Below are 72089 nucleotides of genomic sequence, written 5' to 3'. Positions count from 1 at the left end.
TGGCAACTGCAGCCATGAAATTAAAATACACTTGCTCCTTTTAAGAAAAACTATGACTAACCTAGACAGCATATTAAAAAGCTGAGACATTACTTTACCAACAAAGTCTGCCTAGTCAAAGCTATGGTTTTTCCAGTAGTCATTATGGATGTGAGAGTTGGACCATAAAGAAAGCTGAGTGCTATAGAATTGATACTTTTGAACTGTGGTGTTGGAGAAGACTCTTGAGAGTCCCTTGGTCTGCAAGGAGATGCAACCAGTCCATCCTAAAGGAAATCAGTCCTGAATAATCATTGGAAGGACTGATGTTGAAGCTGAAGGTCCAATCCTTTGGCCACCTGATGTGAAGAACTGACTCATTGGAAAAGACCCTGCTGCTGGGAAAGATTGAGGACAGGAGGAGAAGGGAACAAGAGAGGATGAGATGGTTGGATGGCATCACCAGCTCATTGGACATGAGTTTGAACAAGCTCCAAGAGTTGGTGATGGACAGGGAAGCCTGGCATGCTGCAGTCTATGGGGTTGCAAAGAGTTGGACACAACTGAGCGACTGAACTGAACTGTTTCAAATTCCTAAAGGCTCCAAATCAAAACCAGAATTAGATGTCACCTTAGATCTGTTGAATGACTATTTTTTAAAACTTTTTATGTTATATTGTAGTATAGCCAATCAACAATGTTGTGATTTCAGGTGGAAAGTGAAGGAACTCAGCAATGCATATACATGTATTCATTCTCCACCACCTGTCCAGGCTGCCACATAACATTTAGCAGGCTCTCTTTAAATAGATAAGACACAATATACTAGCAAGGATGTGTAGAAAAAGGAAAGCCTTGTGCACTGTTTTGGGGAGTGTAAGTTGGTGCAGCCACGATGGAAGACAATATGCAGTTTCCTTGAAAAATTAAACCAGGTGGATTCTGCAATCAGAATCCACCTGAACTCCTGAACTCACCTCTTCCCGTGGACACATCGAATCTACAGTGACAAATAAGAAAAATTTCATCCAAAAGTAATCCAGAAACTAGTTGAGCAACTCCTATGCATTGAGCAAATGAGAAAAGAAACCCATGTTGTGTCTTAGCCACTCCTGCCCGTTTTAGTCTCAACATCAACCGCACCCCTGGCACAGTGACACACATTCAGGAGGGACTTGTAACTCCCAGCCTCCCCCTGAAGACTGAAGGGTTTCTATAGGGACAGGGTAAAGGGACAGAGTAGGTGATGAAATAGTTAATCCCACTAGGGCAGCATAGGTAGAGAGAGTCCTTTGGGAGAACCCAGTAAGTTAGTGATCGCTCCAGAAAGCAGGCTTTTTGTCTTTCCTACTTACTGCAGTCTGTAGGACAGTCTCTAGGTCCATCCACATCTCTGCTGTTAACACATACAAGTGGAAAATGGTACTGATGAACCTAGTCACAGGGCAGGAAAAGAAAGAGATGCAGACGTAGGGAACTGACGTGTGAACACTGGGAGGATGTGGGTGTGGGGTGAACTGGGAGCTGGAGGCTGACCTGTGTGCACCGCCATGTGTGAAATAGATGGCTAGTGGCATGCTGCTGTACAGCCCAGGGAGCTCAACTCCGTGCTCTGTGATGACCTAGATGGGCGGGATGAGGGGAGTGGGAGGGAGGTTCAGGAGGGAGGGGCTATAAGTGCACATCTGGCTGATTCGCTTTGCTGTACAGCAGAAACTAATGCAACATTGTAAAATGTTGTAAAATATACAAAAAAAATGTGTATACCCCAATTTTAAAAAAAGAGAGAGAGAAGAAAGCAGGCTTGCTTAACTCACGAAACAAAGGAGGCTTGCTTAACAGCAAAGCAATAAATCATCAGTTATACTTGCACAATGTTGGTTGATGTCACTAAGTTAATGATCCCTAGGACATGCACCTCTGTGCACACTAAAAATAAAAATACAGTGGAAACGGGACATTGCACTGAAACCTGAGATGATTTAGCACATTTTAGTGTCTTCAACCACCTTTTTGTTCATTTCCATAGCACCGTGACAGTCCCAGCTGGGCAGTATAGGGTCAAAAACTCCCCTGCCCAACACGTAGGAGGAGTTAATGAGGAAACAGTCAACCTTCTCCAAGGTGCCAGGTGACAAACATGTGAAATCATCACCTCTATCTACCTTAATCTTTCACAGGACTCCAGCTTCCAGGTGCCATCCTCTTCTTCTCAGTTAGGATCAGCTTTAACTACAGTTTTCTCTCTCTCTCACACACACACACACACACTCAGCAATGACCCTAGAAGCTCCGAGATCCCAATTCTTTCCATCTTATGCCTCTGCCATGTGGCCCAAAGTAGCTGTTCAAGCTCCGGCCATCACTCTTTCATTCCACCACCCAGAAAAGATAAGTGGGAAAGAAGGGAAGCACTACTTTTTCCCAAGGCATTTGCCGGAGGTCTCACAACACCTACGCTTGCATTTCATTGACCAAAATGTAGTCAATGTGGCCACACTTGGCTACAAGGGGGAGTTAGGAAAGGCAGTCATCTGGCTGCACAGCAGTCTTCCCAGTCTGACTCTAGATTCTTTCCACAAAGGGGAAAACTGATATTGGGAATCTCTGCTACCAACGCAAAATAATTTTTCCAGGCCTCTCAGTAGATGCTTGCAGTGGTTACTGCAGTTGCTTATGTGTGTGTGTGCACGCACACACATGCACGAGTGCATGTTCCCTCTTCTAGGCTGTGGGAAAAGAGACATGGTTGTCTATCTTATCGATGTATAAATCACAGTTCAGCTGACTCCGATCCCCAGTTACACCTGGACTTGGCAAGACCATAAAGAGCCTTTTATCAGTCAGCGTCCTTATGGTTACATGGTAACCATAAGCTGTGTGTCCATATATCAGAGGCAACTGTTGCTAATGTTACTTATTACATATTTATTATTGATATTCTCTAGTGTCAAATGTCGGAGAAGGCAATGGCACCCCACTCCAGTACTCTTGCCTGGAAAATCCTATGGACAGAGGAGCCTGGTAGGCTGCAGTCCATAGGGTCGCTAAGAGTTGGATATGACTGAGCGTCTTCACTTTCACTTTTCACTTTCATGCATTGGAGAAGGAAATGGCAACCCACTCCAGTGTTCTTGCCTGGAGAATCCCAGGGATGGAGGAGCCTGGTGGGCTGCCATCTATGGGGTCGCATAGAGTCGGACACGACTGAAGTGACTTAGCAGTAGCAGTGTCAAACATAAAGACGACTTGTACTTCTTTGTACACCGGGCTCCAAAAGCCTGCTTCAGGATAAAGCTGTGGTCTCACCACGGAGAGGTCTATGTGCCAGTGATCTCATCTTGCCATCTCCTCGATGTTCTCATCTTACTATTTGTTCTGTTCTGCAGACATCATTGTCAGTTTTTCTATTAAGTTACACGTAGTTTATCTGTGACAAATCGAAATGTACACACAAGTTCTCACCGTATGCCAGGCTTAAATGTGTCACAGAGCCCGAATTAGAAAGGAGGTGTCACAGTAGAAGCTCCCTGCCAGAGCATGAGTCATGTCTAAGGCAGGATCCAGGACAAGCAGGTGGCCAGAGGGTTTGCGGCTCAAAGGTGGCTGGAGGTCAAGCCCGCGTCTGGGTACAGAGCCAGGGACCTAAACGGTGCCTGGCTCAGCTGCAGAGCAAGCAGGACCAGACCGCGAAAGGCCCTGGAGACCATGAAGAGTGTGACTTTAACCTAGAAAAGGGGAGTCCCTGCAGGCTTCTCGGAGGGGGAGAGTGAGATGAGGCTTGTTGCAGTGATGTGGCGCTGGCAGCAGGGTGGGAAGGGTTTGAAGCTGGGTGGCAGAACAGCAGACCAGGCGAGCGGAGACCAGATCAGGACTCAGCCAAGTCCCTGGTAGCAATGGAGAAGACGTAAGTCAACAGGCATCTCTTGAGAAAGGAATCAGAATAAAGAAAGGCTGCCAGCCACGTGGATGATATGCAGGGTGGGATGTGCAGGTATGAAGCTAAAGGAAGACTGAAGGCAATTCTACACTTCTTAGCACTAAACTGAGACGCTTCAAGGAAAAGAGCGGGGTGGTGGTGTTGGAGATAGTTCCTGCTAAGAAAATTTAAAGTTCTTGTCAAATTTCCAGGCTCAGATGTCAAGAGGGCAGTTTGTTTGTTTGTTGTTTGTAGGTCAGAAGATGTCTGTGGGTTTGGGGGTCATTAGCAAACGATGGAGAGAAGGCAATGGCAACCCACTCCAGTACTCTTCCCTGGAAAATCCCATGGACGGAGGAGTCTGGTGGGCTGCAGTCCATGGGGTTGCTAAGTCAGGCGCAACTGAGTGACTTCACTTTCACGCTATTGGAGAAGGAAATGGCAACCTACTCCAGTATTCTTGCCTGGAGTATCCCAGGGACAGAGGAGCCTAGTGGGCTGCCGTCTATGGGGTCGCACAGAGTCGGACATAACTGAAGTGACTTAGCAGTAGCAGCAGCAGCAGCAGCAGCAAACAATGGATTTGCCAAAATCAGGGGCGGAAATGGACTCACTCAATGTCTGGGGAGCTAGAGGGGCTGGGAGTGGGATGGGGTGGGGGGGCATGTTCAGGAGGCAAAGGTTGATCACAGACAGCCTTGAAAAGGCTGAGCAAAGGACTGAGCATCTGACGTGGAGACAGTGGTCTGGGTGGAGGCGACAAAGTGGAGAAAGAGATGGCTTTAAAAGCATGTTTTCGGGTAAGAGAAACACCAATGGGGATCTCAAAGAACTGCAGTAACTGAGGGTAAATCTTGTAATAGAAACACCCTCAGGGGAGTGTTGATGGCCAAGGGCATTTACCAGCTCTAGTGAAGGGGGACGGAGAAGGCAATGGCACCCCACTCAAGTACTCTTGCCTGGAAAATCCCATGGACAGAGGAGCCTGGTAGGCTGCAGTCCATGGGGTCGCTGAGGGTCGGACACGACTGAGCGACTTCATTTTAACTTTTCACTTTCACTTTTCACTTTCATGCTTTGGAGAAGGAAATGGCAACCCACTCCAGTGTTCTTGCCTGCAGAATCCCAGGGACAGGGGAGCCTGGTGGGCTGCCGTCTATGGGGTCACACAGAGTCGAACACGACTGAAAGGACTTAGCAGCAGCAGCAGCAGCAGTGAAGGGGGAAGGGACAAGGACTGGGGGCACTTTCAGCATGAAGAAAGTTTGAGCCAGGTCCAGATGGTTGAATGAGAGGAAGAATATTCCAGCAGAAATGATGATGCTTACAAAATGCTAAGGTACTGAACACCATGGCTGTCTTAGACAATGTAAGGGGCTTGTGTGAGTGCAGCTTGGTTTAGAAGGCGGCGAGCAATGGAATATGGTGATAGAAAGGCAGGTCTGGACCAGACTGGGAAGAGCTTCACAGCTGTCCTTAAGAGCACATACCCTAAAATGTTTTAACAAGTCTTAGCAGGACTGTTCCTATACAAGCAATGCAAACCTACTGAGAGTGGATTGGGTAAGGGAATTTATCATGAAGAACCAAGGGACTTGCATGAACCTTCTGCTGGGAATTACAGCAGAGAATAGGCATGCCTTCCTCTCCCTCTTTCTTTCGGGGCACATGGGCTGCTTGCAATGTGCCTTTGTCTCTCTCAAAGGTCATTTGTTCTTCTCCCACAGTATCAACATGTCTGGTTGGGGTTTCCAAGGCACCAATTGTTAGTGCAATTCCACATGACTTCTGTGCTCCAGTGTTTAGTCCAGTTTGGCTCATCATCTGTACCTGATGGTCTGTGACTTCATTATCTTGGATCCAACACTGGAGGCTGAAGAGAGGGACTCCCTCATACGAACCCGGGTCTATAGATCTGTCTCAGTGCCTCTGAGGAGCAGTGCCAGAGACAGGGGCATGGATTAGGAAAGCATGCTCTGTGTTTCTACATAGTGGCAGTGTGTTGGGGTATCAGTAAATCCTAGAGAAGAAACATGGCACATCTTCCTGGAGTGCAAATTTTCTCTTTAATTCATTCAACTTTTAATTGTTTCTACATCCTGCATCAATGCCTAGAAAATAAAGTAAAAACACAAAGTCTTATCCCTTTAGGAGCCTACCTTATTTCAAGGGAGAGGCAGTGCTTACTATGTCACATAGAAGTAAATGTAATATAAGGCAGAGAAAGAGGGATTAGCATCAGGTTTAGCTACAAATAACTAAATCCTAAAACAAGCTTGAACAAGTTAAGAAGGCTTTTTTTGTTTTTGCTTATAAGAACTCTGGAGGTAATAAGTACAGTGCTGGTATGGTGCTCCACAGTATCAGGAATTCAAGTTATTTTCATATGATTGTTCTGCTCTGTGTGCCTGCCAACATGGCTGCTGATGCTCCAGCCATTACATATGATTTCACCCAATAATAGGCACACACAATGCATCTTACACCCCCCATACACCACTTCCTTTTATATTTTATTGGCTAGGCAAATCATCTAGGTGCAGGAAAACTGGGAAACAGCCTTTTATATTAGGTAGTCATGTTGGGTAAAAATTAGGAATCTATTATAAACAGGGAGTGTGGATATTGGGGAAAACTAGCAGTGTCTGTTGCAATATGAGCAAATAATGACAAAGTGGCACACATGTTACTCAAGACGGTTAAGAGACAGTTTCTGTGAGGACAGGTAACAGAGACTGGGAAAGAGAGAGAGGACAAGCATGTCCTTCTATGGGGAGGAAAATTCCAGGTCCTGGGAAGGCCTGTGCTGCAAGAGATCAGGACGGCTGGCTCTTCAAAATGACCACCAGAGGAACTCAGGGACCCAGTGAGACCCGTTTTTCACTGCAGTAAAGAATATCCTCATGCAGATGGGAGAAGAGAGGATATTAATGGGTTTGGAGGTGTGGGTTTGAGTGGTTTATGGAGGCCGTTCAACGTGGACACCTAACTGGAGTTGGGCAGTCAGTGATAGGAGTTCCCATCTGGTGGACGTGGCAGGCAAGGACCCTCGAACTGGGCTGAGGCCCAAGCCCCTGTCTGCTCAGCACCCTGTGGAGGGACCGTCCACCAGGGAGGGGGTCCCCCGCAGGAGCCGTCTGCTGTCCAGAGGAGAGGCTGCCCAGCTGCCCTTCAATGGAATTTTGAGAGATTTCCAAAGAAAACAGCAGAGTTACTGGTTGACAACACTATCTTCCCAGGACAAAGAGTAAAGTCAAGGTGAGGAGGGCTCAGTCCTGACACTTAGTACACTTACTATGCAGCTGCAGCTGGGAGCCTGCAGCTGCACGGAGGGTACTTGCCCACCCCGCGGAGGGGGTTCCTGGTGAGGCCTGGGGTGAGGGGGTGAGGGGCACAGGTGGGACTTAACTTGGGTTTTGCTCTCAGATGGGAGGACAGTTGACCCTTGAACAACACAAGTTTGAACTGCAAGGGTCCAGTTATTCCTGGACTTTTTTCAATGGTAAATACTATAGTACCCGAGGAAGCACCTTTAAATACTCCAGTTTTCAATGACGTGGCACCCCCGTGCCCCTAACTCCTGGAGTTCTTCAAGGGTCAACCACCTCGAGCAGAGAGCTGATGGAAGGATCGCCTTGGCTGCTGTATTCATTCACTCCAGCTGCTGCAACACAGCTCCACAGGCAGGGCTTATTATTGTTGTTCAGTTGCTCAGTTGTGTCTGACTCTTTGTGACCTCATGGACTACAGCACACCAGGCTTCCCTGTCCTTCACCATCTCCTGGAATTTGCTCAGACTCATGTCCATTGAGTCAGTGATGCCATCCAACCATCTCATCCTCTGTCGTCCCCTCCTCCTGCCCTCGATCTCTCCCAGTGTCAGGGTCTTTTCCAATGAGTTGGCTCTTTGCATCATTGTAACAAAGCTCCACAGACCAAGGGCTTAAAGAACAGACAATTTGCCACAGTTCTGAGTGCTAGAAAATCAAAGCCAAGGTGCTGGTGGAGATGGTTCCTCCCAAGGGCCATGAGGAAGGCCCTGTCCCAGCCCTCTCTCCTTGGCTTGGAGATGGCCGTCGCCTCCCTGTGTTTCTTTCCATCATCACCTCTTTCTGGTGTGTCTGTGTTGCAATTTCCTTCTTATAAGGACGCTAGTCCTTTTGCATTTAAGCCCACCCTCAGGACCTCATTTTACCCCACCCACCACTTCTAACACCTGTTTGCAAATACAGTCACATCCTGAGATGCTGGGGGTAGGACTCCACCATGTGGATTTTGAAGGAGATGGAGCTGACCTGTGGCGGCTGCCGTGCAGGAGATGCAGTGACTAGGGAGAGGGAGGGGCTGGTGGGTGGAAATATGGGGGCTGCGACCCTAACCCGGGTGAGCCAGGACCACACGTGGATGAGCTGGGGAGAGGAGGCTGGGTTCTGGGGGCACCGAGATGGTGAAATGATAGTTTACTGAGGGGTTGGATGTGGGGCGGGCTGGAGCAGAGTCAAGAATGACTCTCACACTGTTGGTAGGAATGCAAACTGATACAACCACTGCAGAGAACAGTACAGAGATTCTTTGAAAAACTAGGAATAAAACTACCATACAACCCAGAAATCCCACTACTGGGCATATATCCTGAGGAAACCATAACTGAAAAAGACACAGGTACCCCAATGTTCATTGTAGAGCTATTTACAATAACTAGGACGACAGAGGATGAGATGGTTGGATGGCATCACCGACTCAATGGACATGAGTTTGAGCAAGCTCTGGGAGTTGGTGATGGACAGGGAGGCCTGGCGTGCTGCGGTCCATGGGGTCACAAAGAGTCGGACACGACTAAGCGACTGAACTGAGGACATGGAAGCAACCTAGATGTCCATCATCAGACGAATAGACAAGGAAGTTGTCATACATATACATGATGGAATTTTACTCAGCTATATAAAGGAATGCATTTGAGTCAGTTCTAATGAGGTGGATGAACCTAGAGCCTACTATACAGTGAAGTAAGTCTGAAAGACATATATCATTTACTAATGCATATGAAATTAAAAGACGCTTACTCCTTGGAAGGAAAGTTATGACCAACCTGGATAGCATATTCAAAAGCAGAGACATTACTGTGCCAACAAAGGTTCGTCTAGTCAAGGCTATGGTTTTTCCTGTGGTCATGTATGGATGTGAGAGTTGGACTGTGAAGAAGGCTGAGCACCGAAGAATTGATGCTTTTGAAGTGTGGTGTTGGAGAAGACTCTTGAGAGTCCCTTGGACTGCAAGGAGATCCAACCAGTCCATTCTGAAGGAGATCAGCCCTGGGATTTCTTTGGAAGGAATGATGCTAAAGCTGAAACTCCAGTACTTTGGCCACCTCATGCGAAGAGTTGACTCATTGGAAAAGACTCTGATGCTGGGAGGGATTGGGGGTAGGAGGAGAAGGGGATGACAGAGGATGAGATGGCTGGATGGAATCACTGACTCGATGGACGTGAGTCTGAGTGAACTCTGGGAGTTGGTGATGGACAGGGAGGCCTGGCGTGCTGCGATTCATGGGGTTGCAAAGAGTCGGACACGACTGAGCGACTGATCTGATCTGAATGCATATAAATAGAATCTAGAAAGATAGAATTGATGATTTTATGTGCAGGGCAGCAAAGGAAATACAGACATAAAGAACAGACTTTTGGACACAGTGGGAGAAGAAGAGGGTGGGATGATTTGAGAGAATAGCATTGAATTACCATGGATAAAATAGACAACCAGTGGGGTTTACTATATGACGAGGGCACCCAAAGTTGCTGCTCCGTGACGACCTGGAGGGCTGAGGTGTTGGGAGGTGGGAGGGCAGCTTGGGAGGGAGGAGACACATGTAGCCTATGGCTGATTCATGTTGACAGATTTGCCGTCTGTCAGTAAACGAATTACCCTCCAACTAAAATAAATAAATTTGAAAAAAACAACAAAGTGTAAAAAAAGAAGAATGACTATGAGGGTTTTAGCCACTGGCCAATTAGAGATGCTGCTCACTGACCTCCTTCCTTCCATCCAACCTCAGGACCTTGGTACTTGTTTTCTCAGCTTGAAATGCTTTCCTTTCCCTTTTGCTCCTCGTTCCATTTTTAACGTCAGTGTCCCCGCACGAGAGAGGCAGTTCCTGACCTTGTGATTTAAAGGAGCGGCTGCCCAACCTTCTATCCCGTCACCCTGTCTGAAGTCACTGCATGTCCTGGTAACTCGATCTGTCTCTCACTACTGACATGTCAGAGACGCAGCACAGGGGCCTGCCTGTATTAGTAGATCCTAGATCAGGGCACTCAAAAATGTGACTGAATGAGTGAGTGAGCAAGTGAATGAATGCCCTAGTGCCAGTGGACGTAGCGGGTGAGGAGCAGGATACAGAAGAGGTTTCCAGCATGGAGGACTGGGGAGATGAGAGAAACCCAACTCAACGTAGCTTTAATAGAAGCTCGTTGCTCATTAACAAGAAGGTTGAGAAATGATCTGCTGAATCAAACCAGCTGTGAAATACACCCTGAGGATTACATCAAAGGCTTCTTGTCCTATTTCGACTCTGCCTTCAGGTTGAAGCAGACTTTGTACAGAGTTCCAAGTTTCACCCCAATATTAATTCATCAGCCCAAAGACAGGAAGGAGCATTTCTGGTAGCATCGTTGGCAGAGTCAACAAGTTTCATTTCCAGAACCCATAATAACCTCCACTTGAGTCTTGGGAGCCCCAAGGTGGCTAGTGCATCCCTAAACCAAATTATGGTTCAGTTTGTCCTACAGCCTCTTTGTCCTAGAGCAGGTATCCCCAGCCTCCGGGATCTATGCCTGATGTAATAATAAGAAATAAAGTCCACGATAAATGTAATGCACTTGAATCATCCCCAAACCACCCCTCACTCCATCCCCCCGGTCTGTGGAAAAATTTGTTCCATGAAACCAGTCCCTGCTGCCAAAAGTTGGGGACCGCTATCCTAGACGAGTGGTGGTTCAGGAGCCCTTTACACAAGGAGTTTTTTTTTAAAACCCAAGTTATACCAATTGCTATTTACTATATTGTAAATTAAAGTGAGGAGTTTAAAATATTTAGTAACACTTTTCAGGAAACAGTAATACATCCATTATATGTTAATATATTTCATAGGGAAAATTTTAAAAAACGAATTTAGAGTGGCACATTTACATTTTTAAGTTTCTTTCATGTCTGGCTTGATTGAATACAGCTGGATTCTCTACATTCAATCTGTTGCCGTAGTTAGTTTTGTTTTTTTTTTTCGGTTGAGGCATCTGAAGAAAATCCAGGCTTAGTTAGATGTGATTGGAAAAGGGAAGGAGTTTAATAGCCTTCAGATAATATGAATATTATTTCATATTATACTAAAACACAGGAACTGGTCATTTCTTAAATGTTGTTAGCAATGTAGAGTTTGACATGTCAAATTTTTGAACGCTGTTGCATTGAAATCCACTGGTCTGCCTTGCACTTTGAAATTTACCCATGCAAGATTTTTAGACTCCAAGCACTGATTTATAAAAAAAAATGCTTCACTGAGTTATGCTGGCCTTCTAAATGTTGATGTGATACTGAAAACACAAGAATTATCGCCACAGAAGTAAAAATCAGTCCAATTATTGGGAACATGTCAAGTTCATGAGAGCAAAAGTAGGTTTTTCTAGATTCTAATTTTCATTTAAAAGCTCAAATTTTATTATCAGCAATATAGTCAGTTCTTCCTTGAAGTGACAGCACCTTTTTGTTCACTTTTGATAAAAAAAAAACAACCACCACCACCTATGGTTATTCTGTCAGGTGTACCTGTTACTCGAGTAAAAATTCTGTTCTATGAAAATACTAGCTAGTTGAGCTCACAAATCAAACTTTTTTCTCTGAAGAACTATGGTACATCAGATGGGGTGCATCAAACGGGCTTCACGAAAATGTATCATTTACTCACACAATGTTATTAATAAAAGGAAGTGTACTCAAGGTCATCAGATTAGATCAGATCAGTCACTCAGTTGTGTCTGACTCTTTGCAACCCCATGAATTGCAGCACGCCAGGCCTCCCTGTCCATCACCAACTCCTGGAGTTCACCCAGACTCACGTCCATCGAGTCGGTGATGCCATCCAGCCGTCTCATCCTCTGTCGTCCCCTTCTCCTCCTGCCCCCAATCCCTCCCAGCATCAGAGTCTTTTCCAGTGAGTCAACTCTTCGCATGAGGTGGCCAAAGGACTGGAGTTTCAGCTTTAGCATCATTCCCTCCAAAGAAATCCCAGGGCTGATCTCCTTCAGAATGGACTGGTTGGATTTTCTTGCAGTCCAAGGGACTCTCAAGAGTCTTCTCTAACACCACACTTCAAAAGCATCAATTCTTCAGCGCTCAGCCTTCTTCACAGTCCAACTCTCACATCCATACATGACCACAGGAAAAACCATAGCCTTGACTAGATGAACCTTTGTTGGCAAAGTAATGTCTCTGCTTTTGAATATGCTATCTAGGTTGGTCATAACTTTCCTTCCAAGGAGTAAGCGTCTTTTAATTTCATGGCTGCAGTCACCATCTGCAGTGATTTTGGAGCCCCCCAAAATAAAGTCTGACACTGTTTCCACTGTTTCCCCATCTATTTCCCATGAAGTGATGGGACCGGATGCCATGATCTTCGTTTTCTGAACGTTGAGCTTTAAGCTAACTTTTTCACTCTCCACTTTCATTTTCATCAAGAGGCTTTTGAGTTCCTCTTCACTTTCTGCCATAAGGGTGGTGTCATCTGCATATCTGAGGTTATTGATATTTCTCCCAGCAATCTTGATTCCAGCTTGTGTTTCTTCCAGCCCAGCGTTTCTCATGATGTACAAGGTCATAATTTAATACAATTAATGTTTGTTGTTTCATCAAGGGTATTCTTAGGTGAAATGAATGGTTTTTCACTGAGAGTCCATGGTGATGGACACATGGCCACTATGCACTCTGCTATTGATGCCAACTTGGCCTTGATGGCAAGGTGCTAGTGGGTTTATCCACCAACATTACTCCAAGTTCAACACAAATAATGTTTCAGTGTCATTAGGAATATATTTTTGACTTTGGACCATCTGTAAAGGTCTTGAGGAGCTTCAAGGGTTCAACGTCCAAAGAAACAAAAGCAAGGAAACCCACGAGAAATCACTGCCTGTCCTGGGAGAGGGGATGGAGTCGACTTCCCCCAAAGCACGTGAGCTGTATCGGGGAGCAGCAGACATCCAATCTAAATGGGAATCTGAGGGCTCTCAAGAGGAAACAGGACAGGCGGCTCACGCTCCTCCACTAACAGAAGCAGGAGACAATAACTGGAGTTGTTTATTACAACCGTGAGCAGGTCGGAATCGAGACAGCTGTGAAGACAACATTTCATTCAAAACTCCAAAGAGTGTTTAAGCCTTTTAGAACCACAGTGCCCTCTCGTTTCAGTTTTACAGGTAAAAATAAATGAAAACTCGAGTGGAGGCGGAGTCCTGGACCCCGTTCTAAGTTGCTAGTGAGGAGATGTCAGTCTTTCTCCACACCTTAAGGGAAGTGAAGACAAGCTTCCCTTTGCTTCTATGGGTGCTACTGTTCAGATCACACCCTTCTGTCACCACTAAGCTGTAGTCAATTTACAGAACAACTGATCAGCTTACAGCTTTCTTTAATTACATTCCACACCTGAGTTCAGGTGGCATCAGCCAGGGTGGCCCAGGGCCCTCAGACACACAGACCTCACAGCATTCAGCGTGTCCGTTCTGTGGCTTGTCACACAGACACAACCAAGTTTATTCAACTCTGCTCTCTGATTGCTCCATGGAGATGCCAAGACCTTTGGAGAATTAATACTTTGTCTTAGTATCATGCCAAGTAAAGTCTCCTCCGTGTGAAGATTGCAGAATGATTACCCTGTATTTTTTCTAGTATGCTTTTTTACTTTTTAGTTCAACTGTTATAAGTTCCCCCACTCTCTGGCTTTTATTTTCATGTAGGTTGTCATGTTTATAACATTTTCCCCAAATACACAGAGGTAGTGACATTTTTTTACTAACCCATTTGTTCCCCTCTGATTTTAAATGTCACTTTCGTGAGACCCGACACAAAAGACACAGACACAGTAGTACTGGAGAAGGATTTGCTTTTGCCCTCCTGAGCCATCTGTCTCCTCACTCGCAACATAATATCACGGTCACATCACAATACTTGTACTGCCTACTGGGAAAATTCCTCAGGCTACAAACTGTTGCTACAAAAATCACCACATAGTTAGAAAGTTAAATAAAACTAGCTTATCTTACAATTCTGAGGTCAGAAGTTTGGAACGGGCCCCACTGGGGTCGTGAAGGTCCCGAGCAGGGCTGTGTCCTTCCGGGGCTCCAGGGCACGGTCCGCGCCCTTGACTTGCCTTCTCCCTGGCTCAGCCCTTCCTCCATCCTGCAAGCCGATCGAGGGGCCGAGGGGCCGAGGGGAGCCCTACCCCCCACCCCCCGCTTCTCTTCAAGCTCCTTTCCTGGCCCCTCCTTACACATTAAGATGCCTCGTGATTCTATGGGGAACACCTCTCTAACCAAAGGACTGCCTCCTTCAGGTCTTGGGACTGGCAAACCTGATTCTGTCTGTGCTCTAAATTATTCACCAGCTCCAGAAACTACATGGATGTCTTCGGATGGCCATCACTGCGCCTGCAAAGCTCATTATCCCTTTAAAAAAATGTTTGGTTTTTTCCCAACAAGAAGATTACAATGCTTTTTTCTTACTTTTTTTTTTTTTTTTGGAGGCACAGGGTGAAATGTGGGGACTGGCAAAGACCCCAGACAGGGGTGGAACCCACACCACCTGCAGTGGAATTGTGGAGTCCTAACTGCTGGACTCCCAGGGAAGTCCCTACAGCGCATTTTTCTTGTTTTTGTTCAGTCGCTTAGACATGTCCAATTCTTTGAGACCCCATGGACTGCAGCACGCCAGGCTTCCCTGTCCTTCACTATCTCCCCAAGTTTGCTCAAACTCATATCCAGTCAATGATGCCATCCAACCATCTCATCCTCTGTTGTCCCCTTCTCCTCCTACCTTCAATCTTTCCCAGCATCAGGGTCTTTTCCAATGAGTCAGATCTTCCCATCAGGTGGCCAAAGTATTGGAGCTTCAGCTTCAGTCCTTCCAATGAATATTCAGGGTTGATTTCCTTTAGGATGGACTGGTTTGATCTCCTTGCAGTCCAAAAGACTTCCAAGAGTCTTCTCCAACACCACAGTTCAAAAGCATCAATTCTTTGGTGCTCAGCCTTCATTATCGTCCAACTCTCACATCCATACATGACCACTGGAAAAACCATAGCCTTGACTAGACAGAGCTTTGTTGGCAAAGTAATGTCTCTGCTTTTTAATATGCTGTCTAGGTTTGTCACAACTTTCTTCCAAAGAGCAAGCGTCTTTTAATTTCATGGCTGCAGTCACCATCTGCAGTGATTTTGGAGCCCCCCCAAAAATAAAATCTGTCACTGTTTCCATTGTTTTCCCATCTATTGGCCATGAAGTGAAGGAGCCAGATGCCATGGTCTTAGTTTTTCAAATGTTGAGTTTTAAGCCAGTTTTTTTTACTTTTGTCTTTCACCTTTATCAAGCAGCTATTTAGTTCCTCTTCACTTTCAGCCATAAGGTTGGTGCAACTGCATATCCGAGGTTATTGATATGTCTCCTGGCAATCTCCATTCCAGCTTGTGCTTCATCTAGCCTGGCATTTTGAACGCTGTACTCTGCTGCTGCTGCTGCTGCTGCTGCTAAGTCACTTCAGTCGTGTCTGACTCTTAGCGACCCCATGGACTGCAGCCTACCAGACTCCTCCGTCCATGGGATTTTCCAGGCAAGAGTACTGGAGTGGGGTGCCATCGCCTTCTCCAGCTGTACTCTGCGTATAAGTTAAATAAGCAGGGTAACAATATACATCTTTGGCATACTCCTTTCCCAGTTTAGAACCAATCTGTTGTTCCATGTCTGGTTCTAACTGTTGCTTCTTGACCTGCATATAGGTTTCTCAGGAGGCAGGTAAGGTGATCTGGTATTCCCAACTCTTTTTCACAGTTTGCTGTGATCCATACAGTCAAAGGCTTTAGTGTAGTCTATGAAACAGATGTTTTTCTGAAATTCTCTTGCTTTTTCTATGATCCAACGAATGCATGCATGATAAGTTGCTTCAGTAATGTCCGACTCTTTGTGACCTTATGTACTGTAGCCCACCAGGCTCCTCTGTCCAAGGGATTCTCCAGGCAAGAATACTGGAATGGGTTGCCATGCCCTCCTCCAGGGGATCTTCCTGACCCAAGGTTCAAATCCACATCTCTTATATCTTCTGCATTGGCAGGCAGGTTCTTTACCACTAGTGCTACCTGGGAAGCCCAAAGGCAGAGGAACCAGAGATCAAAGTACTATGATCCAATGAATGTTGGCTATTTGATCTCTGGTTCCTCTGCCTTTTCTAAATCCAGCTTGAACATCTGGGATTTCTCGGTTCATGTACTGTTGAAGCCTAGCTTGGAGAATGTTGAGCCTTACTTTGCTAGCATGTGAAATTGAGCAGTAGTTTGAACTTTCTTTGGCACTGCCCTTCTTTGGGATTGGAATGAAAACTGATCTTTTGCAGTCCTGTGGCCACTGCTGAGTTTTCCAAATTTACTGGCATATTGAGTGCAGCACTTTAACAGCATCATTTTTAAGGATTTGAATTAATGCAGCTGGAATTCCGTCACCTTCACTAGCTTTTTGTTCCTAGTGATGTTTCCTAAGGCCCACTTGACTTCACACTCCAAGATGTCTGGTTCTAGGTGAGTGATCACACCATTGTGGTTATCTGGGTCACTGAGATCTTTTTTGTATAGTTCTTCTGTGTGTTCTTGCCTCCTCTTCTTAATGTATTTTGCTTCTGTTAGCTCCATACCATTTCTGTCCTTTATTGTGCCCATTGTTATATGGGCACAATAAAGGACATTTGTTCCCTTGGTATCTCTAGTCTTTCCCATTCTATTGTTCTAAGTCCCACTATGTTCTTTTCCTTTGCATCTCTTGCCCCCACAAAATGAAACCAGTTTGGTGGTCAGCAAGATCAAACCAGTCAATCCTAAAGGAAATTGGTCCTGAATCTTCATTGGAAGGACTGATGCTGAGGCTGAACCTCCATTATTTTGGCCACCTGATGTGAAGATCCGACTCATTGGAAAAGACCCTGATGCTGGGAAAGATTGAGGGCAGCAAAAGAAGGGGGTGACAGAGGATGAAATGGTTGGATGGCATCTCCGATTCAATGGACAGGAGTTTGAGCAAGCTCTGGGAGTTGGTGATGGACAGGGAGGCCTGGCGTGCTGCAGTCCATGGGGTCACAAAGATGCGTGGACATGACTGAGCGACTGAACTGAACTGTGAGGCTGAATATCATGAATCTTAATAATCAAGGATAAAAAACAAGTTTACATTTACCATGCTGGAAAGGTGAGTACTTTCCTGTACATAAAATATAAAATGTTTTTCATAATCAAAAGAAAGTTACACTTTATCACCAATCTGTAATACAGCTGGTCTTCCCAGATGGCACTCCCAATGCAGGAGATGTAAATACATAGGTTTGATCCCCTGGAGGAGGGCATGGCAACCCATTCCAGTATTCTTGCCTGGAGAAGCCCATGGACAGAGGAGCCTGGTGGGCTACAGGGTCACGAAGAGCTGGACACAGCTAAAACAACTTAGCACGCAGGCATACACATGACACAATTATATAATAAAACATTTTTCTGAGTATTCTATTTTTGTGGTACGTCAGCCTGTAAACATTTTTGTCATTCTAAATAAATATCCATATTAAAATCCAATTTTGTATTTGTAAAGCTATATTCTTTTATTTTTTTTCCCCTCCCGAAACTTATGTTCTTAAAGTGCTCTCCATTGTCCCAACTGAGGAAGTTCCATGCCCCCACAGAACCTGTTTTCACCCTTCAAGGATGAAACCAAACTCCATCTGGTTTACTCAAGCCTGAAACTGGAGAGGCATCCTTCACTCTTCCCTCCCCCTCATCACTAAGGTCAAGTAACTCCCTCAGATCACACCTTCTGGCTATCTCTTGCCAAAGTCACCTCTTGGCTTGTTTTTCTGCATTATTTTTATTTGCCTCTGTAACAAATTAATCCCATTGTCCCACCCCAGGCCAGCAAAGGTCATGGCCTCAGGGTCTTTATCTGTTCTCTCTTTTATCTCTGACACCCAGCAAGAAGTGGGATGTGGAATGCTGGATACTTATTTGCTAAATCAATATTTTTTTGTTAAAACTTGAAATGATACAGGAAGTCCAGCTGGCCTTCATTTAATCTTACTTCCTCTCCCCTGAGAAAACCACTGTCATCAGTAGTTTTTAGACTTTTATATCTAGAAATAGAGATTTTTTTTTTTAACAGAAATGGGATAATAGTGCATATATTACCTAGCAGGCTTCCCAGATGGCTCAGTGATAATCTGCTTGACAAGCAGGAGACACAGGAGACTCGGATTCGATCCCTGGGTCCAGAAGATCCCCTGGAGGAGGAAATGGCAACTCATTCCAGTATTCTTGTCTGAAAAACCCCATGGACAGAGGAGCCTGGCAGGCTACAGTCCATAGCGTTGCAAAGAGTCAGACTCTACTGAGCATGCATTATCCAGCAACTTGCTTTTTTCACCTAACCTGCAGATCTATGATGATATATTTGGGTCTACTTTTTTTTTTAACTGCTGTGTACCATTTCATTTCTTGTGTCATCTTGGTGTATTCATGCAACCGCTCTGCTACTGACTGTTCATTTAACTAGATTTATTGAGTCAATGGTATCTGTCCATTTGATCTGCCTCAGAAGATTCCAGGAATCCAGAACACCTTGCATTTCACAATGTCCCATTCACTTGCCCCTTCTCCATCTTCCATACGATTCTGCACTCAGATGGGAAAGGTGTAATAACTTTAGCACACAAAGAATAACTTAATTTCTTTTTTACTGAAGGATAATTGCCTTACACACAGCTTCCTTGAACTGTTGTTGTTCAGTTGCTCAGTAATGTCCAGTTCTTTGCAACCCAATGGGCTGTGGCACGCCAGGTTTCCCTGTCCTTCACTATCTCCTGGAGTTTGCTCAAACTCATGTCCATTGAGTTGGTAACTGAGGTATCATTAACACAAACTTTATTTACAGTAATTATCAGATTTTGTGATATATAATGATTAAATTGTGCATTGCTAACAACAGCCATAGCTCAATCCAGAAGAAATTTTAGCTCTTAGGACCCTGATAACACAGTCTGATCAATAAAAAAGACTTGGAAGCATAAAATTTATTCCGTAAAGATAAAATGATGTGGCAGAAGTGGAATGAAAATGTTTTCAAGGAGATAAAGGATCAATGTAAAATTCTAATTGGGAAAAATCTTGTTGATGTTCAGTCACTAAGTCTTGTCCGACTCTTTGCAACCCCACAGACAGTAGCACTCTAGGCTTCCATGTCCGTGAGATTTTTCAGACAAGAATACTGAAGTGGATTGCCATTTCCTTCTCCAGGGGGTCTTCTTGACCCTGGGACCAAAACTGAGTGTCCTGTGTCTCCCGCATTGCAAGCAGATTCTTTACCCACTGAGCCAACCCATGGGGTCCACTTAAAAGATTTCTATAATCACTTAATTTAAAAATTTTATTCACAACTCACGGGAACTTACTTCTTTTTTTAACTGATTAAACTTATGATAAAAATAATTGTAGATATTAGCTTAAAAACAAGTGAGGGAAATACACAACATACTTCTAGGGGGCATCTGAATTAAAAAAAAATGTAGGACACATTACTTGCTGAACACAGGTTTCCTCCACCTTGAGAACCTGTGAGCCCTTAACTTCAGTCCTTCAGACATGCTGTTCTCACTTGGAAGGTGCTTCCTCTTCCTTCTCATCCCTAGTTTTACCCTAGCAAGCTCACACTCTCTACCTGAGAAGCCTTCTATGTGCCCAGCCTAAATGAGATCTCATTATATGTCCGTATGGTACCATGAATTCCCCCTTTACATAAAACTCACCCCACTGCAAGGGGTTAAAATATGTACAAGGTAAGGAAGTAGAGGCAGAAGGTGTGGCCTGAGTACAGCCTAAGAGGTGGGCAGGAGAGTAGATTTGTGACTGGGAGTCTGCAGATAAGGAGGCTGCAGGGCACAGGGGATAATCGAGTGGGAAGGGGCCGAGTTTGGATATAAACAGAGGACAAGGGCAGCTCAAGTTCTCAGTGTCTCCACGTCAGAACCTGGCACAAAACTTTACAACCTGCTGACCAACAGTAATACAGGGATGCTGCTGCTGCTGCTAAGTCACTTCAGTCCTGTCCGACTCTGCGTGACCCTAGGGACAGCCCACCAGGCTCCTCTGTCCATAGGATCCTCTAGGCAAGAATACTGGAGTTGGGTTGCCACTTCCTTCTCCAATAGAGGGATAATCCACAAGAAGTAACATATTTACACATATCACACACATTTACTGACTTCATGTGTACAGATTATAATGTTAACACTGAACCAATTTTATCCCTTCATGTCTGCGTGCTTAGTCACTCAGTCCTGTCGGACTCTTTGTGACCCCATGGACTGTAGCCCGCCAGGCTCCTCTGTTCATGGGATTCTCCAGGCAAGAACACTGGAGTGCATTGCCATTTCTTTCTCCAGGCGATCTTCCCAACCCAGGGATTGGGAAGATTTCTTTCTGTTCCTTTCCTCTATTGCAGGTGGGTTCTTTGCCTTCTGAATCACCAGAGAATCTTATCCCTTCATACATTTCCCTAATTGTACAGATGTCTGGTCTCATTTAATTCAAGGAAGCATGGGGACACTGATTGTGCACATTATCCATATCCATGACTTTTTCCCTCCAGTATGAATCTAGTTCTCACTGGGCATTGCTTTCCACAGAAAGAGGGGCGTGCTCGCTTTGGCAGCACATATACTAAAATTGGAATGATACAGAAAAGATTAGCATGTCCCTGTGCAAGGATGACATGCAAATTCATGAAGTGTTCCATATTAAAAAAAAAAAAAAAGACCAAAAATCCTGTTGAAAATTTCTCTACTGTGAATGCTTACCTGCTGGCAATATACCTGTGCAAACACTTGTTCCTTGAGCAATTTCCATTCATCTGGCTTTGTCCCTCAGGGTGATCATTTACCAGTCATGTCACATGTCAACTGTGTACAGACAGTCAAATCAGGTAGCCACTGTTCTGGACCTGATTACAATTTTCCACTAAAATGCCACTACATGCATTTGGCTGGGCTTCCTTGGGTTCGATCACTAGGTCAGGAAGATCCCCTGGAGAAGGAAATGGCAACCCACTCCAGTATTCTTGCCTAGAGAATTCCATGGACAGAGGAGCCTGGTGGGCTAGTCTTTTGGGTTGCAAAGAGTCAGACAGACACTTTCTCAGGCTTGCATTCAGAAAAAAAAGCTTTTTCTTTTTTCACTTAAAGGATTACACAGTAAACCACACTCACTGTAGTCAAAGGATGGTAGAAGAATTCAGAAGGCCTCAGAATCTGTTTTCCTAACAATAACACAGCTGCCCTGATGTGTCAGTACTTTATTTCACATGTCCATGTGGACATGGCAACCCACTCCAGTACTCTTGTCTGGAGAATCCTGTGTACAGAGCAGCCTGGTGGGCTACAGTCCTTGGGGTCGCCAAGAGTCAGACACGACTGAAGCGACTGAACTACCATGCAAGTACCTTCAAGAACTACACAAAAAATGAGGCTAAGCATAAGCTATCAGGAAGACATTAAACAGCCAGGCCTAGGGAAGTGAAGCAAGAGTGAATCTGATAAGCCTGGAAGGGAAGAGAGTTTGGGTGAGAATGGATCCATGTATATGCATGTCTGAGTCCCTCTGCTGTCCATCTGAAACTATCACAACATTGTTAATCTGCTACGCGCTGTGCTGTGCTTATCAGTCCTGTCTGAGTCTTTGGACCCATGGACTATAATCCTCCAGGCTCCATGGGGATTCTCCAGGCAGGAATACTGGAGTGGGTTGCCATGCCCTCCTCCAGCGGATCTTCCTAACCCAGGGATCAGAGCCCAGGTCTCCCTGCATTGCAGGCGGATTCTTTACTATCTGAGCCACCAGGGAAGCCAGTTTATCTGCTATACCGCAATATAAAATAAAAAGTTTAAAAAAATAAATTTGGAATCCAACAATTAAAAAAAAAATAAAGAGTGACTCTGATAAATTAAAGAACCTTGTAAAAAGGCTGTCCAGCTACGCGTGAACGTACAGTGATGAGAAAGAAGGGACCTGATTCGGACACACGCTAGAGGGCGAGTGAAGGGCAGGAAGCGGGGTCCTGGGCACCCGGCTGGGAGCAGAGGCAGGAGCCGAGGCGAGCGGGTGGGCGCCGCCGTGAATAGGAAGGGCAGCCTGACTGTAGAACCCTGGGCGAGAGCCCCGAGAGCCCCTGTGGTTCTTCTGTAACTGCCCCGATTGTCTTCTGCTGGCCTTGACCCAGCCGGCCTGACGAATCTGTCAGCTGGACAGCCAGGGTCTGCAGCACCTTCTAAGTGCCGAGCTTCACCTGTGCGCCCCACGGGAAGGGGACGTCTCGGCTCGAGGGCGCATCCCGGCGTCCAGAGGCCCTCGGTCGTACGAGCAGGTGGTGGGGCGTCCCCTCAAGCCCACCTGTGCTCAGAGCCCGACCACAGGGTACACTGCCACCCGGATCCCCTCAGCGACCCGCACCCACAGCACCGCACGCCTACAGCCAGTCACTGCGTCGCTCCCATGCGCGCGCGCCCAGAGAGGGGCGGGGCTGAGAGACCTTTGGAGCATGCGCAGTAGCCTGAACGGGTCAGTCCACGCGGCTGGGTAGCGGTTGCGTTTCAACTGTCTACAGCGTTCAACCAATCAGGAGGTGAATTCTTGCCGAGAGGCCCCGCCCCCGGCGGGGGACTATAGCAACGGGCGGCCTATCGGGAAGCATGTTGTTGGCGTGGAGCCCCGCCCCCGACCGGGGCAGAGGGTCATGGGGTGTGAGCGATCCTGAGCTCCCCAGCCCTTGAGGGCCGCGGCGTCCCTTGCCCCGGGCCGCGATTAGCGCGCCCCGCCCTTCGCTCGCCAGCGCGCCCGCCCTCCGGCGGCGGCCCGGCCCATGAGGCTGGGGGCGGAGGCCCGAGCGGGCGCGGGCCGGGCGTCTCAGGTGCGGCGGGCGGCCGGGCGCGGTGAGGGGGCGGCGGCGGGGCCGGGCGCGGCCAGCTGATTGGCCCGCGAGCCAGGGCCTCGCGGCGGCGGGAGGCGGCGGAGCAGCTCAGGGCCGGCGGAACGCCGGGCGCGCGGAGACGGGAGGATGCTGCTGTCCCTGGTGCTCCACATGCACTCGGTGCGCTGCGTGCTGCCGGCCGCCGTGCTCCTGGGCACGGCGCCCACCTACGTGCTGGTCTGGGGCGCCTGGCGGCTGCTCTCCGCCCTACTGCCCTCGCGCTTCTACCAGGCGGTGGACGACCGGCTCTACTGCGTCTATCAGAGCATGGTGCTCTTCTTCTTCGAGAACTACACCGGGGTGCAGGTGAGGCCCCTGCGCGCGGGCCGCCGCCCCTGCCGCTGTCGGGGGGCCCGGCGGCGGGGTTGGGGGTCGCGGGCGCATCTCCCAGCTTCGACCCGCCCCGTGTCCCCCAGCCGGTGCAAGTCCGACCCTGCGAACACGTGCCGCCACCCCATCCTCGCCCTGCGGGCCACGTTCACGGTCGCGCTCCGGGATTTGGCCCGATGCTTCGGTGCGGGCACCCCGAGTCTCTGGGTATAGCTGCAGGAATGCTGTTCTGCGGCCACAAGTGGGATCAACCGCTCCCCCTCCCCGTCTCCCGGCTTCTGTAACTGTCTGTCTCGTGCTTGGCGAAGTCGGTGCAGATGGACATTTAAGTAGGGCAGGCAGTTGACAGTTTCTGGCGCTTGGTCTGAGAGGAGATGGTCATGCTGGAACTCTAAAGTGCGCTCTTAGAAATCGGACACCTCTGCAGACAGATTGGTGTTACTCTTTGGACAGGCAATGCAACTTTGTGTTTCGTGTTCTTCCCCAGGATGATTAAAAGCTGGGCATGAAAAGTAATACATTTGTTACTGTAGAAGCCTTACCGGAGATAACATTTTTGCCAACTTTGACTAGGCTGAAGTGTGTGGCTAATCTTTTTTGTTTTTCCTTCTGTCCCTTTCCTTCTCTGTAGAGAATGGATTTTGTGTAGATTAAATTTGTAAAACAAAAGTAGAAGGCCCTCTTTATTTTTTAAAGCCTTACACAAAAATAGCAACTATGGGAAAAAATTGTGAATTTTCCTTTTGTTCTCCAATTTGGGGGGGAAAAATAGAGCTTAATTCTTGGTTTTCCTTATACCTAGCCCTCTTCTTTTCTTGTTGCGGGTGGATTGGAGTGAATGGGATGGCATTATTTTGTCTTGTTGTCTTTTCTCCCCCCTAGTTCTGTTGCTTACACCCTCTTGTCCACCAGCTACTATTGTGAATTTGCAGTTGCATTGCTGTTAATGCCTGATGACTCTGAACCTGCCCCAGTTGGAGGTTTGAGGGGTGGGAACTAGAAGCCAGGGCCTCTGTTTAAATCAGTATTTGTGTTTCCTAGAAAAGAAAGAAAGACTGCTTTTCCAGATAATGGTTTCCTGATCTTTGACTTTTACAATGGGCTTCATTTAAAATTTTCACTAATTCGGAACAGTCATTTCCCCACTGTGTTCTTACTTCACCACAGTTGTCTAAATGTATGGTTTTGTCATGATATGTATTTAAGTTTACATCATATGTCAGTTGGTTCAGGCTAGGAAACAGACTCAGAACATATAACACAGTCATTTACCTTTTCAAAAAAGAATTCTACCTACAAGTGTTTTTTTTTTCTTTTAATTTTAGTTAAAAGCCTGTAACATATACAGCTGAAATAATTTGTATAATAAGTTTCTTATTTTAAAAAATGGGTCTGAACTTTCCAGTGTTTCTGAAGTTGTATATCTCACCTTACATCTGTTCAGTACAGACCTTAGCACGTGGTTTTTTAAAAGTTTAGTCTGTTGATGATCATTTCTGTTCAATTCAAGGATTACTAACAGACTTCATCAAGGACCCATGCTAAATAAAATTTTAAATTATACTTGAGACCATCAGACATCCTTTTATAAATACATGAAGAACCAGTATCTAGTGATAATCTTCTAAATGTCAGGATTCATTTTTCTTGTGTATTTAAAAAAATGTTGCAGTTTCTCCTCCTTCTACTAGAATATACCAAAAACTGATCATTGATATTTGCAGACCAAAATATATAGTGATACACAACATGCTTCCTCATTAAAACCTAAGTATTTTAGTTACCATTTTCTTCCTGCTTAAATCAGTTAGTAACAACTGGTTTACTTTAAAATAGATTTTACACTAATGACTGCTAATCCCTACCTCCCTAAATGCTAACATGATACATTGTAATAGTCAAATATGAAATTCGGTATGAAATAAATTTAGTTTTTCAATTGACCTGTTTTAAATATAAAATAGTTTAAATACCACTAGAAGTAAGACAGAATTAAGTCTAAGATTTTGATGTTTATATAATGTGTTCAATTAGAATACTCTAATAATTTACACATTTACTTGAAAGATTGTTTCAAGTTCGTGAGAAACCCTCAAGGCCTTCATATCTGGAGGCCATTTATAACTGGTTCTTTATTTTGATAGCACTGTGTCCTCAAAAGTAGTGCTAAACTCTTAATGAGATAAATTTGTATTCCGTATCCTGTAAAAAGCGGGCTTCCCAGGTGGTGCAGTGGTCGAGTCCTCCTGCCAATGCAGGAGACGCAAGAGCCTCGGGTTCCATCCCGGTTCAGGAAGATCTCCTGGAGAAGGAAGATGGCAACCTACTCCAGTATTCTTGCCTGGAAAATCCCATGGACAGAGGAGCCTGGCAGGCTACAGTCCATGAAGTCTCAAAGAGTGAGACATGACTGAGCATGCATCTTGTAAAAGCAGCTAAGCTATTAGAATGAAATGTGTGTTTAGAATCAGAGAAGGGACCTCACAAGTCCAAGCCCTTTATCACGTTTGGATTCTTTCTGCATTTCTGCTGAAATGTTGCCAGATTCTTCCCAAATATTAGTAGTCCTATGTAGAATATAAATATTTCCTTGTCTCCTTTTATTTTCACCTTCTTCTACTTATTTATCATCCTCGTGAAGACTTTTAAAGACCTTAGACTAAGGTCTTTAAAAGCTAAACCTTCAGTTTAGCTAGGAGGCATAGAACCCGGAAAATGCTTAAGCAGAACGACACAACCTTTGAAAGAGGAAATTAAACATTTCTCAATCAAATATGATTGCAATCTAACACAGTTTAAGTCCGGCCAAGGAACAGACTTCAAAGAAAATCTTAGAGAAATGTAATCAGAACCTTGTTTTTATACTGTCTAGAAATATCAATCCTGGACTATAAACAACACAGTTATTTTGAGTTGCATCCATATAAAAATTTTTTAATCACCTTATTTTTCTAAGTTACAGGTGCAATAAAATATTCAACACTGCAAAAAGATTTTGAGACAGTTAAAGTTCCCTTATCTACACACCCGCTCCCAGCCTGCAACAGTTTGGTGTGTAACTTTGGATTTCTACCAGGAGCTTTTAAATAAATGTATGAATTGTGGAGAGACTCCTTCTCCATTTTAAATTAAGTTCTTGGATGGGTTTTATGGGTTTTATAGTAGCACTAAATGTAATCTAACCTATGGGGACGCCTCTGTGCCATTATGATAGAAAACAGAAGAAAAGAGGGCTCTCTGTATATACACTTTACTTTCCCTCTTTCCTAAATGGGTCTAGTTTTATAGACTTTATAGAGTCTTTGTGACTCTGCTAGATTATTCAAGAAGGCTGTATCAATTGTTATGAACCACTCTGAGCTTTTATACTTCAAACAGGAGTAACATGCTGTGTTTTATTCAGGTGATAACTGAGTAAAAATGAAGACTCCCAAGCATGGCCTTCAAGGCTGTCACAGTTCCGCCCTGGCCAGCTTTTCCATTCACTGATTTCACTTTTGCGCAACTGCTGCTTCCTTCCCAGTACCCGCTCCCCTGTTCCCGGTGCATTCGCAAGGATGCGCCCTTGCACCGCTCTTCTGTGTTGCTTTCTTCCAGCTCAGGTGCTCTTCCTCTTCACCTGTCACGATCTCACCCCATCTCAATGTCAGGATCATTTATGTGTAACATTAACATGTGATATTAACATAGCAGGAGCATATTTTAATATATATATATTGTCCCCTTTACATGATCGTAGCTCCTTGGCGGTGGCAATAGGGACTTGACTCGATGGTTCCCTTTCAACAAAAGGGCAGAGCACTGTGCACGGGACGCTGATCTGTGTTTCTTTGGAAATGTGGGCGCATCTCACTTCTAACGCGTGGGGTCTCTTAATGGCCCTAATAGTTGACCGAAGACTGAGAATAAGGTCAGAGACCTTATGAAAGGAGTTGTGAAACAGCTGGCAATATAGAGAAACTTTTCTATACTTGTCAATAAAAACCTGCACATTTTTGCAATTTTTAAAGATAAGCAGTTCTGTCAGTTTTATTTTGTTTACTCTGCTTCTTTCCATGAATTAGCAATAAAAACCCCAAATAAATAAGTGTTGCCTGTGGATTTAGAGGGCTATATGTGTGTGTAAGTATATGTGATAGTTAGAAGCAGAGAGAAATGATGGGGCTGATACTGGGAAACGGGGTCATATTAAGTGCTAACCACATCAGATCAGATCAGATCAGTCGCTCAGTCGTGTCCGACTCTTTGTGACCCCATGAATCGCAGCACGCCAGGCCTCCCTGTCTATCACCAACTCCCGGAGTTCACTCAGACTCACGTCCATCGAGTCAGTGATGCCATCCAGCCATCTCATCCTCTGTCGTCCCCTTCTCCTCCTGCCCCCAATCCCTCCCAGCATCAGGGTCTTTTCCAATGAGTCAACTCTTCGCATGAGGTGGCCAAAGGACTGGAGTTTCAGCTTTAGCATCATTCCTTCCAAAGAAATCCCAGGGCTCATCTCCTTCAGAATGGACTGGTTAGATCTCCCTGCAGTCCAAGGGACTCTCAAGAGTCTTCTCCAACACCACACTTCAAAAGCATCAATTCTTCGGCGCTCAGCCTTCTTCACAGTCCAACTCTCACATCCATCCATGACCACAGGAAAAACCATAGCCTTGACTAGACGAACCTTTGTTGGCAAAGTAATGTCTCTGCTTTTGAATATGCTATCTAGGTTGGTCATAACCTTCCTTCCAAGGAGTAAGCGTCTTTTAATTTCATGGCTGCAGTCACCATCTGCAGTGATTTTGGAGCCCAGAAAAGTAAAGTCTGACACTGTTTCCACTGTTTCCCCATCTATTTCCCATGAAGTGATGGGACCGGATGCCATGATCTTCGTTTTCTGAATGTTGAGCTTTAAGCCAACTTTTTCACTCTCCACTTTCACTTTCATCAAGAGGCTTTTGAGTTCCTCTTCACTTTCTGCCATAAGGGTGGTGTCATCTGCATATCTGAGGTTATTGATATTTCTCCCAGCAATCTTGATTCCAGCTTGTGTTTCTTCCAGTCCAGTGTTTCTCATGATGTACTCTGCATAGAAGTTAAATAAGCAGGGTGACAATATACAGCCTTGACGTACTCCTTTTCCTATTTGGAAGCAGTCTGTTGTTCCATGTCCAGTTCTAACTGTTGCTTCCTGACCTGCATACAGATTTCTCAAGAGGCAGGTCAGGTGGTCTGATATTCCCATCTCTTTCAGAATTTTCCACAGTTTATTGTGATCCACACAGTCAAAGGCTTTGGCATAGTCAATAAAGCAGAAATAGATGCTTTTCTGGAACTCTCTTGCTTTTTCCATGATCCAGCGGATGTTGACAATTTGATCTCTGGTTCCTCTGCCTTTTCTAAAACCAGCTTGAACATCAGGAAGTTCATGGTTGAAGTTCAGGCTTCATATTGCTGAAGCCTAGCTTGGAGAATTTTGAGCATTACTTTACTAGCGTGTAAGATGAGTGCAATTATGTGGTAGTTTGAGCATTCTTTGGCATTGCCTTTCTTTGGGATTGGAATGAAAACTGACCTTGTCCAGTCCTGTGGCCACTGCTGAGTTTTCCAAATGTGCTGGCATATTGAGTGCAGCACTTTCACAGCATCATCTTTCAGGATTTGGAATAGCTCGACTGGAATTCCACCACCTCCACTAGCTTTGTTCATAGTGATGCTTTATAAGGCCCACTTGACTTCACATTCCAGGATGTCTGGCTCTAGGTCAGTGATCACACCATCGTGATTATCTGGGTCGTGAAGATCTTTTTTGTACAGTTCTTCTGTGTATTCTTGCCATCTCTTCTTAATCTCTTCTGTTTCTTTTAGGTCCATACCATTTCTGTCCTTTATCGAGCCCATCTTTGCATGAAATCTTCCTTTGGTATCTCTGATTTTCTTGACGAGATCCCTAGTCACGCCCCATGCTAACCACATGCGAGGCACCAATGTTTCCATTGATAAAATAGCCTCTGCTCCCAGCATACAATTTAGCAGTTAGAAAGAAGTCAGTTTTTTTTTTTTAACTGAATGTATAATGGGATGTTATAAAATGACAAAATGAACAAAGAGTAGAGGAAACACTGGAGTATAACTGAATACAAGTGGTTACTTTGCTGGGGGAAGGTGATTCATCTGTGTAAGATGCTGTGTGGTGAAGCCAACTCCTCATGTGTGTACGTGTTGCTTTGCTCCCGTTCTTAATTTGTGTTTCTGTAGGAAAACATTTTGGAGAAAGCAGTGGCACTCCACTCCAGTACTTTTGCCTGGAAAATCCCATGGACGGAGGAGCCTGGTAGGCTGCAGTCCATGGGATCGCGAAGAGTCGGGCACGACTGAGTGACTTCACTTTCACTTTTCACTTTCATGTATTGGAGAAGGAAATGGCAACCCACTCCAGTGTTCTTGCCTGGAGAATCTCAGGGACGGGGGAGACTGTGGGCTGCCGTCTCTGGGGTCGCACAAAATCGGACACGACTGAAGCAACTTAGCAGCAGCAGCAGGAAAACATTTTATGTCAGTTTTTGAATTTTTACTCAAGGCTTTCTTACCTCCTTGTGTTTAATGTTCAAAATGAAAAAAAAAATTACATAAGCTTCTAATACATGGGACTCCTTCTCATTTGACAATTTTTATTTGGAATTTTTCCAGGTAATTTGTTATATTCAAAAGATTTTTGGATGTTGGGTGAGATTCCTAGTTCTTTGCCATTCTCTGTTAGCTTGAGTAAACCAACTTTTCAACTCAATATTCTCATTCTTAAATGGAATACTTATTTTCCTATTATTTTGAAGACTGAGATAATATGTGAAGCTGTTTAGCTCAATGACAGATCCATCACAGATACTCAGGAAAAACAAAATCTGTAAATGAAGACACTATCAAGTGATACATATGACGAATATATTGTATGACGAGAGCTTTGTGATTTGTAAGGTTCTACTTAAATGTTGCATAATAATTATTTTTATACTGATTATTAGACAAATGACTATGTTTATATTTTAACCTTGTTTCAGAAGGGCATCATACTTTTCCTGTTCAGGGAAATGTTTCAAACTGGGCAGAAAAAGACCATCATTTCGTGTATATTACAGTAGAAATCTTGTATGTGATCTGAAATAATATATCTCATTGACATAGAAATATATTTAAAAATTCACTTTAAATAATTATAAACAATCACAGTGTGAATTACATATGCAAACTTATTTATGCTGAAATTATAGCTGCATTTCTACATAATCAGACCTTTTTTTTTTTTAAGGAAGATAAACTAGATATCTATTTCTCTTATCCATTCATTATTTAACACAGTTTTGAGTGAACAGTTTCACCATATTGGATAATAATAATAACATGAGCTTCCTCTGTGGCTCAGATGGTAAAGAATCTGCTTGCAATGCAGGAGACCCAGGTTTGATCCCTGGGTCTGGAAAATCCCCTGGAGAAGGGAATGGCAACCCACTCCAGTATTCTCGCCATGGACAGAGGAGCCTGGAGAGCTACAGTGCATGGGGTCTCAGATTCAGACAGGACTGAGCGACTAACACTACTACTAATAGCAACAGTTAACGTTTTGGGGGGATTATTACTAGGAATCATGTGAGGTAGTTTGCTGCTGCTGCTGCTAAGTCGCTTCAGTCATGTCCGACTCTGTGTGACCCCATAAACGGCAGCCCACCAGGCTCCCCCATCCCTGGGATTCTCCAGGCAAGAACACTGGAGTGGGTTGCCATTTCCTTCTCCAGTGCATGAAAGTGAAAAGTGAAAGTGAAGTTGCTCAGTTGTGTCCGACCCTCCGCGACCCCATGGACTGCAGCCTACCAGGCTCCTCCGTCCATGGGATTTTTCAGGCAAGAGTACTGGAGTGGGGTGCCATCACCTTCTCTGGTGAAGTAGTTTACATGGTCTCAATTATTTCACCACAACCTGTGGGGAGTATTACATTCATTTTACAGGTTACCAAAAAAAAAAGGACATGGAGAGGTTAGGTACTTGTGCTGAAGTTCATAAAGTTGGTAATGTGATGAACTAGGATTCATATCTACGTCTTCATTTGAATTGAACATTTCTGCCTGTGTGTTAATGATGATTGTATTGGAGCATAGAGGAGGCAAAATGTTCTGTAGCTGGGCCCGCAAATTAAATCAATAGAAGTCAGAACAGAAGAAAAGGCATACAAATTCCATTGATGTCAGTATTTAAAAAAATTTTTAGTATCTTAAACGTTAAATAAGAGTGTTTTTATTGGAACATCACAGAAAAGAAGTGAAAACCAAAAGAGGTGGTTAGACTCAGCCCAGGGGTGTGTATGTGTTAGGCACCGAGTCCAACTATTTGTGACCCCATGGACTGTAGCCTGCAGCCTTCTCTGTCCATGGAATTCTTCAGTCCAGGGATGTATATATCATTTTATTAATAACAAAGGACAATAAACTGGAGACACAGCTAGATAGAGGGGAGGTGTGTTGGGTTCTTGGGGCTGGTAAATGGTGGAATGGTCCCTGGGAAATGGATAAGAGTGTTTAGTAAGTTTGCTGACTCATTGATGAGTGGAGTTTAATGTCACCTTTACAAAGGGACATCACCCACTCAATGGACGTGAGTCTGAGTGAACTCCGGGAGTTGGTGATGGACAGGGAGGCCTGGCGTGCTGCAATTCATGGGGTCGCAAAGAGTCGGACACGACTGAGTGACTGAACTGAACTTACAAAGGGAAGTTTAGGGGGAGGACAGCTGTGTGTGCTGTTTCTCAGTTGCCTTCAGCTCAAAATAATCCTCATGTCAAAGTGGCATATTTTGGGGTGGATATTCTGAGCCCTTTCTACAGCATCATGTATATTGAAGGACAGTGAAGGAAGTTTTTTACAAAATTCATATTTCAGTTTGCATGCTGAAAGAAAATAGATATTACTGTGATCAGTTCAGTCGCTCAGTTGTGTCCAGCTCTTTGCAACCCCATGCACTGCAGCACACCAGGCCTCCCTGTCCATCGCCAACTCCCGAAGCTTGCTCAAACTCATGTCCACTGAGTCGGTGATGCCATCCAACCATCTCATCCTCTGTTGCCCTCTTCTCCTCTTGCCTTCAATCCTTCCCAGCATCAGGGTCTTTTCCAGTGAGTCAGTTCTTCCCATCAGGTAGCCAAGGTATTGGAGCTTCAGCTTCAGCATCAGTCCTTCCAATGAACACCCAGGACTGATCTCCTTTAGGATGGACTGGTTGGATCTCCTTGCAGTCCAAGGAACTCTCAAGAGTCTTCTCCAACACCACAGTTCAAAAGCATCAATTCTTCGGCACTCAGCTTTCTTTATAGTCCAACTCTCACATCCATACATGACTACTGGAAAAACCATAGCTTTGACTAGATGGACCTTTGTTGGTAAAGTAGTGTCTCTGCTTTTTAATATTGAGATAAATGAAGACTTTTGGTTTTTGATGAGAAAATATGCTGTGTTTTATGTCCCCAAGGCATTGTTGGGTGGATATTCCACTGTGTGAGATATGTGATCACTTTCAATTCCGTTCTGCCATCCCTTTTCAGGATACAAAAGAGGGAGTCTTCAAGTAGTTTACAGATTATGAGAACAAACAAAAAGAAAGGTTAAGGTGAGATCCCGGTGAGCACAGTGTCACACCCAAGCTGAGGGCTGCTGAAAGCTTTCTTTGTGCAGCCTAAACGAGCTTGTTTGACTGGGGCAGGGCTGTAACCAGTGTGTTTCAGTCACGATGAAGGTAATCAAAGAGCATTTTTATTGTCTGTTAAGTTAATAAAATTAAAAGAGAACATTGTTATTTTTCTCCAGAGGGATTTTACATGAGTTTTTAAAAAATGGATGAACCCCAAATTGAACAATTGCGATGAACCTAAAATTACTCAGAAACTTAGGAAGAACCAAAAAAGCCACGTTTTTCACATGCCTTGTGTGAAGGAACAAATTACCTGCCAGTGAAGTGATTGTAATTTGAAATACACATACTAGAAGACTCACAGAATGATGCCTTAAAGAAGTCACTGGTGCATTTAAAGTATTTGTTTATACCCCAACTCTTTACTGTTGAAAGTGAGGCGTAGCTTTATCCGCTTGTGAGAAATACAGGTGCAGCATATTGATTCAGTGAACATCTGTTGAAAAGCATCTGGGTGCTGGGCTCTGGGCAGAGGGATGAGGCTCTGAACAGGGATGAGGTCCCTGCCCCTGAGGAGCTTGTGGGCCTCAAGGGGAATGTGATGTGAGATAGAAATAGGGGTACACAAGGAGACAGGGTTTACTGTGATGCAAAAGGGGGAGTGATGAATCTCGGGGTCCAGCTTATTAGAAGGCAGGAGGGCTTCCATGAGGAGATGAATAAATGGTGTGAAAAAGCTGATCTAAGATGACTGCAATGAGAGAGCTCAGGTGGCTTTTAGGTAAGGCGATGGCACCCCACTCCAGTACTCTTGCCTGGAAAATCCCATGGATGGAGGAGCCTGGTGGGCTGCAGTCCATGGGGTCACTAGGAGTCGGACACGACTGAGCAACTTCACTTTCACTTTTCACTTTCATGCATTGGAGAAGGAAATGGCAACCCACTCCAGTGTTCTTGCCTGGAGAATCCCAGGGAAGGGGGAGCCTAGTAGGCTGCCGTCTATGGGGTCGCACAGAGTCGGACACGACTGAAGCAACTTAGCAGCAGAGTCATTTAACAATGTATATGTATGGGTATTTTGTAAGTTAATTATGAATTTTTTTAATTTGGGAAACGCTTTTTGTTGTTTTAGTCGCTAAGTTGTGTCTGACTCTCTGTGACCCCCATGGGCTGCAGCATACCAGGCTTCCCTGTCCTTCACTATCTCCCAGAGTTTGCTCAGATTCATGTTCATTGAGTTGGTGATGCTGTCTATCCATCTCATCCTCTGCTGCCCACTTCTCTTCTTGCCTTCAATCTTTCCCAGCATCAGGGTGTTTTCAAATGTCAGCTCCCATCACTCCAGGTGGCCAAAGAATTGGAGCTTCAGCATCAGTCTTTGTAATGAATATTCAATGTTGATTTCCTTTAGGATTGACTGGTTTGATCTCCTTGCAATCAAAGGGACTCTTCAAGAGCCTTTGGTACACATACATATATGTGGTACATAAAGTTTACAATCATGTATTCCTTTCTTTGGCTAATCAATATTTACTTGAAGTACTTAGTAATTGGCATCTATTGCAGTAAGGTTTGCAGTTCATCATTTCACTTATTTTGCTTTTAGACCTTTTAAATTTTCAAATATTAAGGGCAGTTCTTTGTAACTTTCATTTCTGTCAAATTCCAAACAAGTTATAGTGAAAAATTAAAAAAAAAAAAAAAAAAACTTAAAGGCAATGAATCTAAATACCAACTTTGAGATCCTAACTTATGTCAGAGGCTTACCATCTTCTTTTGCATCTCAATTGGAAATAGCTTTTATTTCAGTGAGATGCATATTGAAGAAGAATCTTTAAAAGTATGAACTATGCATTTATTTTCCTTTTAGTGGCTATGAATTAAGATTTTGTTCATTTCACATTTTGCCCATCTGTTTTGCCCACCAGAATTCGTTACTTATCTTACTTTTTCTAGATACCACTGAAGATCTGTTTTTCAACACTGGGCCTGTTGAACTTTAACAAACTACATTTTGAAAATATCAGTTGTTTGGAAGCTATTTAAGGATGGGGGGAATTAGTGAGCCTCAGGGAAAGCAGAGGTGGCTTTCCTGCAAAGCTTTTTGGTTAATCAGATCAGATGAGTCGCTCAGTCGTGTCCAACTTTTAGCGACCCCGTGAATCGCAGCACTCCAGGCCTCGCTGTCCATCACCAACTCCCGGAGTTCACCCAGCCTCACGTCCATCGAGTCAGTGATGCCATCCAGCCATCTCATCCTCCCCTTCTCCTCTTGCCCCCAATCCCTCCCACCATCAGAGTCTTTTCCAATGAGTCAACTCTTCGCATGAGGTGGCCAAAGGACTGGAGTTTCAGCTTTAGCATCATTCCTTCCAAAGAAATCCCAGGGCTGATCTTCAGAATGGACTGGTTGGATCTCCTTGCAGTCCAAGGGACTCTCAAGAGTCTTCTCCAACACCACACTTCAAAAGCATCAATTCTTCGGCGCTCAGCCTTCTTCACAGTCCAACTCTCACATCCATCCATGACCACAGGAAAAACCATAGCCTTGACTAGACGAACCTTTGTTGGCAAAGTAATGTCTCTGCTTTTGAATATGCTATCTAGATTGGCCATAACTTTTCTTCCAAGGAGTAAGCGTCTTTTAATTTCATGGCTGCAGTCACCATCTGCAGTGATTTTGGAGCCCAGAAAAATAAAGTCTGACGCTGTTTCCCCATCTATTTCCCATGACGTGATGGGACCAGATGCCATGATCTTCGTTTTCTGAATGTTGAGCTTTAAGCCAACTTTTTCACTCTCCACTTTCACTTTCATCAAGAGGCTTTTGAGTTCCTCTTCACTTTCTGCCATAAGGCTGGTATCATCTGCAGATCTGAGATTATTGATATTTCTCCCGGCAATCTTGATTCCAGCTTGTGTTTCTTCCAGTCCAGCGTTTCTCATGATGTACTCTGCATAGAAGTTAAATAAACAGGGTGACAATATACAGCCTTGACGTACTCCTTTTCCTATTTGGAAGCAGTCTGTTGTTCCATGTCCAGTTCTAACTGTTGCTTCCTGACCTACATACAAATTTCTCAAGAGGCAGGTCAGGTGGTCTGGTATTCCCATCTCTTTGAGAATTTTCCACAGTTTATTGTGATCCACACAGTCAAAGGCTTTGGCGTAGTCAATAAAGCAGAAATAGATGTTTTTCTGGAACTCTCATGCTTTTTCCATGATCCAGCGGATGTTGACAATTTGATCTCTGGTTCCTCTGCCTTTTCCAAAACCAGCTTGAACATCAGGAAGTTCACAGTTCACATATTGCTGAAGCCTGGCTTGGAGAATTTTGAGCATTACTTTACTAGCATGTGAGATGAGTGCAATTGTGTGGTAGTTTGAGCATTCTTTGGCATTGCCTTTCTTTGGGATTGGAATGAAAACTGACCTTTTCCAGTCCTGTGGCCACTGCTGAGTTTTCCAAATGTGCTGGCATATTGAGTGCAGCACTTTCACAGCATCATCTTTCAGGATTTGGAATAGCTCAACTGGAATGCCATCACCTCCACTAGCTTTGTTCGTAGTAATGCTTTCTAAGGCCCACTTGACTTCACATTCCAGGATGTCTGGCTCTAGGTCAGTGATCACACCATCGTGATTATCTGGGTTGTGAAGATCTTTTTTGTACAGTTCTTCTGTGTATTCTTGCCATCTCTTCTGCTTCTGTTAGGTCCATACCATTTCTGTCCTTTATCGAGCCTATTTTTGCATGAAATCTTCCTTTGGTATCTCTGATTTTCTTGAAGAGATCTCTAGTCTTTCCCATTCTGTTGTTTTCCTCTATTTGTTTCCTCTATTTCTCTATTTCTTTCCTCTATTTCTTTTGGTTAATGGTTGTGTCTATAAACAAAAGTAGGAAACTGATGTTTTAAGGCCAGTGTGGTATATAGTATGTGGACTAAGCCCAAGTACTGAAGGTGTGGGATCTTCTTAAGTGGTCCTGTTGACCCATCACGGGTCCCTGAGCAAGGCAGCGTGGTTGGTCTGTGCTCGGCCTGCTGCCGTGCGAGGCTGTGGTCCTGGACCAGATGATGGCCAGACGCCACTCTGCTGCCGCTGCGCGTAGTGGCCGTTTTCCCTGCTGGAGATTGTCATGAGATTAGATGACTGTGCTTATGTTTGTGGTTTTCTTTTCACCCTCACCATGCTTGTTTTGTTTTAAAATGGAATATATTTAGTTTTATAGGAAATAAAGTTTGCAGTGCTATGTTTTCTATATGATTGATAACTATCATCCTGTGAATACCCAGTATTTAAATTTTTAAGGTTATTTTTGACACATAAAACTTTTACCTATTCATGTTATTATGATGTTTTGGTATAGGTATGCATTGTGAAATGACTACCACAATCAAACTAAAAAAAAAGAAATCCTTTTAATAACTTGTCAGCTGCCTTCAAAGGCTATAGTCTCTTAATGAAGTGAAAGGGAAGGAGAGTCCCCCTGGGTGGCTCAAGTACTGCCTTCAGCCTGAGGGCAGGCAGGTCTCCAAAGAGTGGTTTTCATATTGAATCAATTAGACCGCAGCCTGTCGTTGTCAGTATCCCATCCAAGGAAGTCAAGCCAGAGTTCTCTGTTGCAGTGCTTTGAAACCAGTGAGTCCTGCCTAGAGGTCCCAGAGCAACTCTGCCTCATTGCTGAGAGGGTGAATCGCTCACAGACTAGGACTCCACTTTTTAACCTTGCATGGATCAAGTCATTGATCTTGGTTTTTTGTTTCGGTGTTGATAAACTTTATTAATAAAAAATTATTGAGCAAGCAGCTTGGTGCTCTGGGATGACCTAGAGGGCTCGGATGGTGGGGGTGGGGGCAGTGAGGCTCAATTTATATTAAAAGATTACCGAGCAAATATTTAAACACATATTACCTACATAGACTGAAGGCAGGAGGAGAAGGGGACAACAGAGGATGAGATGGCTGGATGGCATCACTGACTTAATGGACATGAGTTCGAGTAAACTCTGGGAGTTGGTGATGGACAGGGAGGCCTGGCGTGCTGTGATTCATGGGGTCGCAAAGAGTCGGACACGACTGAGTGACTGAACTGACTGACTGACCCACATAGCACTGTATAGTTTTCTGAGGAAGATAATGGAAATCTCATTCTGAGTCTCTGGCCTCCAGAACTTCATCATCTAGTTACATTTATCTACAGAGATAGAGTCCTTTGTTTGTTTTGTTGTTAAGATATTAATGAGTAGTGTTGTATTCAAAAGACAATCTCTGTGACTATCTAAAAAGATAGTTGTTCAGACATGTTGTTGTAAGTCGTGTCTGACTCTTTGTGGACTGCAAAGAGAGCCCACTACTCTCCCGTGGACTGCAGCACACCAGGCTCCCCTGTCCTCTGAGTTCTCCCGGAGTTTGCCCAAATTCATTTGTCCATTGGGTGACTGATGCTATCTAACCATCTCATCTTCTGCTACCCCCTTCTGCTTTTGACCTCAGTCTTCCCCAGCATCAGGAAAAAGATAGATCTGTAGCTAATTCATAATCTTGAATAATCCATGATGACAAGATAATGGAAACAGAAATGCCCTGAATAAAAAAATTACACTGTTAGGAGTCATTTCCTTTGAAGCCTTTAAAGATATACTGCCAGTTTCTTTAAATGATTGATTATGAAGTATTTCAGACATGCAAAACTACAGAAAGACTCCTGTAAGGAGCACCTGTGTACCCACCCCCAGTTAAAGACGTGAAACATGAGTGCTGGACTTGCAGCCTACTGTGTACCCCCTCCCCTCCTGCAGCCCCCCTTCCTAGGGACCACTTGAACTCCATCTGGGGAGCTCTGTATGGAGTCATAATATTATGAGTCCCAATCAGGATCCAGGTTTCCCCATTACTTCCTGGGTAAAGTTTTCGTCTTTAGCTTGGCTTTCAGCAGACACTGCGTTCTGGCTCAGCTGTCCCTCCGGTCCTCCTGCGCCAGCTCCCTGACTGTGTGCGGCCCCGGTTTGACCCAGACCCTGCCAGGCACACCTGTGCTGGCCCCAGACGCTGCCACTCCATCTCTTCGTTCCCCTTCTGACCGTCCCTTACATCTCCCATACTGTTATCGCATCTAACAAATGCTACTGCAGCTCTGCGGTTGACAGTTCTTTAAAATAGACTGTATTTTCATAATATTTGCATTATGTTTCATCACAGTTGCTGTGTGCACACCTGTGTCTCCCCCGTAGGCTCTTTGAAGGACGATATACCTTATGAACAGGGTTTCAGATATTGTGAGAAATCAGTAAAAATTCTGGAGGATGACTGATCATTGTTTCTCTTAATGACCATTAACCCGCCCTGTGCTCAACTTCTTTCTAGTCATATGCTGTTGTTGATGGTCTCTAAGGCTCATAAGAGAAGTCTAATAGTTGTTAATCATGGATGGCATATTCATGACATCATGTTTTTGTCAATGTTTTGACATTGTCATATTTTGTATGTTACAGTACTACATGTTTTAAAATATCAAAATAATGTTTCTCTTTATTTTATCTTTTAGATATTACTATATGGAGATTTGCCAAAAAATAAAGAAAATATAATATATTTAGCAAATCATCAAAGCACAGGTTTGTATTTCATTTGCATGAAACTTGGGTCTCTCCACACACAGTAGAGAAGTAATTCAAAGTAATATTCTGATTTTAAAAAATTAAATGGATTTTTTGTTGCTGTTAAAACTTGGATTTTCAATGCAGATATTATATGTGACCTTGTATTTTTGTAATTTTACTGTTTTGGAAAAATAGGACTGTGAAAGCTATGAATTTTCCTTGTCCCTCTGCTGGGTGTATATAAGGTATTTTCTTTCCTTTTTTCTCTTTCTTTGACTATCTCTTTAAAGACTCATGTAGTCTCCCTTTTTAAGTTTTGTTTTTGGAAGTGAAATTTGTGGATCATAATGTATGAACATTTTAGATTTTTTATTGTTAGGCTACAGAAAGGTTGTACCAATTTGTATTTATTCCTAAACACAGTATTATTTTCTGATGTCTGCAGTTCCTTTTGCTTCTTCAGATGTTTTGGTTTAATTATAGCTTCCTTTTCTATCAGAAGAATCACAGAAGACTCTGGTCTCCAATATAGCAGTGTGTACTTTAAATTAGGTCAAGGTGCTTTAAAAAAAAAAAAATTAAAAAGCTTTTTATATTGAAATAATTGTAGATTTATAAGGATTTGCAAAAATAGTACATAGACTCCCATGACTCTGTCACCAAGTTTCTCCCAAAGGTGGCATCTTATATAACTATGCTACAGTATCCAAACCAAGAAATTCAGGTACTTTTTAGTTCTCCAAATACTTCAGTCAGAAAGACATCCAACTTCATTATTTTTTAAAAGCTGTAACTGCTCTTGATGCACACTTCCTAAATTCCATTTTTATTACTTTTAAAAATGTAGTAAGCGGAAGTTCAAGACTAAAAACAGACCAATGAATGATTAACACCTGACTGGGAAATCACTGATGCCCGTGGCTGTCCTTTCTCTTCACCCTGTCAGCTGTGTTTCTTCACAGTTCCTTTTATCACTACCTGTACCTTTGGAAAGGTTATGAAAGAGATGCCTCTTTCTCAACTTAGCTTATTAATAGTTACACTCAGTTTTCTAGGTCAAAAGTTGATGTTACAAAGTGAATAGGAATTTGATGTATTTGTATTTCCTTAATTTTATTACCCTAACTGCTAAGACTATTTGACTTAATTACATTTGACTTTAGGAAAGCAACCAGCCCTGTGGTCAGAGTCTGTTTCTAACTCTGGTCTATAAAGCAGCCTTCACGCTTTCTCCAGTCGTATCGAGCTTTTTATTAGTGACACAGTCTTGCTATTCCGGTCCTGCTACTGATGGCCAATCTTTACCAAGGTTCCAACATCCAGATAAAAAGGATTTCTGGTTCTAGGACAGGGAGTGGCTCATTTAGCCCATTTTTCTTTATATTGAACCCCTGGTTAATTTCACTTAGAGCTAGCTTTCTATTTAAAAGGCCTCTCTTAAAATTCCTTAGGTTCCCTGCCAACTTGCCTTTTTCCAGGCTTCAGTGGAAAGAGTGTTGTAGGGACAGAGCCGTGGGCCCAGCTCAAACCTGTAGAGTGAGGACTCTGAACATTTCCCGAGGCCGCTGCTGTCCTCGGTGTGCTCCCCATGCGCTGGCCTTTATGTCCCTCACTCCCGAGTGCGGACTTTGGGGACTGGAAGGGTATTTCGAGAAGTGTGAGGGCGGCAGTCAGCGCCAGCTGACGGGGAAAGCTGCGCGCCTCATGGCGAGAACCTGGGCCATCCATGCCCTCTCCTGACCTGGATGCAGGCCCCGCTCCAGTCATCCGTTAGGAGTTGGGAGGGTTGCTTTTTGAGTCCTTTAAAAAATCCAGGGAATCTCCCGACAGTCCCATGGTTGCGACGCTGTGCTTTTCACAGCTAGAGCTGGAGTTCAAGCCTTGGTTGGAGAGCTAAGATCCTATAAACCGGTGGTATGACCATAAATAAAAAACCTGTAGCTTAAGAACATAACTAGACAGAGATTTTAAATTACTTTAGAATTGCAGGCTTCAGTTAGAATATGGGCACGTAAAATTCTGCCTATGATCTGAGGTTCTGCAGGCCCCTTGTTTATCTGGGGATGTGGGCCCTGGGCCTGCTATGTCTGGGTGCCCTTTATGAAACCCTTTTGAGACCCTGAAAACCACCATCGAGTAAACTGAAAATGTCAGAAGCAGAAAGAACATTTCAAAGACTGCTGTTGAGCTCCGACTTCACAGCTCATGCTCTCCAAGGCCTGCTGGAGTGCAGGAGGCTTTTCTTGGCCGGGCTGGGCGCTGAGCTGGCGTCTCAATCTGTCCCTCTGCTCCCTTGGTTTCACTTGCGGTGAGCCCTTGCCATCTCTGTATTCTCTGTCTCTGTTGACTGACTTTTCTCCAGAGTCAGCAGGACTGCGGTGGCCACTGTTCCTTTCCCTCCGCCTTCCTTAACTCTCTGCTTTGAACACTCTGGACCTTTTTAATCTTATGAAACATTCCCTTTCCTTGATCTGGGTGACATTTTCCTTAACTAACAGCGTGAATGGTGAGTAGACTTTGATTGAAAGGCCTGGGCTGTGGAGTCAGAGCCCAGTTCATATGCTGTTCTACAGCATGCTGTGTGTCTGGGGCCAATGACTTAGCCTTTCTGAGCCTTTTTGGTCAGGTGTGAGTCATGTCTACTGGTCAGGGCTTTTAGGCAGTTGCCATAACTTGGCTCTAATCTCGCAGAGAGCCTGGCTCAAGGGCAGCCAAGAGTAGGCATGATGGTGTTGATGACGGCTAATCCCTAGGTCACGTTGCATCCATGATAGGCGAGTACTTCACGTGCAGGGCCCCTTTCAGCCAACACTGTGCCCTCAAGAATTGGAAACTCTTGTTCCATAGTAGCACAGTTGAGAAGCACCTCGCCTCTCTTGCTGCCTCTCCTCTGCCCTTCCCTCCTCTCTTCCAAGTTAATAATATAAACTGAGGCACTGCTTGAGCTGGATCACCATGGAAGAATTCTTACACAGCTGCATTTCTTATTCATGCCAGAACACAAAATGTGAATAGTTATTAAGGTAATATCCCAGCCATCAGTAACTCAGCTGTAGTCTGCTGTCTTCTATCTGAAACCTAGTTGAGAATTTTTAAGAATTTAAAAAAAGATAATTGAGTTGAAAAAATTGGAGGCACCAAGCTTGTGTAAACACATGACTACTTAAATGAAAGTCACACAGTCGTGTCTGACTCTTTGCGACTGCGTGGTATGTATAGTCCATGGAATTCTCCAGTCCAGAATACTGGAGTGGGTAGCCTTTCCCTTCTCCAGGGGATCTTCCTGACCCAGGGTCTCCTGCATTGCAGACGATTCTTTACCAACTGAGCTATCAGGGAAGCCCTTTGACTACTTATGTTAGTTCTTAAAATTTTTCACTAAATATTTCAAAAGTGTAAGGGCATAGCCCAGGAAAGTTCATTACAAACATAACATTTTGTAAACTTGAAACTTTCTCCTTCGAGTTATTGGAAGGTGTGTCCAGGCCATAGTATAGCCATGTGTGTTTAATATAAAAATGCATTTTCAAATTCCTCCAAATTTAAAAAAATGGAAAAGATACCAAATCTTGTTTTTAGCCTGTACCAAAATTTGTTCCACAGTATTCTGTAGCCTGGAAACAATACACTGAGTTCTCCATTTATTCTGAGTCTCTACTTTTACATTAGGTCTAGTTTTAACAAACTTGATTATTTAGTTTCTACGACATGGTTAGGAAGAAATGTGTTTATCAGTGCCTGTTTAATTGATTTGAATTAGAGGGGAGGGGGGTAAGGAGACGACTTCTAAGGGAAGGTACACACTTTGGAGAAAAGTGATAATTGATGTTCAGTAGAGTAGGTGTTGCTGTCTGACAGACACAGACGCTGGGGATCGTTCGTTTACTGTAGGGGACGTCTTTGCTTCTCTCTAAAGGGAGCTGTGACAGAAATTAGAGATGTTTTAGTTGTACCTCTGAAAGCATCAAGAAAGAGTTAAATGATGAATGATTTAAAAAAGGAAGATTTATACTAATTGAGAAAACATTTTTCCAGAAGAATAATTTTTAACGTTTGAATCGGCTAAATCTTCTGTGGCATATTCTGTCCAGCGTGGTGCAGTGCGTAAAGGAGTCCACACAGCTAAGAGCTCATCCTCCTGCACTCCTCGGGAAAACTCCTTTTTGGTTGAAACTTGATCATAAGGATCCCTCTTGGCTTCCCCCTTTTTATACTTCGCATCTCCTCCTATTGGTTGTATCCTGTGCAAAATAGGGCTTTCCTGCCACCCATCAAGAAAGGGAATGCAAATGGGCATACACTCAAGGCCGGTTGACAGTTGCAAGTTACATAACAACAGGCTCTGTTGTGCATGTCTTTACATAATTCAGTCTGTTACAATCAGATGTATTTTCTGCTGCTAAATCGCTTCAGTCGTGTCCGACTCTGTGCGACCCCATAGATGACAGCCCACTAGGCTCCCCCGTCCCTGGGATTCTCCAGGCAAAAACACTGGATGTATTTATGTATAAAATACTTGTGAGCCCTTAATGCCCCTAGCTTTCTAAGGTTACCTGAGGAAGCCCCTGTGGTTAGTTTGTATCCCTGTGTGCCCAGGGCGCATGTGCAGGAGTTGGAACGGTCTCTCTGTGAGCTCTCTTGGTTGTGTCTGGGGTGGGCTTTAGCGATCAGCTTGCATCTTTTTTGGCTAGGCCACCCCTCATGGCCCATGTGTACCTTCCTGCCCGACAAAAACATGTTCCTCCAAGAATCCGTTCCTTTTGTTCTCATTCACCTGAGCCTGAATACACCTGTAATCCTGTGACTGAATCCTTTCATAGATTCTTTTTTTTTTTTTGAGTTTTTGTCTTGGTCATTTATTAGAATGTACATAGATATCTAGATTGAATGGACTTAAACATGAATATGGTATCATGACTTAAACATGAATATCGTTATTTTGAGGTAGAGGAAATATCACTGACCTAGGAGTTAGCCTATCTGTTATCTGACCCAGCTCTGGCACATGACAATGAGTATTTCAGTTTTGCTAAAGTATAAGGTGGATTGGGAGGTAAGACAAGAGGTAAATGAAGTAAGAAGCAAAAGAATAGGAAGCATCTGGCCTAGTGAGGGCCACACATTCAGTGTACAGAAAATACCTACTCAGTGAATAAAGTTAAGAAAAAATGTTTTATTTTATAAACAGCAAACATTTATTTTTCACAGTCCTATAAGCAGGTTTATCTAAGATCAAGGCACCAGCAGATTTGGTGTCTCCTGAAGTCCACTTCCTGGATCTTAAATGCCAACTTTTCACTATGTCCTCACTTGGCAGAAGGGGCAGAGGATCTCTCTGGACCCTCTTACTGCTGCTGCTGCTGCTGCTGCTAAGTCGCTTCAGTCGTGTCCGACTCTGTGCAACCCCATAGACGGCAGCCCACCAGGCTCCCCTGTCCCTGGGATTCTCCAGGCAAGAACACTGGAGTGGGTTGCCATTTCCTTCTCCAACCTTTCATAGATTCTTATCGATGCTTTTTCAAGTATGCCTATCATCCAACTCATCTGTAGGTACTAGAACAGTCTCCCTCACATTTCATTTTTATCATTTTTACTCTTATGAAGAAATAGAGTAGTTTGCAGCCATTTATTTTCAAATCAGATTTCTCTGGTCTTCAAGACTCTACTGTTTGCTGTCTTAACTTCATTTCATTTTCTCGTAATCTCTTTAAACCATCTCCTCTGTTTGGCATCTTCTGTACCCTTTGCTGGTCCCTGTTTCTTTGCTTTGGGAAGGAAGGGCTAGTTCCTCTGTTCAGAATTTGTTCTGCTGGAAAGATCAATTAACAGCGTATCTCTTCCTACAAGTTTTTTTGGGTTTGGTGTTATCAGCTCACTGGTGGTTTTCTTTTTTTTTAACTGGTGCTTTCTTTTTTTTTTTTTGACCTTTTAGTAATAACATATCTACATAACAAGAGTTTTTAGCAGCTTGGCTACATGTCCTTTGATATGTAAAGAATATGATTTCTTTACATAGTTGTTCCCAACATAGTTGTAAACTTTGAGACATCTTTGTTTTGAATTCTGTTATAGCCTGTGATTGTGTCCTGAAAGTCATTGGTAAAGATAAAATGTCCTTGCCTTTTGTTGAGCATATTAGTATGTATTGGAATATTTTCTTGAACGTGACAGTTTGATTTAGCCAATCTCTGCCTATCATTTCATGTTTTCTAGACTTTTAAGAATTAGAGAAGCTTATCGTATTCTTTGTTCCCGCATCATTTGTATTACTTTGATGGTTTATGGCTTTTGCATTATATCCCTGGAATAAGAAGCTTTTAAGAAATGTAAAAACAAACCTGAAAAAATCCACAGAATTTGTATTTTTCAAATGTCTGGGATTGATTTAAAGAAATTAAAAAATTCTACTAGTAATATTTTCAAAGCACATCTTCGCAACAGTCTTGTGAAGAGGCTCTGTTTCTGTGGCGGGGATCACTTAGGACTGACAGGTTCTGTCTTTGCAGTTGACTGGATCATCGCCGACATTCTGGCCATCAGGCAGAGTGCCCTCGGACATGTGCGCTATGTGCTGAAAGATGGGCTCAAGTGGCTCCCGCTGTATGGCTGTTATTTTTCTCAGGTAACTTTTTTCCATGCTTCTTTCTTTCTATATGTATGAATGTTTAAGTTTTTTGGGTTTATTTTTAATGGGTTTACCAGTTCATTATAAATTAATGTGGTTTTATTTGGCATTTTTAATGGTGTGATGGTGTGTATATATATATGTCTGATTACCCAAATTGTTAAATAAAAAATGCAAATGTACAAAAATCATATAAAAATTTTTTAAGATAAAAAATGTGATGGACCCTTAATAAATTAAAAAGGAATTATCTGTAGGATATAAAAAAATAGCGAGCTATATATGTAAAGTACCTAGCATGAATGTCAGGTACATAATAAATATTCAGTATATGTTATTTTATAAAAGCCCTTTAAAATCACATCATACTCATCAGGTCATGAAACTATACAACAGGTTCTTTAATATTCAGAAGGGGATTACTAGCATTTTTCCATGCCTTTTCTGAATAAATTATGGTTATGCAATTTTCTGGGGGCTTCTCCAGTGGCTCAGCAGTGGAGAATTCGCCTGCAGTGCAGGAGACACAGGAGACACGAGTTCGATCCCTGGGTCGGGAAGATCCCCTGGAGGAGGCTCTGGAAACCCACTCCAGTTTTTCTTGCCTGGAGAGTCCCATGGACAGAGGAGCCTGGCGGGCTACAGTCCATGGGTGGCAAAGAATCAGACATGACTGAGTGACTAATACAGATACACTTGGAATTCTCTAAATATTAAGAATGAAATTTGTATGGAAGACATGCTTGATAATAAGACTTATAATAATACTCGATTAAAGAAGAGAGGCTAAAGTTATGCTAAGGCCTGAAAAGATACATATCTGGAGGTAACCCCTTGGACAGTCCATGCTGCCCACAAGTCCCGTGATCAGAGTTCCTGTGGTGTTGGAGGTTAGTCTTGACTGTCCATTTCCTCTTTCTTTTTCTTATTTCCTTCTAAAGGAAAATAAAATCCAAATATATTTTGATGAAAAGTATTTGAAACTATTTTGTTCATGTATAAATGGGAATAAATTAAAAAGTAGTGCACTTTGTGTTACCACTCAGTTGTGTCCGACTCTGCAACCCCATGGACTGTAGCCTACCAGGCTCCTCTGTCCGTGGGATTCTCCAGGCAAGAATACTGGAGTAGGTTGCATAACTTTATGCCAGGAAGTAAGATTTTCTTTTAAGTGGACTTGTTTTTTACAGTCTGTATGAAGCGGAAATAATGCTGTTCAAAAATAGTTACTTACAAGCAAAATGTGAGGAAACGGTCGACTAAGTTTTTTATTTATTTTATATGTGGTGGTATTGTATTTTAAATGTTTTGTTGTTGTTCAGTCTCTCAGTCATGTCTGACTCTTTGCAGCCCCATGGACTGCAGTACACCAGGCTTCCCTGTCCCTCACAATCTCCTAGAGTTTGCCAAGTTCATGTCCATTGAATCAGTGATGCCATCCAACCATTTCATCCTCTGTCACCCTCTTTAGTTTTAATATATAGATATTCAGAAAATTAAACGTTTCTAAACCACCAGCTTGTGAACATTGACAGGTGTAGTTTACCTTGGAAATTCAGAACAGAATCCTCTCTGCTCCCTTGTCCCAACAAACGCAGATGTTTTGGGAACCTTACTGTTGTGTTTAAAAAAAAAAAAAATCAAAAAGGCACTAGAGAGCTTTTGCTCATTTAAGCCCTGTGAGTGTAACTAGAATATGTGTGGCAGCTGTGACTGACCTGAGCTCTCTACACTTTCTTCCACTCTGCTTTCAATTCTGGCCATCTTTATTATAATACGTATCCATTTTCTTATATTACACTCGTATACATATTTTGCTTCATCACTAATCAGGGAGTTCCTAAGGGAAAGATAGCTGGTCTTCACTTCTATAGCTTCCATATACCTGGGAAAGAACTCAGATTTTTTTTTTTTTTTAATGAAAATTGAGTTTAATAAGCACATTAAGTGATTAGTAGGAAATAGTGTGTGAAGAAGAGACATAATGTCATTGAAAGCTTGGGAAGTTTCACATTGCAGTATATGTTTCCTGTGGCTCTAATTCTAAAGAGTTTGTGAAGAATGATTTTATCCTCATGGGTCCTCTCAATTTGGGTAAGTAGTACCCAAACTACTACTTACTTACTTGGGTAAGTACCTGCACTCTTAGAGCACTTGGAGTTTCTTTTCTGTACTCAGGCAAGTCAGCCGATGTGTGAAGGAACCACATCCAGAATCTAAGGCCACCCTTCCCCTCCTCTATATCCTGTCCCCTCCTTGCTTCTCTTTATTTCTTTTTACTCATATTCTTAAGACAAAATCAAATTCAGCCAGTCTGTTAATTTTACAGATGAGTTCGAGTTAGCATAGAGGAAGACAAAAAAAGACCGACCTGATGCAAAGTTTTAGTGAAGTGCACATGTGAGGTTTAATTGAGGTTATCTTAAATTTTATGAGGACCTCCCTGGTGGCTCAGCGGTAAAGGATCCGCCTGTCAGTTTAGGAGATGGGTTCTATCCCTGGGTCGAGAAGATCCTTTGGAGAAGGAAATGGCAACCCACACCAGTATTCTTGCCTGAGAAGTTCCATGCACAGAGGAGCCTGACAGGTTACAGTCCATGGGGGTCACAAAGAGCTGGACACAACTGAGTGACTGAACAACAATTTTTATGATGGTGTTTGTATTAGCCTGCCTGGGCGCCCATAATAAAATACCACACTATGACTTAAACTACAATAGAGGTTTATTTGCTGCCAGTCTGGAGGCTGGAAGTTCAAGATTAAAGTGTCAACAGAGTTGGTTTCTCTTGAGGCTTTGGTTTGCGGATGACTGTCTTTTCCCTGTGTCTGTCCTTTACTTGACTTTGTGTCCTAATCTCTTCTTACAAGGCACCATTCCTATTGGATCAGGCCCCACTCTTATGACCTCATTTAACCTTAATTATTTTCCTAAAAACCCCATTTCCAAATATAGTCACATTTAGGGGTTAGGGCTTCAACATAAAAAGTCAGTGGAGTAACTGAAAGCTAAGATCCATCTGATTGAATTTTTGATTTGGAAAAAGAAAAAAGTGTTTTTAAGGTAAGAAAGCATTTTTAATTGCCAGCAGAAGTAAATGTTTGTGTAGTTTCCTATGATAAGCCACACCCGGTTTTATTTGAATTGTATTCAAATTCAGCTAATGTTATTTAAAGGCTAACATTTAAATGTATTAAATATAACTTAATTCCTAAAATGTGATTTTATTCTTCATCCTTTGGAAATAAAGTTAACCCTTTTGATGACTGGTCATTGGACATTTTAGTAGTAAATATGTCTTTCCCCTCGTTTTTTTTTTTCTTAACATGGCAGCATGGCGGAATCTATGTTAAAAGAAGTGCCAAATTCAATGAAAATCAGATGAGGAAAAAGCTGCAGCGCTACATCAACGCAGGAACTCCAGTAAGATTATGCTCATTTTAATTTTTTTTCTTATCAACTCTCAATTTGTAATTTAAGGATTAAATTAGCATTTAAGAATTGTTTTGAAAATATATTATCCCATGTGTAATAAATAATTCAGAGTTTTTGAAGCAAAAAACCTTCTAAATATAGGTAAGCAGTTATTTTCTGCTGTCAGAGAGGTGGCTGCAGGTGATTTGATCCTTTCCGAGTGGTTGTCGATATTGACCTTAAAGAGGACTAAGGAGAACATTTGGTGTCTTTAGTCTATAAATAGAAGCAGAACTGCCCTTGTAACCTTACACTTGAGCTACTTAGGAACTGCTCTGACTCCTCTTCTTCAGCCTCAGGTGGAGTTTTAGAAGGACTGTTTTCTGTCAGTATGAATTTGGATTTCTTGTATCTACTGAGTTATTTGAAAAGTCAGAAAAAGTATGAATATCTGCAAATGAAGAATCGCTGCATGTAAACATTATTTTATGAAACCTTGTTGCCCACAGAAGAAGCCTCAGCATTCTCCTTGCAGAATGCTCATTGCTCCCCTGTGGCCCTCCACTCCCTCCGAGGACAGGGCTGCAGGGGAGCCATGCCTCTCTGAGCCTCCTTCCCCGGGGCCTTGCTTGGTTGTCTGTCCTGGTGCTCGGAAACGGAGCTCACAGGTTCAAGTTTTCCCCTTTTTTCCTTCCTCATCGCCTCTCCCCTCCTCCTCCCCCCAGCTGCCCTCCCTTTCCACTTCCCTCTCTCTTCTCTCTGGCTCATGGTGCCTCCTTTCCCTGTGTGCTAGGTGATCTTTGTTTGCTCTTAATTGTATTTGGAAAAATTATTTGCAGAAATCAGCTCGAGCATAAGATGAAAGAGAACACTGGCGTTTGTTTTAGCCCCATCCCTGGAGGCGCCTCTCCCCTGGGCCCACCCAAGCCTAGTTCTGAGCTTGAGGCTACCTGGAACACCCAGGCCATGCAGTGAGACAAGACCTTCTGAGACCTGCGTGACTACCTGGCTTGCTTTTACCCCAGGAGTGTGGCCCTTTTGGTGTTCCCTTCACTTCTGTTTCACTCTTACTGTTTCTAACAGAAGATCTGTGGCCTTAGATTTTTGTTCCCTCACTTTTTATATCTCTTAAATTCTTCTCTGGGCTTACTTCTGCTTTTCTGTGTTTGCTTTAGTTTTGATCTTACATCTTGTCAGCTCTTAGATGCTCTTAGGATGATGTTACATCCAGCTTTCTAAATTGTTTTCAATAGGAAAGTCAGTGCAAAGAACCTACTGTGTGCTGTGCTTAGTCGCTCAGTTGTATCCGACTGTTTGCAACCTCATGGACTGCAACCTGCCAGGCTCCTCTGTCCTTGGGGATTCTTTAGGCAAGAATACTGGAGTGGGTTGCCATGCCCTCCTCCAGGGAATCTTCCCAACCCAGGGATTGAACCCAGGTTTCCTGCATTGCATGCGAATTCTTTACCAAGAGCCACCAGGAAAGCCCAAGAATACTGGAATGGTTAGCCTATCCCTTCTCCAGGGAATCTTCTCAACCCAGGAATTGAACCAGGGTCTCCTGCATTGCAGGTGCATTCTTTACCAGTTGAGCTACGAGGGGAGCCCTCAAATAACCTAGTCTTTCACTTTGGGCTCCTAGAGAGCATTTCTGTTTTTCAGGGGCAAGAGTCGAGTGTTTTGGTGGCCGCACAGTGATGCTGAGTGACGGGCTGCAGGCTCATGCGGCAGCACTACAAGTGGCTATCGCTTCAGGTCACTGCGGGGACGAGGCCACTTGCATGGGATCTGGGTGGTCGCGTCACTGTTTAATCTTTAAGTGCTGTGAAACAGATACGTATTTCTCAGACTCTTTAGTAGGCTCTTTTGTTTCTAAAAGTTAATCACACAATTGACAAGGTAGAATATATTTATAAAGTTAACTTCCATGTGACTTAATATTCCTCACTGAAATCAATGATTAATTGATTCAGCTCTTATTCACCAGTAGTAGTATCTGAGAAAGCTTTCCAGGCGGTGCTAGCGGTAAAGAACCTGCTTGCCAGTGCAGAAGACAGAAAAGACATGAGTTCAATCCCTGGGTCGAGAAGACTCCCTGGAGTAGGAAATGGCAACCCACTCCAGTGTTCTTGCCTGGAGAATCCCATTGACAAAGGAGCCTGGAGGGCTATAATCCATGGGGTCACAAAGACTCAGACACAGCTTAGCATGCATGCACATTTTTTGAGAGACTGTAGGATTTTTTTCCCAAAAATTACTAAGAAATATATCTTCTGAATAAACATTGCTATGGGAATCTTTTGAAATATGAATATTTATTACCTTTTATATTATGGAGATTTATATATTTATATATGGTTTCCATTAGATGAGGCGTACTTAGGGACTCTGATGTCTAAAATTTACACCTTTTCCAAAGTGATTTTGCAGAATCTTAGTGGGAGGAACCTCTTTCAATAATGAATTGAGGCTTTGTATGAGTCAGCATTTCTTGGCAAGCTTTTAAATTAGTGAATATTAGCATGTAATTAGAAATGTTGTTAGATTATTAATGACTGACATCTGAATAAATGTAGGACTGCATTTCAAATATATTCTATGCTATGTCATGACTTAATTGAATTTGTGCATTTTGGTTGTTCTGCTTGAAATAAAGGTCATAGGTAATTGAATTTTTTTCCACCACCATGGGAAATACTCTTAGGATTAACAGGGTTATCATTGGTAAGTTAACAGCAACAACAAAAACACTCACATAAAACAAACCACATCTTCTTTATGTTTTCACAGATGTATCTTGTGATTTTTCCAGAGGGAACAAGATATAATCCAGAACTAACAAAAGTCATTTCAGCTAGTCAAGCATTTGCTGCTCAAGAAGGTAAGTAAAAAATTAACTACATTTGAAACTATTATTTTTAAATGTGTCTAAGAGTAAATTTAAGTGCTTGCTGTATATGTATTCTGGTACCATAGATTCAGGTAGAATCTCTCCAGGGACATGATTATTTAGATGGAACCTTTGTTTGCAGTGTGGCTTCTCTGTGGTGGACAGAGTTTCTGTTCTGTAGGTTGACAGACCTAGACTGGAATCCAGATTCTGACATTTGTTAGCCGTATGGGCACAAGCTGCCTGATGTTACTGAGCATCAATTGGCCCACCTCTTAAAAAACATATAGTCAGCCTGCCAGATCTGTGGATTCTGCATCTATGGATTCAGTCAACGACAGGCAGAAAATATTTTTTAAAAATTTTTTCAGAAAGTTCCAAAAAGCAAAACTTGAAATTGCCATGCGGGCAACTATTTACATAGCATTTGCATTGTATCAGTTATTATAAGTAGTCTAGAATTGATTTAAAGCATATGGAAGTTGTACATAGGTTATATGCAAGCACTCGGCCATATTTACATAAGGGGCTTGAGCATCTGGGGATTTTGGTATCCAGGGAGTGGATGGGGGTGGGGTGGTCTTAGAAGCAGTCCCCTGGGGATACCGGGGGTATGCTTGTTCCCATAAGTTCAGTTCAGTTCAGTCGCTCAGTCGTGTCCGACTCCTTGTGACCCCATGAACTACAGCATGCCAGGCCTCCCTGTCCATCACGAGCTCCTGGAATTCACCCAAACTCATGTCCATCGAATTAGTGATGCCATCCAGCCATCTCATCCTCTGTCGTCCCCTTCTCCTCCTGCCCCCAATCCCTCCCAGCAGCAGAGTCTTTCCCAATGAGTCAACTCTTCACATGAGGTGGGCCAAAGTACTGGAGTTTCAGCTTTAGCATCAGTCCTTCCAAAGAACACCCAGGGCTGATCTCCTTCAGAATGGACTGGTTGGATCTCCTTGCAGTCCAAGGGACTCTCTAGAGTCTTCTCCAACACCACACTTCAAAAGCATCAATTCTTCGGCCCTCAGCTTTCTTCACAGTCCAACTTTCACATCAGTACATGACCACTGGAAAAACCATAGCCTTGACTAGACGGACCTTTGTTGACAAAGTAACGTCTTTGCTTTTGAATATGCTATCTAGGTTAGTCATAACTTTCCTCCCAGGGAGTAAGTGTCTTTTAATTTCATGGCTGCAGTCACCACCTGCAGTGATTTTGGAGCCCCAAAAAATAAAGTCTGCCACTGTTTCCCCATCTATTTCCCATGAAGTGATAGGACCAGATGCCATGATCTTAGTTTTCTGAATGTTGGGTATACCTAAATCTGTGTAAGGATTAAAGATATGTGAAGCTCCTAATGGAGAATATTACACAAAGTTAGTCTGCAGTACTTAAAGCTATTGATGTCCCCAGTAATGAGGATGTTCTTAGCATCCATCTTTTAGAGACCTGGATAGCTGATACACAGGTAGGTGTACAGTTTAGCCAGGTGGGCTGTGCTCCCAGAGGTGTCTGGGAGGCTGGCTGGATCACGTGCGTTCTGTCTGAGCGGGTGCGTTGTTCCAGCACTGGCCGGGGCCTCTGCGGTGCTTCTGAGGGTCTGCTGTGTGTCTCTGCTCTGACCCCTATACAGTGAGCAATTGAAATGGGCTGGTGCATCAGAGAAACAGAGTGTCTGCTTCTAGTTAATTCTGGTTAATCAATCATGCTTGGAGGTGGAATCCTTGGTGCTTACTGAAGTTCTCTCCCGAGATTTCTGTCGCGCTCGTCTCCTTTCCTCCCGCCTTTCTGGCACTTCCCACTTAATCTCCTCTCTGTCCTCTTCTGCTTCATCCTTTCCTGTTTCCTGTGCTGTTTCCCATGTCTGACTCGAGTCTTTTTCATTTATTTCGCTTTCTGTGTTTTTCACAGTGGCCTTCCTCTAATGTCACCACCATTTATTTGACTGCTGATGCCTCACAAAAAACTGTCTCTCACCCACACGTCTCTCCCTGATTCTTGACTTTCCTGTACAGCTGCCCAGTAGAGAGTTTCACTTGCCTGGCTCAAAGGCATGACCCGTACTGGCTGTGTCAAATGCAGTGCTTCTCTTCCCACACGCACCCTGTCAGCTGGGCCTCTCTCTGCAAGGTTCTCTCAGCTTTTCTTTATGTTGTATATCAAGTATCCTTCTTGAACCAGTGTTTAGTCTTAGATGAACATTAGCTTTGGGCTGCATTCTCAGGCGTATATTATTCATATAACCTTCGACAAGTTGCTTTGTTTTTTGGTCTGTTTTCTTATTTGTATCAGCAGTTATCTTCATAGGGCTTTTGTGAGGTTCAGTGACATAATGTTTATAGATAAAGTCTGGTATCAGATCAGATCAGATCAGTCGCTCAGTTGTGTCCGACTCTTTGCAACCCCATGAATCGCAGCACGCCAGGCCTCCCTGTCCATCACCAATTCCCGGAGTTCACTGAGACTCACATCCATCGAGTCAGCGATGCCATCCAGCCATCTCATCCTCTGTCGTCCTCTTCTCCTCCTGCCCCCAATCCCTCCCAGCATCAGAGTCTTTTCCAATGAGTCAACTCTTCGCATGAGGTGGCCAAAGTACTGGAGTTTCAGCTTTAGCATCATTCCTTCCAAAGAAATCCCAGGGCTGATCTCCTTCAGAATGGACTGGTTGGATCTCCTTGCAGTCCAAGGGACTCTCAAGAGTCTTCTCCAACACCACACTTCAAAAGCATCAATTCTTTGGCGCTCAGCCTTCTTCACAGTCCAACTCTCACATACATACATGACCACAGGAAAAACCATAGCCTTGACTAGACGAACTTTTGTTGGCAAAGTAATGTCTCTGCTTTTGAATATGCTATCTAGGTTAGTCATAACTTTCCTTCCAAGGAGTAAGCGTCTTTTAATTTCATGGCTGCAGTCACCATCTGTAGTGATTTTGGAGCCCAGAAAAATAAAGTCTGACACTGTTTCCACTGTTTCCCCATCTATTTCCCATGAAGTGATGGGACTAGATGCCATGATCTTCGTTTTCTGAATGTTGAGCTTTAAGCCAACTTTTTCACTCTCCACTTTCACTTTCATCAAGAGGCTTTTTAGGTCCTCTTCACTTTCTGCCATAAGGGTGGTGTCATTTGCATATCTGAGATTATTGATATTTCTCCCGGCAATCTTGATTCCAGTTTGTGTTTCTTCCAGTCCAGCGTTTCTCATAATGTATTCTGCATATAAGTTAAATAAACAGGGTGACAATATACAGCCTTGACGTACTCCTTTTCCTATTTGGAAGCAGTCTGTTGTTCCATGTCCAGTTCTAACTGTTGCTTCCTGACCTGCATACAAATTTCTCAAGAAGCAGATCAGGTGGTCTGGTATTCCCATCTCTTTCAGAATTTTCCACAGTTTATTGTGATCCACACAGTCAAAGGCTTTGGCATAGTCAATAAAGCAGAAATAGATGTTTTTCTGGAACTCTTGCTTTTTCCATGATCCAGCGGATGTTGACAATTTGATCTCTGGTTCCTCTGCCTTTTCTAAAACCAGCTTGAACATCAGGAAGTTCACGGTTCACATATTGCTGAAGCCTGGCTTGGAGAATTTTGAGCATTACTTTACTAGCGTATGTATATTACATATACATACGTTTACTGGGTCATTACTTCTAACTTAGAATGTGGAGATTTGCCACAGGTAAATCTGTTAACAATGGCAAAAAGCTATAGGTGATCCTAAGGGATAAAATAGAAAGACTAATTCCTTTAAGAAATACTTATTTTACAAAGCAGAGGAGTCCTTATACAGATAGTGGTAAGCACACATGTTTGTGATGTATAAAGAGATGAGATGGGAGAAGCACAGACAGCAATCCGTGGGAGTTGAAGGGAAAGAGAACCAGCTAACAGAGGGTGTCCATCGGAAAGGTAGAATTAAGACCGACACGTGTGGTGAAACGAAGAGATTCTAGGTGTAAGAAACAATAATAGCAAAGACGTGGAGTTATGAGCAAAAAGCTTGATGTCTTCAAGCCCCGGATGAGCAAGGAAGAGCTGTGTGAGTCCAGCCACCACAGAAGACTCTGAGTTCTGTCTGGGCGTGGTGGTCTGGACTTCACTCCAGAGTTGAAGGGAAGCCACTGAGCAGTATTCTTTTTAATTAGTTCATTGTGTTTTATTTAAGAAGTCACCGTCTTAATTCCCTTGTTCTAAAAGCATGTAGTAACTGAGCCTACAAGAGTTTGCAGGGGATGGGGGGAAAGTGTTCCATGTGCAAGTGGGTTTAGAGAATGTTGCATTTATATCCTTTCCTTGGAGAGTTATTCACATTCGTATGTATTAGTCTCAGAAAAGTTCTATTGTAAAAATGTCTTCTTTTGTTTAAGGAGCTGCTTACTAAATTTATACAAGAAAGAAAACAATGACCTAGAATTGTTACACAAAAGTTGGGGGTTTTATGGAGTACATTCTTAGGATTTCAGAATATTGCAGCTCTCCTAAATTATTCCTTCTGTAACGATTCTACATTGCTAAGCCCTGACGGTAACAAAATATATATTTTACTCTTTGAAGCTTAAAAGAGTTTATAGGTGAACTTGTTTGAGACTCTTCATAAAGTCTTGAGTTATGAAGGCTAATAAACTATAAATTTTCAGAAACTCTTATGTGTCATCTCATATCCACTTTAATTCTGTTTGGGAATTAGAATTTTATGTTAGATGAGATGAAAGAGAAACAATAAACTTAATATTTGGGAATTTTTTTATTGTTCCTTTTCATGTGTCTTGTAAAATCTGGTGTATTTTATTGTGATTAAGGAATCAACTACGTCTTGGAACATGTGTTTTTAATGAGTTGATTTGAGTTGAACTTGGGAGAAGTTAACCTAGAGCGCTTTAAGTCCTCATAGACTACTGATTTCATTTTTTATTTCTAAATATGTCACACAGTCTGCTAAGGTGGTACAACTAGCTGTATAATGTCTTTCAGGAGTTTATGATTTAATAGGAGAGAGAAAACATGATTGTGTTTGTTATTCACTGATGTATAACACATTATCCCAAACTGTAGTGACTTAAAACCACAAACATGTTATTATTTACGTTATAAACTTAGTAGCTTATATATAACTACTAAAAGTTACGTATGTTTAAAAATCCAAGCTAATTTTATAATACTAACGCAAGTACTTGTAAGTAATTCTTAAAATAGCATAATAATGATATATACTTGCATTTTAAATCTAATATTAACCCTAGTCACCAGTAACTGACCACTACTGGTCTGTCATCTTTCTGTGAGTTACAGATCTTTCTCAGAAAAATGGATAATTTTTCTCATGGATACAGTTTTTAACTGCTGACTATTCTTTAAATCCTGTAACTGGGAAAACTCACTATTTATTAAAAATATATTTTCTTATAATTCTAATGGTAATTGTTTTCCACCGCCCACAAAGGAAGTTGATTTGTGAACAGTATAGCTAGAAAGAGTGTTTCCTGTTTTCTTTCCTCTTAGCTCACAACTAAAGGAGATGGCTTGAAAATAAAAACAAACGAACTCGTTTTTCCAGCTGTTAAGCTAATTTTTCTTCCGGAAAATTGAAACTTAATAGCACTTCTTGTTAGTTTGTTGTATGTTTTGCTTCAAAACATTAATTTTACTCCTAAAGTACACCTTCATTTGAATCTGACTTAGTAAACAAATAGAAAAACAAACCCAAACCAACCTTTTTTAATTTAGATTTTTAACATTTGACGCTTGTTTGCATGTTGAGGTCATTACACCATATACCACTGATGTGGTGATGTCTGGTTAAGAGGTAGGGGTGGTGGGTGTGGGTGTGTCTGTCTGTCTAATAAATCCTAAATATTTCAAGGCCCTGGCTATCACTCTTCCCTAGAAGTATTTTCCTTCAAAAATGTATTAGTCACAAAATATATTTATTTATAATTAGAGTTGTTATTTAAGGTATGTCTGTATTAGAGTGTCATGAATTCTTACATTGTTTTATTGGATTATAATTGCTTTACAAAGTTGCATTCGTTTCTGCTGTGTAACAGTGTGAGCCATCCATCCCCTTCCTCCTGAGCCTCCCTGGACCCCTCAGCCCACTTGCCTGGCTCATTGCAGAGCCCTGAGCTAAGCTCCATGTGCTTTGTGCAGATTCCTGCTGGCTGTTTTGCACACGGTCGTGTGTGTACGTCAGTGCTTCTGTCTCAACTCATCCCTCCCTCTTCTTCCCACTCTGTGTCTGCAAGTTCCTTCTCTACATCTGCATCTCCATTTCTGCCCTGCACATAGATTCATCTGAACCATTTTCCTAGAATCCATGTATATGCGTTAATATACGATATTTGTTTTTCTCTTTCTGACTGACTTCACTCTATTTGACAATGAAGACTCTAGGTTCACATCTATATCTCTATAGATGACCCAGTGTTACTGTCTACTTCATGAATTGTTAGATTAATGATCTCTAAATTTGCTTTTTACCTGAAACTAAGTGTTAGTCATTCCTTTAAAAAAAGACTTATTCATATTTCCAAATAAATTAGTTCACCTTTGGTCATCTGTCCAAAGTGGGGTTTCCCCCACTTTCTACCCTACAGGCCTCTATCTTGGCCTTTCTCCAGCATGCTCTTTTTCCTCAAGCTTTTACCAGTTGATATGAGAAGGCAATGGCACCCCACTCCAGTACTCTTGCCTGGAAAATCCCATGGATGGAGGAGCCTGGTAGGCTGCAGTCCATGGGGTCGCTAAGAGTCGGACACGACTGAAGCAACTTAGCAGTAGCAGCAGCACCATAAGTAAGTGAAAAAAATCTTTAAGTGTGAGTAATCTTTTTATGTTGGGCTGCCCAGTTAGCACAATGATAAAGAATCCATCTGCCTATGCAGGAGATGCAGGTTCAATCCCTGGGTCAGGAAGATGCCTGGGGAAAGAAATGGCAGCATGACCTAGTGACTACACACACAGACACACAATCATCTCACCTGACTCCCACAAATTAAGTACACAAATTAAGTGTGTGTGCGCTCAGTCACTCACTCAGTCATGTCCAACTCTTTGCAACCCTGTGGAATGTAGCCTGCTGGGCTCCTCTGTCCATGGGATTTCCCAGGCTGGAGTGGGTAGCCATTTCCTTCTCCAAGGAATCTTCCCAACCCAGGGATCGAACTTCTGTGTCCTACTTGACAGGAAGATTCCTTACCACTCAGCCTGGGAAGCCGTGTATATGTCTGTGTATATATATATGGCAATATATACACATACATATATATTGTAAAATTTCCTACTTGGACCAATAAAGATATTCCATTCAGTGGTATTTATTTAACAACAAAATTTCAGTTATATGAAGCGTCACCATGTTGGCCCTCAGGGAGAAGTTTGGTCTAGGGTAAGCTAGAATATTGTTAGTGCCAGCTAGAAGTCAGGAGGTCTGGAGGTGGAAGCAAGGCAAAGCAGATACTAAAACAGATTAGATGTTGACCAGGAAGAATTAATTTAATTAGCTAACATTTTCCTGTTCCAGGCTCAGGGGTTTTCTGAGTTCCCTAGAGGCAGTGTGGTGGGCTCAAGCTCAAGTAGTTAATTACGAATGCCTATTGTTTGACTCTGTACTGAAATTCTAACTGGTCTCTATAGTGTTATTATGAAGTTAGTTTTATAATAATGATCCAAGATTTGGGGATAGTGGAGTGGCCCTATACCTTCCACAGTGAGAACATTCTGTCTTCACTTTCTTCACCTACTAGTGATGGGTGTTTCTTATTCATCTGCCAGTCGATTTTCCCAAACTTTTGTTATAACTCATTTTTAGGGAAGTATTACTTTTCTGTCTTCTTACTGACTTACTTAGATTCTAATAATTAATTGCCACAGGGTGATACTGTGGAACTGTGGACTTCATAAAGTTGGGTGAATTCCAAGAGCAGAGAAGGAAGTATTAACTAATTTAATTGACAAATGTTTCCCAGCCTGGTATACTGTTCAGGTTTTTGTTATAAGTTTGTGAATAAATTAAACTGTTTCTGCCCCAGGGACTCAAGTCAGATATGTGGTTGTGGGAATCTTTTTCTTTCCCACACCACTCTGCATTTTAAAAATTCTTCTGCAGGAAGATCCCAACATGCTATAGCTGTTCTTTCTTATGCAGCTAATTTTCCCTGGAGAGAAGCAGTAGAAAATCCAAATTGAGTTTTTTTTTAATGGTTTGTTTTCCTATCACTTTTTCAGAGAGCTGCACTTTTCTGTTAAATTGTCAATAAATATTCTAAACCAGGAAGTGGGGGCGGTGGGGGGTGGGCGGCGGCAGTGGCGGGGAGTAGGAAATAGGAAGTTCAGTTCAGTTCAGTTGCTCAGTTGTGTCCGACTCTTCGAGCCGCCATGGACCATAGCACACCAGCCTTCCCTGTCATTCACCAACTCCTAGGAAATAGGAAGGGAAAGGAGCAAATTCTTAACACTCACGGGAGCACTAATGAACATGTTGAATTAGTCTACCATTTATATGGTAGTATTTTCTCACTTAAAGAAGCTTTTAAAAGTGTGTGTGTGTGTGTGTAAATAATTGTACTTTCATACCAAGACTTGAGTGCATTATTCATATGCAATTTACATGGGTGTCCACAGCTGCATTACTCATAATAGCCAAAGGGTGAAAACAACCCAGACATACATCAGTGGATTAGCACAGTCTGGTATATCCATGCAATAGAACATTATTCAGCCATAACAAGTAATAAAGTACTGATGTACATGCCAGACACAACAGTCCACATGCTTTGATCTCGTTTATATGATTTGTCCATAATTGGGAAATTCATAGAGACTGAAAGTAGCTTTGTGGTAATGGGGAGTGGAGTGAAAGAAGAGGGTGTCTTCCTGGCCGTGTCTGCCAGGGTGAAAGGTCTTTGGAGTAATGAAAACGGTCTGGAGTTTGATAGTGGTGATGGTTGTATAGTCCTTTGAATAAACTAAAATCAACGGAGTTGTATACTTTACAGTGGTGAATTTTATGGTCTGTGAATTAGATTTCAGATTTTTTTTAAAAGTTTACTGGGAAACTAGATTCTTTAGTTACCCTAAAATATAGAGTCAGTATTTCACATTTTATATGGATCACAGCTGCTCTCAGTTCAGGTGTTGTACACAGTGGGGGTTGTTTGGGGAGTTGCACTTCATCTCTATTTGAGTAGACATAGAACTAAAAGAATCCTGGACTTGGAGTCAGAAATTAGGAATTTTACTCCTGAATCCTGAGTGACCACGGGCAAGGTGCTACCACTTTTATTCTGTCCTCAGAAATAAGGATTGTATGTTTGCTCTTGTCTTAGTTTTCCAAATTGGAGGGTTTCTGAGAGGCATAAGCCTTTTGAGGGCAGGTTTTCCAACAGCTTCCTGCTCGGTCTTATACATGTGGGTGTGTGGTAAGTGCATTAAATGAATGTTGGTTTAAGCTGAGAAAGGCACATGAAAATGTGGTCTCAACTTTCCTATAAAAACAGTTTAGAAGTTACAGTCTGTTGCCAAGGGGTTTTGTAACTAATACACGGCCATGCTGACTCAACTTCTCTTCTAGGCCTTCCAGTATTAAAACATGTGCTGACACCAAGAATAAAGGCAACTCACGTTGCTTTTGATTCTATGAAGGATTATTTGGATGCCGTTTATGATGTTACAGTGGCTTTTGAAGGGTCTGTGGATGATAAAGGGCAGCGGAAGGAAGCACCATCCATGGCTGGTAAGTTTGTTTTCCAGTAAGTCATTTATGTTTATGAATGTGGGGTATATTTTTTTAAAGGGTAAGTGTGTTCTATTATGTTACATCGATATATTTTCAAAATGTGTACCCTTGATGTATTTTTTATTAATCTGTAATGGCAGTAATTTCGTTAGCTCTGCTTGGCTGTCCCATTAGTCCTTTGGATTTGCCCGGTATCATTAACTCGGCCTCTTTCTGCCTAAGGTTCACACATAGAGATGGAAAAGCTCCATAAAACAGAGGAAGGAGAGACCAGGGAAAATGCTAAGTTAGCAACACTGAGTTGTGCCCTCGGTCAAAGTTCTCTTTATGTGTGTTTTTCATGCAACATTTGTGAACTCTAGTATCACAGATAAGAAGAACCGTCACGCATGACTTTTTCTTTTTTCAACCATGGGCTCAAGTATTAAGAACTTATGGGCCATGATTTTAAGTGGGCAGCATGTTTTAGTTCAATATAAGCGCACTCTTGACCGTTGGAGACCTCTGGATGTGGGGCTGGGCAGCAGGAAGCATGTGGAGTTTTCCATCCACTCTTCAAGGTATATCGGCCTAGTATTTCCCCTCAGCAGCTCTGGATGTGGAACCGGCTTGTCTAGCGCGTCTCAGCAGGATCTCTTGAAGGCGAATGTTCAGAAGGGAGAGTGACTCCCAGAGGAAGGAGGGGAAAGAGGACAGTGGGGTGAGCAGAATGCGGCTGAACAGTGGAAAGCGGCTGGCGGAGGAGGAAGGGCACCCGGACGGGCCCCATCTACAGACTGACCGCTCTCCTGATTCACTGTCACCGCAGAGCGAAGTGGGAGCTGCAGAGAAAGTGTGCGGGCTTGTCTCTACCAAAACCCGTCCACCTGCTCTCCCCACCACCGGTACCCCTTATCTTCTATTGCTTGTCTATTGTAGGTACAAATTTAATTTACAAACAAAAGGCAACATATAATACTTTTTACTCTTTTTGAACCATTGAAAGAGTCCTTGACCGAGTTTTACATTTGAAGACGGACATACATGTAGTTATTCAACAGTACTGCCATGAGTTTATCAAGCATTCTTTAGAAAACAAGGCTAAACATATTTTTTTGTTTATGGAAACCAGATGTAATTCCCATAATAACCTTTTTAGAAGGCTGCTTTTATTGAGACGAGGTCCCATGGTAAGAACCCGTGGGCCAGGCAGCGTCCACAGGGTCCCCAGGATGCTGCTGGCCAGGGCCTCGGTGCCCAGCCCCGAGCTCCTTCACGTCGTCGCCACCTGCTCGAGGCCCTTGGGGCTGCTGGTTTCCTGCCTGTCACGGAGACCCTCCCGCTCCGCCTGCGGTGGCTTCGGTGTGTAGGCCAGGCCACCTTCCTGCTGTCGCCCTCATCTGAGCTGTGACCTTGTCCCTGACAAAGGTGCCCCTTTGTAGCTCACAGAGCTTTTGCACTCCCAGGGCACAGTGTGTATAGAAGGCAGTGCTTGGTGTTAGTGACTCCGTCTCCTCACAGTTAGGCCAGAAGTGCCTTTTGGGGGCACACGTCTTAGGGCTGGGTTTCCCAGGTGAGGCCCTTCCTCCCACTGCTCCGCTTGTTCAGCACCTTAGCTGGCTTTGGGTCATCTGGACACAGGGCCTCTAGTTTTGAAAAGGTTGGCTTTTCTCTTACATTCAGAAGCCACGTACAAAAAAATTATTTCAGTCAATTAAGAATAAATATTTCTTCAAGCAAAAGCACACCAGAGTAAAACCAGAAGACTGAAGACAAGGGGACTGCAGGAAAAAGAAAGCTAATTTCCTTAATGTACAAAGTGTACCTATAAACTGATATGATCGGTCACTCATTAGAAAAATGAGTAAAGGGTAAGAACAGCCAGTTCACAGAAAAAAATGTTCATAATAAGAAAAAGTCAATAACCATTTTTTGCTATCAAACTGGCAGAAACCCCAAATAACAGGTTAGAGCCCATGCCTGTGGGTGAGTAAAGTGTCCCAGGGACTTTTGCACTTTGTTGGTAGGAGTGCAGCAATTTTTTCCATAAAGTTGCCAGATGGTTCATTGATGTGCCATAGGCCAGTGTGGCTCCCAGCCCTGCAGGGGAATTGCTTCCATCCGAGTTCCCTGGGGTGCCTCAGCCTGGCTGCTCACAGGCTGTCCTGAGTGGGGGCGGGGCTGTGTGCCCGTGACCCTGCGGGGATGACCCTGCCATGACCCTCCTGGTGACTCTCGTCTGGCAGCCGGGGCCTCCCAGCAGAGTGGCAGGCGGCAGGCAGTGAGCCGTGTCCTTCCCATTTCATAGTCCGTTCCGCTCAGGGCCCATCAGGGGGTCCTCCTGCCCTTCGCCTGCTCTTTGCAATAGTGTCCAAGTGCTTCTGTGGACAGACTCCATTGGGCAGAGGTGAGACAGGGCCATTCGAGTGTGATTGATTTATAACTCCTGTTTCTAAAATGAGTGTTACACTTGAAGAAATTGTGAGCTAAAGGACAACAATTGATATTCTGTTTAAGTATTTTATATAATTCTCAGGTAACTTTTTTAAAATATTTTCTTATATGAAAATAAGACATACTTGAAGGGGAAAATTACAGGTAACTCAGAAGAAGGAAAAAAACTCTACAAACTCACCTATCCAGATACAACCCCAGATAACACCTCAGATATTTTTCAAAGTCTTTTGTAATGTCTGTATGTTGGTGTGTGTATCTGCCTGTATGTATTTATATAGACATACATATATATATGTGTGTGTGTAGTGTGTGTAGTTCTTTTTTTTTTTTTTTTTTGGCTTAAGAGTGTCATGAACATCTTTACATGTCATTATATACACTTAACATGATTTTTTTAAAAGGCTGCATAGTGTTGATCGGTGTGCGCATATAACTGTTAACCTACTCAGTTTTCTGTTGGGCTCAGGTCGCATTGTTCTGCTCTTGTTTTTACCCAGAGGGATGGGAGCGGGTTATGAGCCAGGCGGGGCAGAGCGGGAGGCAGGCTTCCCGGGCCCCTGGGTTGCGCCCCGCCCCTCTTGGGGGCTCCAGAGGCACAGAGCAGCACGACTCGGTTCCTCCGGAGACTCAGCCTTGTGGCCTGTCTAGAGCCCTGGAAGATTTCCTGTGCGGCCCTGGAATACAGCATACTCTAGGGACCTGCTGGGAAAGCTGTAGTCAGAAAAAAATCACACCTTCATTAGAATAATTTTCCCTACATTCCCTAAATATTATGGGATAAAGTTTGCTCATGCCCTGTGAAATGTGCCCCAACTTAAATAGTTTTTACTAAAGTAGGTATCGGAGCTCATGAAATACTGAGGAAAATATTTCCGTCACTCATTTCTTGTCTCTGGTGGGAGTACCTCCTGGACGTCGCTGGCGCTGATCTGAGCTTGTATGGTCTGTATCTGGATTCCTGACCACAGGGACCTGGCTTGACTCAATGCCGGGCCTTGGTTCCTTCACCCCCACAAAGGAATGATAGTCCTTGCCTGCAGATGTGCATGAAGGTCAAGTGAAGTGACGTGCACAAACGTGTGTTGTAAATGCCAAAGCACTATGTACATTCTTCGGTTTTCCTGGTGGCTCAAACGGTAAAGAATCTGCCTGCAACGTGGGAGACTTTAAGATCCCCTGAAGAAGGGAATGGCAACCCACTCCAAAATACTTGCCTGGAGAATTTCATGGACAGAGGAGCCTGGCGGGCTATGGTCCACAGGGTCAAAAAGTCGGACATGACTGAGCGACTTTGACATGTACCTTCTAGGTGAGAAAAAGCCAAAAGCATCCAGGGGACCTTTCGGGTCCTCTCTCACATGGGCGTCTTTAAGGATGGGTGACACGTTCCAAACACTTGAGTTCACACGCATTCGTTTCTGACCCCAGAAGTGCACCTGGTTTCGTGTCCTTGCAGATTCTGTACATCTGTGCCCCGGGACTCGGGGGACATCCACAGTGAATGCAGTGTCAACCGGATACCCGCTTAATTAAGGGGCAGGAAATGTTAGGGGCAGGTGTAGATGATTAAGCAAAGGCAGGAAAGTTGGTGCCAGCTCCTGCATTTTTACGTGTCAGAAATAGAAATGCGGTGAGGTGAGGAGCCACGTGCAGCCAGCAAACTCCAATGACTGACACTCCACACAGGTGTGTGCTGGGTCCTGTTCTGCCCCATCACCCTCACGACAGCCTCCCAGGCCGGGTCTGCTACCGTCATGTCTTGTGGATGGACACACGTAGAAAGGTGTGCAGAGAGGCTGCACACCAAGATCTGCCCAGGCTGGTGAGGGGTCAGAGCCCAGGCCACCTGACTCACTGTCTGTGCTCTTCACGCATGCGCAGTTCTGCTCCGGAAAGCACTTCCTACGCTGGTCTTTGATTTAAAGAAAACGGAACTTGAGAAAAAGAAAGAGAAAAATATTGTAAAAGTGCAATCTTCTTATGGCAGTGTTTTGCACATTTATCATCAAAGCTAGTTCACTCCTAAGAGTATACAAACAATAAGATAATTTTTGATGACTGAAATGCGTTACTGCGGCTTGACACCAGAAGTGGAGGAAAGTAGTTGCAGAGAGAATTCACAAGAAGGGCTGTGTGCGGGGTCCAGAGGTGGAGCCTTTAAGGATCAGCTAGCTTCCTGTCTTCCTCCAGCTTCACAACACACCAGCCACTGTTTCCTGAACACACCTGTGAGCACATTCCAACTTGAGATAAACGGTCTTGTCCCCCTACTTGCATGCCCACCCAGGGAACACAGTTGTCTCTTAAATCTCTTAGCAACATTTCCTTCTTCTCCAGGAATTTAAATATGTTAGCATGGTCATGTCTTCACAGAAAGTCACATCCAAAAAAGGAAATTTCCGGGCTCAAAGTTCTTTCTTATCTTGGAATAAATCCTGACCTCATCCCTTGTGCAACCTGGGCTGAAAAAAAGACTGTCTGCTAATTTTTAGGCTAGCATTTTTTAGTAACTAGCTGTTGAAAGGCCCAGAGCTATTCCACAAAAAGAAATTTGGTTCCCAGAGCAACTAAAATATGTTAAAATATGGCAAGGATCAGGGAAGCAAGGCACACCAGTGAGTAGACACCACTGGCAACTCACGGAGTTGGGGGTGGGCGGAGGCCTGCGGAGCCATGGCCGAGCCACGGGTCAGTGCTGGGGTCTGTGGGGTAGGGTGGCTTCATGTCCCCAGCCCAGGCACATCCATCCGGTCCCAGTGACCTGTGACAAGCACTCAGCTCCATGAAGGTGACTGGTGGGCCTGAGGATGGTTGGCATATGGGAATCCCTTTAGAGGGTGGGTGCATACTTCTGGTAGAGGCTAGCCTCCTGACTTGGGCTGCCTGTTCAACTTGAAACAGTTGTTGGCATGAGAAGTACCATCTGGTTGATTTAACTCATGACCTAGGGACTATGGGAGACTTGGGAATTATACTGCTTCCGCCTGAAACCCCAGACCACCAGTTTGTAATCTTTATTTTCTTTTTTTTTTGTCTTTGCTAAAGAAAGACTCTGAACTTTGTTTTAAAACTTTTTTAAACCTCATTTTCGTTGGTATTTTATATAACTGAATTCTAAACTAATAAAAATGAAATATTTTTGTTTCTTGTTAGAATTTCTCTGCAAAGAATGTCCAAAAATTCATGTTCACATTGATCGTATAGACAAAAAAAATATCCCAGAAGAACAAGTATCCATGAAAAGATGGCTTCATGAGCGTTTTGAAATAAAAGATAAGTGAGTAATGACAGTTCTCGCCCTTCAAGTACATTGGCTCAGCTTGGTCACTATAGTAAACAATGTGAAATGAGTGTAAACAGATTATTGTCTTAAGAATGCTTTTTACAAACTCAAATCTCATTCCATGTTTCGTCTATTCGTGTTTTAACCTTGACAGTTACAAGTCACTGTAAAAGATCTTGTTATGGGGGGCTGTCCATCATTATTTACCACATTTCAATAATTTGTGTAAGATGTAGTTTTTTTTACAAAAAGACACACAGAAAGCTTCTCATTGTGATGCTCCAGGCCTGGGGGAGGGTGTGCGGCCTGAGGGCCAGCAGGGCGTGGGTGGAGGATGGTGCCTCATAGGTATGTGGAACTGACCCCAGGGCATTTGTTGGAAAAAGAGGGGCAATTGACATTTTTGTGACCAAAGTGTCGTTTTGCTGTTAGTGTTTTGGAGCCTAAACAGTTTCTGGGGTTGACCTGGTGTCTCTCCTGCTAATAACATGACTTTGGAGCAAATGCTGAGTGTTATTCTTAAGTACCAGGTGGGGGCCTCTCGGGATCAGGGAGGGGAGTGTTTGAGGCTCCCTGTGATTTACACAAATTCCTAAAAGTAGAAATTTTAGAATTTTGTTTTTAGGAAGATAAAAACTGAGTTCTTAGGCTTAGAGATGATATTTAGACATTGAATTTTCTTGGATGAAAACTTCAGGATATATTATTTATTTACTGTTTGTTTTGCTATCAATGGATATTTTTTCTGTTTTTTTAAAGCTGTGTTTTAAATATTGATACTTTTTTCCCTCTTCTTGAAAAAAGTGGATTCATGAGTTGTAGGATCCACCATTAAAATGATTTTTTTTAATGTCTAGAAACTCCAATTAAAGCAACTCTTTGAGTATTTCCGTATAAGGACCTATAACTTCTCTAACAGGCACCCAATAAATATTTGTTGAATTAAAATATTGAAATGACTAAATCTGAAAGTTAAAGCAATTTTCTTTTTCATTCTGGCCGTAGATTGCTTATAGAATTCTATGATTCACCGGACCCAGAAAGAAGAAACAAATTTCCTGGAGAAAGTGTTAATTCTAAGCTAAGTCTCAAGAAGACCGTACCATCATTCTTGATCTTAAGTGGTTTGACTGCTGGTTTGCTTATGACTGAGGCCGGAAGGAAACTGTATGTGAAAACCTGGATTTATGGAACCTTGATTGGCTGCTTGTGGGTTAGTATTAAAGCATAAACGAGTAGCTGTCTCCAGGCGGTGGGATGCGCTATGCTGTTTATTGTTGGTGGCTGCACGTTACATCCGATTGCTCCTGAATTTAATAAGTGTAAATAAAGCCTTGTTGATTGAACATTGGATAAAACAGAATTTCTGACTAAAGCCAATATTCAGTTGGTCTTGGGCAAACATACACAGTTTTGCAACTTTAGTCCAGAAGCTGTTGGAAAGGGAAAAGGTAAACAGAGTTTATATTATTCTTGGCATTTCCTATGAACTAATGTCAACTGCAGAATATTGATAGGATTGTATAATTTGTTGTTGTGTTATATCAAATAGTGGCATTCACGAACATTAATTTGCAATGTATTTTACTGTATTCATTTTCAATTTAAGACTTGACTGGGCCAACTCTTATCACTAAAGTACTTAGTGTCTTGCAACTGTGAAATATTTTGCCTTTTGTTTAATTTCTCCAAGTCAATGAAAGAAATTGTAGTTAAGAACCAAGAAGGGCACACAAGGAAAGGGCCGGGGAATGTTGGTGGGAGAAGCTCTGTGTTAGCGCAGGCTTTTATTGTATTGTGTTGTGTTGTTAGCTGATTTCACTTGATATTTGCAAAATAGTATTTCTAATATTTACTGAAACAGCTTCATTTGCACACCCTGTACTCTATACAAAAGAATAATGTAAAAAAAAAAAGGAGAAGTAGAATTGTGATCCAGATTCATTGTAGCAGAACTTTAAATTGCTCAGCTTTTTGAAGATTTAGGCTTAGCTCCTAGAACTTCATGACATTTGTGCCATAAGTACTTGAAAACCTTAGGATTTCCTGTTATTTTTTTATGTCGAAATAATCAGTGTGAACCTTTGTTAGACCTGAGTCCACAGATATTTAAGATGGTGGGAGCTCTCAGACACCTGACTAGACTTACTAGCACGTGCCTTTTGCCTGTTACCCTTGGGTTCAGCGAAATGTCTAGTCCAAAAATCATGTTTTTATGTCATCATGGTCGGTTTCCATTCTACTCGAGTTCCTTTCCTCCAGATCATCAGCAGAGGTGCTGCTCACAGCGGATACGGGGCCTCACCGGAAGCACTGTGTCCTGACGCAGGCTTCAACCGTTTAAGCTCTTGTGAGCCAGCCCACTGTCGGCGGCAAAGGCATTTTGTGTTGTTTTACGTCAAGAAGTTGCCTTCCTCAAGCCGGTAAATACAGACTTAATCCATCAGGACAGAGTGAATTTGTTTAGTTCCCATTAGTGTTAATGGGGCTGCGTAATTCATCAGAGTCACCTGAAAAGAGTGATGTTTCAGGAACCACATCACACAGTTTTCAGTCCTGGAACAACAAACCCTCAAGAAGAGGACCTTTTAAAGTGATTTGCTCTACTTTTATGTTACAATTCAAGCTCAATGGCCTATTAGTCCCTTAAGATACCCATTTCTGCTTCCAAGTAATGGGTTTTTGCTGTAAAATTGTATCAGTGCCCCAGATGAAATACACCTCTTAAGTCATGATAGACAAAATATAAATAATAAGAGAAATTTTGTCTGGTTTTCCAGAACCAGAGTAAGTTATTTCAAGAAACCCCTCTGAAGAGTTGGGTAGTATGAACTGGTTTGTGCATAGTTTAGTATGTGTATGTATATACACACATTAGTATGTAATGTGTGTGTGTACACACAGTCCCACAGGATACTTTTGGCCTCATTATAAATGAAGGTGCAGGTAAAACTTTTGTTCTTACGCCACATTGCAGTTTTCTCTTACCCTCTAAAGCGCAATTGTGTCAATGCCATGTCTTTGTTAAATACTCTTTTTTAACAGTCCTAAAGTTAGGAACTATTTCTAATTAGATCACAATAAATTAAGTTGTGTAACTTATTTTGAATGTCATGGATATGCTCTAAATTTTAAGAAGCAATACCACTGGAATTATGTTGACTATAACTGATTTGAAGAAGGCCAAGTGAGCTGCACAAGATCACTTGAACAGCATGTTTCTTATAACTACCGTTAAATTCTTCTCACAAAAGGTCTATAAAATGTTTAAAATTTTTTTTGTATCAAAATATTTTGAAAATTAGAAGCTTCTTTTTAACATGTATTGATATGACTTGAATTATTATTTTCTGAAATTAAGAACTCTATATACCAGTAAATTTCACATAATATCATTTAAGGTTTTGTTTATATTATTGTTGACTTGCGGCTTAGTACTTGTTTTTTCTTTAAAAGACTACAGTCAATGTGCATGCTTTTATCTTTTTCACAAAAGGGTGTGTTTGGATGAAAGTAAAAGAGATAATAAAATCTTTCATTGTCTCTGATGTCTGTGCTATTTAACATTTTGTGACCCAAAAATTCACCAACAGTCTCTCTTTACATAAAATAGGCCCCATGGCTGGCCCTGCATTAAGTACATTAAAATCTTCAAAATTGTGACACAGTGTGTTAATTTGGTTATATAAGGTATAAGGTCATCCATATATTTTTCAAGATTTATGAATGAATGTTAGTAGCTCAGTTGTGTCTGACTCTTTTTGGCCCCATGGACTGTAGCCCGCCAGGCTGCTCTGTCCTTGGGATTCTCCAGGCAAGAATACTGGAGTAGGTTGCCATTCCCTTCTCCAAGGGATGTTCCTGACGCAGGCAGATTCTTTCCCGTCTGAACCACCAAGATGTATGGAGATTATTAATTGCTT

The 72089-nt window shown here is 43.1% G+C and overlaps 1 protein-coding gene and 1 non-coding gene across 2 annotated transcripts; both read left to right on the top strand.

Annotated features, from left to right (window-relative positions):
• The first annotated feature begins 20867 nt into the window (after positions 1 to 20867).
• LOC112587350 lies at positions 20868 to 20973 on the top strand. Its single transcript, XR_003111844.1, has one exon. It is a non-coding gene; the product is annotated as a U6 spliceosomal RNA (small nuclear RNA).
• Positions 20974 to 22952: 1979 nt separating this feature from the next.
• AGPAT5 (1-acylglycerol-3-phosphate O-acyltransferase 5) lies at positions 22953 to 71714 on the top strand. Its single transcript, XM_006050679.3, has 8 exons — positions 22953 to 23499; positions 39727 to 39796; positions 46288 to 46403; positions 49738 to 49827; positions 52609 to 52699; positions 62283 to 62444; positions 68037 to 68160; positions 69172 to 71714. The coding sequence occupies exons 1-8, from the start codon at positions 23281 to 23283 to the stop codon at positions 69395 to 69397; spliced, it is 1098 nt and encodes a 365-aa protein (XP_006050741.1). The 5' UTR covers positions 22953 to 23280; the 3' UTR covers positions 69398 to 71714.
• Positions 71715 to 72089: the final 375 nt, after the last annotated feature.

The sequence above is a fragment of the Bubalus bubalis genome, chromosome 1, assembly GCF_019923935.1.
Source record: "Bubalus bubalis isolate 160015118507 breed Murrah chromosome 1, NDDB_SH_1, whole genome shotgun sequence".
NCBI lineage: Eukaryota > Metazoa > Chordata > Mammalia > Artiodactyla > Bovidae > Bubalus > Bubalus bubalis.
The sequence above is the reverse complement of the archived record's forward strand: the minus strand, read 5'-3'. Positions and strand labels throughout refer to the sequence as shown.

What these genes read in the sequence shown, in the direction of transcription:
- AGPAT5 (XM_006050679.3), top strand. Translation starts at nt 23,281, where the DNA reads ATGCTGCTGTCCCTGGTGCTCCACATGCACTCGGTGCGCTGCGTGCTG. An exon ending in ACATCAACGCAGGAACTCCA is followed by an intron (nt 49,828 to 52,608) that starts GTAAGATTATGC and finishes ATGTTTTCACAG; the next exon opens with ATGTATCTTGTGATTTTTCC. An exon ending in CGTTTTGAAATAAAAGATAA is followed by an intron (nt 68,161 to 69,171) that starts GTGAGTAATGAC and finishes TTCTGGCCGTAG; the next exon opens with ATTGCTTATAGAATTCTATG.